This window comes from Rhamphochromis sp. 'chilingali' (assembly GCF_963969265.1).
Source record: "Rhamphochromis sp. 'chilingali' genome assembly, chromosome: 14".
In the NCBI taxonomy this organism is placed as follows: domain Eukaryota; kingdom Metazoa; phylum Chordata; class Actinopteri; order Cichliformes; family Cichlidae; genus Rhamphochromis; species Rhamphochromis sp. 'chilingali'.
The window spans coordinates 21,448,962-21,509,909 of record NC_137941.1 but is presented as its reverse complement, the minus strand read 5'-3'; the positions used below and the strand labels follow the sequence as shown (position 1 = coordinate 21,509,909).

General features: G+C 39.3%; 4 protein-coding genes across 5 annotated transcripts in view; 1 reads left to right on the top strand and 3 right to left on the bottom strand.

Moving 5' to 3' along the window:
• The first annotated feature begins 733 nt into the window (after positions 1-733).
• uxs1 (UDP-glucuronate decarboxylase 1) lies at positions 734-35,738 on the top strand. 2 transcript variants are annotated; one of them, XM_080902000.1, is made up of 15 exons: positions 734-1,487; positions 2,080-2,107; positions 7,977-8,025; positions 12,620-12,663; positions 14,633-14,693; positions 19,573-19,753; positions 22,942-23,046; positions 23,979-24,038; positions 24,628-24,749; positions 29,191-29,310; positions 29,766-29,809; positions 32,610-32,670; positions 32,775-32,832; positions 34,358-34,461; positions 35,487-35,738. In XM_080902000.1, exons 1-15 carry the CDS (start codon positions 1,397-1,399, stop codon positions 35,616-35,618), a joined length of 1,260 nt encoding a protein of 419 aa, XP_080758126.1. In that variant the 5' UTR covers positions 734-1,396; the 3' UTR covers positions 35,619-35,738. The 2 variants fall into 2 exon arrangements, with proteins under 2 accessions (XP_080758126.1, XP_080758127.1); XM_080902001.1 differs by lacking the exons at positions 734-1,487; positions 2,080-2,107; positions 7,977-8,025 and adding an exon at positions 10,224-10,313.
• A 549-nt stretch (positions 35,739-36,287) lies between these two features.
• ecrg4a (ECRG4 augurin precursor a) lies at positions 36,288-42,857 on the bottom strand. The gene is made up of 4 exons (XM_080902002.1): positions 42,649-42,857; positions 39,489-39,530; positions 39,194-39,363; positions 36,288-36,882 (listed from the first exon to the last, which is right to left on the bottom strand). The coding sequence occupies exons 1-4, from the start codon at positions 42,716-42,718 to the stop codon at positions 36,733-36,735; spliced, it is 432 nt and encodes a 143-aa protein (XP_080758128.1). The 5' UTR covers positions 42,719-42,857; the 3' UTR covers positions 36,288-36,732.
• A 6,433-nt stretch (positions 42,858-49,290) lies between these two features.
• Positions 49,291-50,294, bottom strand: otos2 (otospiralin 2). The gene is made up of 3 exons (XM_080903512.1): positions 50,216-50,294; positions 49,987-50,051; positions 49,291-49,867 (listed from the first exon to the last, which is right to left on the bottom strand). Exons 1-3 carry the CDS (start codon positions 50,290-50,292, stop codon positions 49,647-49,649), a joined length of 363 nt encoding a protein of 120 aa, XP_080759638.1. The 5' UTR covers positions 50,293-50,294; the 3' UTR covers positions 49,291-49,646.
• Positions 50,295-58,104: 7,810 nt separating this feature from the next.
• Positions 58,105-60,948, bottom strand: part of nck2a (NCK adaptor protein 2a) — a 44,789-nt gene continuing 41,945 nt past the window's right edge. Inside the window, exon 4 of the mRNA XM_080901999.1 lies at positions 58,105-59,765. Coding sequence (XP_080758125.1) covers positions 59,571-59,765 — 195 coding nt within the window. The 3' untranslated portion in view covers positions 58,105-59,570. The remainder of the gene's footprint in view (positions 59,766-60,948) is intronic.

The following is a 60,948-nucleotide window of genomic DNA, read 5'->3' as shown; positions in this document are numbered from 1 at the left end:
ACCTACCTATTTTCCAAGGCTTTCGGGTCTCTTTGATATCCTTTTTTATTCTGTCTATTTGGTCTCTTATCTTATTGGATGATGTTGTATGTGCATATATGTTATGTTCACATATGTGTAGTTGTGCGTGAATGTGTACAGTTTTGTATATGTATGTGCATATTTGCATGTACATTATATGCTATATACTCTTACATGTCTTACAATTCTTTTTTAAAATGTTTTCTTTCTACTTTCATTCTTTCATTATATTCTCCCTTTGTTCAGCACTTTGGCCGACACTTGATGTCTTTTAAATGTGCTATATAAATAAAGATGACTTGACTTGAAGATGACTACTCACAAAGAAAACGGCAGCCGTTAAAACCTATGTCTATAAATGTGTGGTTTCATGCATCGGTTAAAATACTCGATTCCAGGTACACTACGCCCAGTAGTATATAAACAAGAACAAGTAAGCGGAAAATGGGATACAGTGGTTTAAATGGGAAACTCAACAAGGTTCACTTCAGACTGGAAAGTAGCGCAATGAATGAGCCATTGTGTGTTATGAAAAGAAATGAGTTTGGAACTTGAAAGCTACGCCTTCTTAAAGAATGGAATTAAAAAAAATACTACAAATAACAACAATTTGGGGAAGATATGTCTAAAATTAAAAAATAAAATTGTATATATGTACACACACAACATTTCACGAACGTCACAGAGGCTGCAAGAAAATCAGGCTGCTTAATCGAGCACTGAGCAGTCGCTCATCTGTTATTCCTTGGCCCAGGCGAGAGGAGCAAACTTCGACATTTCAGTGGGGTTAAAATTAGCGACTTATTTATTCTCGCGGTGCTTATTCGAATATGAACGTTAGCCACGGCTTATTTCTGCTATTGTTTCAATGACAGTTATATTTAGTTTAGAATCTTGTTATACAGGCGTAGCTTAATGTGAAGCTAACGGCTAACTGTCCGTAGTGTTATCAATGCGTTACAGTAGTTTGAAGCTGTGTGATAGTCACATCCGCGTACGAAAGAAGTAGCCATGTACTGCAGCTAATATGACCGCCTTCTCCGTGTGGGTATAAATGGGGTCAGCGAATAAGTTTAGGCGTAGTTGTGAACGTTGACACTCCACGGTTTAGATTGCCACCTTTTTGTGTGCTACCTGTGCGTGCGCTGCTAGCCACGTAAACTGCTCCCGCTCGGTGTTGACGTAGCAGGACGTAGCATCTGTCCCTTGCCTGCCCCGCCAGGCTACACTTTCTGTGAATTTGTGGTGCCATCGCCAGCCTGTCCGCCCAGTAAAACCGAGACACACCGAGGACATGAACCGCTGTAAAACAAAATGCTATAGCTGGACCTGAACGTGCGGTTCGCTTGTTTCCTGGTCCTGCTGCATTGAGCGGATGATGAAGCGGATCATCTGGATGATCTCAAGCTTAAACAGAAGAATCATGAAGCTGCTTTTTGCCCTCGCTTTGATCGCCTATATTGCCTGTAAGCGTACGATTTTTAAAAAATCTTTTATTCTTGTCGCCAAGTTGCCATCTCTACAGTTTATTTTCACTCATGACAAACTGTACTCGTGTGACAACAACCAACTGTTGGGTGGCCAAGCCCCCCAGTCCTCTAGTCCTCCAGAGTGCACCTTTCAAAGGGTAGACTGCCTACAAGTCGCCCCCTCTGGATGTTTTTGATTTCATATAATTGTTTCTAATGCCTTTGGGAAATTTAAAGGATATTTTAGGAATTAATCTGAAAAATTGACAAAGTAATGAGCAGGCTAATTAATACTGAGAATAAACATTTGTTGCAAGTGTTCAGAGATTGGACACAGTCAAAATGTGACAGTTCTAATAACGACACTAACTGCTATAGTAAGTTCATTGCTCAGTGATTTCAGATCCACTTGTGAAACTGTACAGCAGTAGTTGAAAAAACAATTGGATCAGTTTTCATTACTTGTTTGTCTTCAGCGGTTTTTGTGTTTATCATTGAAAGTCTAGCTGCCTCAATGTGGCACTGCTCTGTTTATTCGTATTGCATTCATGATGATGCCATTATTATGTGTTCTCTTTCTCTCTTTTAGCTGTTTGGGGAACATACACCAACATGAGGTATAGTAATTCATTTATCTTCTGCTTGAAATCATGTATAATCATATAAAAGAGAGTTTTCACAGAACTCTGTGCATTCCTTTGGGAGAACTGAGTACACTACACACCCCATGATTCAGTAGCTTGTAAAACCAGCTTTAACAGCAACAATTGAAGTAATGGCTTTCTGTGTGACTTTATCAGTCTCTCATATCAATGTGAAGGAATTGTGGTCCCACTCTTCTTTACGACATTGCTTCACTTCATTCACGGCTGGGAGCATTTGTTTATGCAAAGCTCTCTTAAGGTTGCAATAAAGCATTTCACTCAGGTTTAGGTCTGGACTTTGTCTGGGTGGTTGGAACACAACACCCCTTGCTCCACCCTAATGTCCAAGTTATTCTGCTGTCAATTTGGTGCTGTTCTAGGGTTCATGGACCAACTGCTTCACCCAGTTTCAGCAAGGCTTTATCTGTCAGGCAGATGGTCTCATATTTGACTTTAAAATACTTTGGCATACAGAGGAGTTCATGGTCGACTCAATAACTGCAAGGTGCACAGGTCCTGTGCTGCAAAACAAACCCTAATCATCAGCCCTCGACCAACATGCCTGATTGTTGGTATTACATGTTTGTGCTGATAGGCTGTGTTTGGTTTTCTCCAAATGTGGTGCTGTGCATTATGGGCAAACATCTCCACTTTCTTCTTGTTTGTCCAAAGGATGTTGATTTTTTTTTTTTAATGTCTCTGAGTATTAAATGGTCTGACCTCGGGGGGAATTTGCTGGTATGTTCACTCCCAGGAAGATCATAGCATTATGTTAACACACGCCTGACTCCTCCAGATCAATGTACGGCTTCTACTTACTCTCTTAATTCCTAGAAGTAAGGGTGTACTTTGTTTTGCAGAGGACTGCGCAGCATCCTGTGGATTTTCTTATCAATATGACTGTATGATTGATGATAGTCTGTTTAAAAAATACACGTTTTATTTCCTTTGTTTTGCTTCTAATTCTGACACAAACTGCTCTGACTGCTTGTAGGCCCAAAACTTTGGAGGGAAATATTGATACATTTATTTCTATTATTTCTATGTTGTAGAATAATAGGTAAAGTATTAGAACTGTAAAATAACACAATTCTAAATGGGGGGGAAAAGGAAATGCACCTGCCGTTTGTCTTCATAACAGGTTTGGAAGCTTGGATTCTCAGCCATCTGGCAGCTTTTGTAGATACTCGCGTTACAAGTTTTTCCACCAGTCGCTGCTGCCCAACTTAACTAACAAGTAAACCTGGTTTGAGGCCGAGAGGAGACACAAACTCTGCGTCTGGGGATCAAAAGCTGGTTTACTCATAGTGCTGGTCCCAAGCCTCCATAATGGGAATGGCAGCTGATTAACCCATGACCAATTTGCCCGTGTGCTGTGTGTGAATATAGTATTGTACCTAATGCGTCACTAATTTACTGGCCAGGACAACTCTGTCTGTCTCATAATGGTAATGTAGTAGTTGGTAATCTGAGAGGGTAACAATCTGCTTTTTCCTTTATTCGTGCATTTATGTAATTTCAGAGAGAAACTATACTGAGATACTGAACTGTTGTTCAGTCCTCATTAGCTCCAACATGACTCACTCAGCTGTCAGCATTATTTAAAGTGCTCAAAGAACCTGAGACAGATACAGTAGCATTATTGCCATCTAAAATGGTTTTGGATGTGTCACTACAGTGTCACAAACATGTAAAACATAAGATGAATTATAACATACTGCTTTTCATTTTTAGTTTGATTATATTTGTACAAAAGTACAATAACTTTAAGCATTTACATTGAGACTTGAGGTAAAGTGAACAATAGTATCTGTAACCTGTTGCAGCAGGTGTAGAACCATTAAAAGGTCAGTGTTTTATTATACATATACAAAATGAAATTTCCATTAATGAAAAGATAAAAAAAAATACTTGTGTACTGTTAATTATAGTTATTAGAGCAAAAAACATCAGCCAAGTAAAATTGAAACTTGTTGTTCTCCCATATTCACACAGCCATAGGAGCCTTATGTTTTGTCTTAATAAAGCAGAACTGCTTTATTAATTGAAACCTTTGTTTTACACCATAGTTTATTACTGACTCTGAAAAAGTGCACAACAGTCACTGCAGTGATTGGCATTTTGCTTGTTAATGTCATCATTGCAATGTTTTAGATTAAATTAATAGCTGTTTAAGAGCAGTCAGTGGGGATTTTATACTGCATACACGGTTTAGCAAACAGCAAATGAATGAGAACGGAAAAGTATGATAAACATTCATAAAAGTTATGCTTGGTCTTAGTTAATTGCCATACTTGGGCGGTACAGTGGTTAGCACTGTCGCCTTACAGGAAAAATGGTCTGGATTGACTCTTCTTGTTGGCCAAGGCCTTTCTGTGGAGTTTGCATGTTCTCCTTGTGGGTGCCTTAACTTCCACCCGCAGTCCAGAGACATTAGTGATTCTGAAATGGTTGTAGTTGTGGATCCAATGAATATAAAGCATTCAAGTTCACAGCATGAAGTACTCTATGAATGTGTTTAAAAACACACACACACACACACACACACACACACACACACACACACACACACACACACACACACACACACACACACTCTTTCAGTTTGAGTAGCTACTGTGGGGAAAAGCTCAATACTAGGGCAGCCACGATTAGTCTAATAGTCACGATTACGTCGACTATTAAAATCGTCGACGACTAATTTAATAGTCGACGCGTTGTTTGAAGCTTTGTAAGATCCCGAAAGACGCAGGAATAAGTAGTAGGATCTAAGAGTGTAATAACGGGCTGAATCAGAAGATGGTAGCACTGCATGTCCAGGGATGCCAGCTGCCGTTAAACCCCCGAAGAATAAGAAGAAGCAGTGACCTCCATCCTTCGGAGGCCGCATTTGTAGGCCAATTACGTTACAGTGACGCGGCCTTGCCAATTCCAGTTTCCAACAATGGCGGCAGCTACTTAGTTTTAATATTACTCTTATTCTTTCTGGTTCACAAAATAAACTGTTAACATATTTTCAGGCGAGAATGTAGCTGTGTAAACTTCAAATATCTGCTCAGTTTATCAAGACACCACATATTTTCAAAAGCGCTCCAATGTTTTCGGAGACGTCTGTTACCCACCAGCTCGATAGCTAGCCGGGGTTCAAGGCTTACTAGAGCTGGTGAGAACACCGGACTCCCAGCCTATAATTTTCAAACCCCCGTGGTCTTTCGTTACTCAGGTTAAACATGATATATAAGTCAGCTAATTTAAAAATGTTATTGTTTGGCTTTTTTCAGTGTTTTATTTGTTCCTCAGTAAATTGGTTTGGCTGAGATTAAAGTTATCGTTTTTACACAGCTGAATAAATGTCAAACAGAACTGATTAAACAGAAGTGTGAAATGGTAGAGAATTTACTCCAGTGTCCTGTTATATTTTACATAGAACAGACGGCCAAGTTTATTAAACTCCACTGAGACATCTGCAAATTTCATTAAAAGTTTAATAAACAATCATCTTGTCTTTATTTTTAGTTAGCAAATACCTTAAACACTTCAAGCTGTAAGCTATCAAAATAATCGTTTGTTGCAGCCCTACTCAATACTAATACTTTTCTTCCATTTGGATCAAATTAAAGTGAGGAGAATTCACATTTAGACACAATTAGATTTTTTTCCTTGTCTCCGCTGATGTCAGCAGTGCTCCCTCAGTTATGGGAAGTTGTATAGCTAGCCTTCTTTTGTGTTGTTTTAGAAAATGAATGGGTGAATGTAAACTGAGTCAGAGTAAACTGGCATGTAACCACTCGATGGGACTGATGTGTAAACACATGCTGCACAGCTGTGTGAAAATTAACCTTCAGTGATAGAAGACTGCTGTCAGTAGCACTGTTAACATTAGCCTCACTCGGCACATTAACTTGATTATCTGTACAATGTTTTGCATGGTTTGCCACACCAGAATTTTATCAACACTTTAAATGTGATTAGGCTATTGACAGATGTGATTGATTTCAACAAGCCCTATGAAGGGCTTGAAGCATAAAATGCAGAAAATCTGCGAGACATCAAGACATTTATGTAGATGTGTTTAATAAACTCATAAACATAAATACCAGCTTTTTTCTGTTTCAAATTGTAAACATGCCGAGGAAGCTTTTGTATTAGTAGTTGTGGCCAAATTGTTGTACTTCAAATGGGTGGGAAAAAATATAGCCGATGTAAGTCTCCAACGATGCACTTAACACTAATCAGAATTGATAGCGTTCCCCGAATGCTGGCATAATGTTTACTCATCTCTATAATGTCTCATTTTTTGCCAGAAGTAGGGCGTCTCATGAAGACGACCATTCTGCTCTTCTGTTTTGTGCTGTTTTATCTGTTTAATTAACCAGTCCTGACAAGTGTCTGTGGAGATCAGTCTACAATGTGTCATTACTCCATAATGACAGATGCTTATTGCTGCACAACAACAGGAATTTACGGTTATGAATCTACCGCCTTGTATGATATGAAATAAAAGGAGTAATATAAAAAAGGCATTCTACTCCTGGCGTTCTGAGGAGACTTAGCTGTCAGGAGTAGATTGAATTGTAATGAAACAGCTGCAGTGTGGTAGCGATGGTGAAAAAGCAGCGCGTAGTAAGATGTGTTAATCCTGTTCAAAGATGGTGGGTATGCTGGCTGACTTTGAAGTCAGCTATGCTCGCTTCCAGCTCTGTATTTTATTCCTGGATTGTGCTTGCTGTTCAGAAAAAAATATTTGTATTCCTGTTAAAAGATACCTGAGAGAAATGGTCTGAAATGCAAACAGAAGTGGAAGCCTTCTGCACTCAGGAAATATAGAAGTGCATAAAATAGTGACTGTGTTGCATCTCTCTCATTGTTGCTTTTAACTGCTTTTCTACATACATTTTTTTTTAGCTGTTGTAAAACAGCTTAAACGACTTATAAAGCTGCTCTCTGTAATCTTACTAGCAGACTATAGTCATAAGCTGTTTGATCTGATTATCCATACAAGACAAACATTTCATTGATATAATGTTATTTACATCTAGCGGTTCTGGCTCTTCAGCAGTGTAATTTACAGATGGGACTCCCCCCTCTGAGAGCATTAGCCTAGCCCAAAATCCGGCTTCAAATTGGGCTGTGTTGTTTAGTCATCTGTGATGTTGTGAGAACAAACATTTTGCCTTTTGGCTGTTGTTGTGGTGTCAACCAAAACAGAAAATACTTGCATACTACTTCCCTTCAGTTGACATCAGCACAACGCAAAAGTAGAAAAAATGTTGGAAACTGAGCTTTTAGAGCAGTCTCAAGCCGGAGCTTTTGGCTCACTGGGATTATTTATGCATCGATATATTTGATCGCAATATTTGAAATCAATATTTGAATGTTTGTTGTGTCGATCTGTAAATATGAAGGGTTAAACAAGCCATGTCACTACTAGACATGCAAATAAATTCAAATTAAGTTTAGAAGGTAATTGATAAAAACATTAAGCTACTTAGGTGCATGTAATGAAATAAAGCTATACAAAATATTTACTGTGATTTGGGTAAAGCATGTAAGACATTTCTGTATTGTATTAATCAGTTGCATTTAGCTGGACTTTTCCCTTGCCTTTTAATCATTATTATAATTGATTACCTTCTTGAGCTAGCCGGAAACACTCATCCCTGTTCTGCTTCGCTATCAGTTAACAGTAAGCAGAAACAATGAATGTAGAGGGTTGAATGAACAGACAGGTGATGTGTTGTGTGTTGCTGCCTATAGGTCACAGCATGCTTAAACTTGTAGTTATATCCTTGTCCTTGATTAAGTCCTTTGGCCTTTTCTTTGTATCTCTCTCTCTTCATAGATCAATACAAGAAATCGGAGAAATGAAGATCAAGCAACAAATTGAAGACGTGAGTTTGAAACAAAAAAGCAGTTCTCACCACACTGATCTGTTTTATATTCACAGGTCCAAGGAGCTCTGCTCTGTGTTATCAGCTACTGTTTCACTTTTTCACAGACATATTTGACATTTGTATTAATAATTTACTAGAATACGCCCTCACAAAGGTGTACGTGTTGGGACAATCCATGCTTTTACTTCTTTCCTTATTAATCTGACCGAGATTTGTTTTGTTTTTTTGTTGAAAAACACACCCACCACCCCAAATTAGGTCACCTTTTTGTCAAAATTGTTCAATAATCTGCTTTTCATATGGTTGGAGTCACTTTTCTTATTATTTGTTTATATACTTTTCATTGACCATGTATTGTAGTTTTTTCTGTTACCAAACTGTAAGTTTAGAATTTTTTTATTTAGTTTGGAAGACCTATAACACAGTTAGTTTCTTTTCAACGTAGTCTTTAGAATTTTATTTGTTTTTTGACTCACTTTTTTTTTTCTTGACTCACAGATTACCATGAATTTAAGAGTAAAGTGGATGGTTGGTTTTTTCTTTGTTTGTTTGTTTGTTTTTTAACCTCTAGGATGACATTTCTTTGTTTGAAGCTTATCAATACTCTGCTAAAAACTGAACAACTGTTGACTGAATAATATATTGACACATACTTTCCAGCCTTTTTGTACTGCTTGCTGTCAAATTATTGTCAGGAAATTGCTATTGGAAACCAGCTGTTCCTAGTTCAACGATTGTATTGTTTATGTTTCTTGCTCTAGTTTTTCTGTGACCTGTTTTTTTTTTAAATTTTATTTATTTATTTTTTTTTATTATTAGAGCAAGTGATAAAGTTATATAAATGAGGGTGCCTTCTGTCAGCAAGGATCATCAAAGCTTTCAATATAACTCCATAAAAAGTGTTATAATGATCTCGTCCAGCAGCACTTTTGCAGATAGCCACAGTTAAAATATTCAGTGTTATCTTTCGAGGACAGTTTTTCTATAAGGCTGGAAGGGTCGCCCAAGCAATGTAAATGATGTGGAGAAGAGCATGTAACTGCAGTTTTTGTTGAATGTAATTTAGTACATGCATAAGACTGGAAACATTAATCATAAATTATTTTCTGAAGTATTGAATTTTGGTAAAGAGTAAATAGTAGTAAATCTGCATGCACATCTTTATCTGCCCTCTTGTGACTTGGGTGAAACTATTGTTAGACGTAATCCTGGGAGATATATTTCAAATCTGTTAAGGCATTAAACATCAAAACCCACAAAGAGCAAATTCTGTGACAAGACTGTTGCTGACAGTATCAAAAGCCTTGGACAGATCTACAAATAGTGCACAGCAGGGTTGCTTCTTGTTGAGTGAATTAACAGTGTCGTCATCAGTAACAGCTGCAGCAGTTACTGCGCAATAAGCTCTGTAGCCGAGGGAAATTATTATTCTCAGGCGAGCGACAAATTGTGAGCTGACTCCTAATTCTAGGATTTAGAACAGGCAGCACAGGTGGATAGTTAAGTGTGACCAACTGCAGGGGATTTTTCATGAAGTGAAAATGGATTTAAATATTTGTACAAGTGGTGACGAATAGGATCGTAGATGCGTGGAGTCAGGTCTGCAGACCAAAACAAAAAAACACTCACCAGCTAATTTTTGCTGTTTACATTTGTCTACGCCTCATCATTCTGTGACAGGTCTGAAAAAAATGTTAAATAAAGACTAGAAGCTTTTTTTAAGGTTTTTTTTTTAATGGTTGAGTTGTTGGTTTTGACTTAGTGCAGTATATTTAAGACCAAACTTATAACCCCCCGTCAAAATAATAATTAAACGCTTACCATTTCAACTTGGTGGTTATTGCGTGCAGTATGTGTATAGAGTTTTCTTTACTATTTCAGTATAAAAAAGCTAGATAGATGCTCTTTGTTTCTTGTTAAAGTAATGAAACATTTCCTGAGTTTTGACTCTTAGAAAAAAGTTGTTTTTGTTATTTTTTTTGTTACTTTTACATTAAGGTTTAATGTGAGTATTCACTTTGTGACACAGTCTGGTACACAATAGTTACTTAGATCAGGGCAAGATTATTAGAGGTAAAATAATTGTTGTTTGGTTGATAGTCTGCAAATCTGCTGTAACATATCCGTTAATGAAGATTTGTCGATTTACATTAATCCAGGGGGGAGCAACTCCAGGCCTCGAGTGCTGGTGTCCTGCAGGTTTTAGATGTGTCCTTGAACAAACACAGCTGATTCAAATGGCTAAATTACCTCCTCAACATGTCCTGAAGTTCTCCAGGGGGCTGGTAATGAACTAATCATAGAGTCACATGATAAAGCTGGTGTAGCATTGCATGCATTGAAATTTTCAGTTGCTGTGTATCACTCAGAGTTTTTGAATGTAAATCTGTGTTTTTATTCAGGAAAACAGTTATTTGGAGTTCATTTTTGTTGGCTCCATCCAGCAAATTGAATCGAAACTGAATTTGATGCACACGAGGACACACACTGTTTAAAGCCAGCTTCGTAAAAGCAATTATAATTCCCTTAACACTGACTAAAAGTGAGTGCTTTTCACAGATTGCAGATGGTCACTGAAATAATTGCAGTCTGTTATGATGTTGACCTTAGAGTTTTCGATCCCGTGAAAGCCATCATATTACTGGTAACCTTTTAATCAGTTTGAAGTTTGAAGTATAAATCCACACTGTGATTATAACATGAGGTGCAAGCAGACTTGTTATTTATACACTGAACCTGGGAAATGACTTGCTGCCATAAAGCACTTAAATGAATTCAATAAAAGATTGTGAGGAGATTTTACTCCTGTTAGCTAAAAATAGGATTGTTGCACTTTGTGCATCCTGAAACCTCTTCAGTCCTGTTTATGCCTCAGTGCCACGACAGCTGTGCCCAGAGGTGCTGCGTTTTTTTTTTTTTTGGCTTGTCCGTCTGTACCTTCGTCCAACCGTCACACTCTCATTAACATGACTGCTCTTGAAAGCAGGGGATTTTTTTTTCATAGTTGAAGTCAAAAGTGAATACTTTTTATTTGACGATCAGATGTCACTGTGAGCTCATGTTTGGCCCATTCGTGGGAATGATATTGCAGGAACATATGGAGGGAAATTGATTACATTTGGTGTGGCTGATTAGATTTCTTTTTTTGCCATTGGCCAAGGTCACTGTGATCACACAACACGTGGTTTTGTTGATGACTTGAGGATTTATTTGCTCTTATGGTAATATTACAAACCAGTGTTAATGGGATAAAACAATAAGGTGAGGGTATTTTATAATATGGGCTGTTGCATTTTAGACTACATGCCATTTCACCTGACCACATAAGCACACATACTCTGTTCTGTGCCTTTTAAGCAGATTCTAACTGTCACACACAAGCTTCTGTGATTCATCAGGGACAGTTTAGGGTTTAGTATTTTGCTCAGGGACACTTTAACGTGCTGCCTGGAAGGGCTGGGAATTGAACCACTGACCTTCCAATTGGTAAATGCCCCAAAAATATCTTTTGACCTTTTAAAAGGTCTGTGGTTCCCAACTATTAAATACTTTGAAAGTCTTTACTCCATGTATTTATTTAAACACACAAATGGATGCAAACCACAGGTTGAGTGGTTGGCATAGAAATGCAAGGGGTAGATTCTAGTTCAGTCATATAGTTATACCTGTAGAAAACACTGTCACTGCAGGTAGCTGCAGGGAGTTTTGAGTAATAGGCAAAGACTTCATTGAATAGTTATTTTTAATGCAACGGTACTATAAATTAGTTTTGTTCTGGTTTCTCTCGAGTTCAGTGCATACAGTGAAGTTGTAATTGCTGGTTCAGAGTGTTGGTCAGACAAAACAGGCAGTGTTAATATAGTCATGTTGATTTTCTGTCCTTTAAAATTGTTAGATATAAACTAAAATAAAAAAAATCTATTTCTGACATTTGACAGGTCAGGTTTTTTGAGAAGAATCCTGCAGTGAAATAGGCAATTATATTAAAACAATCCGCAGCGAGCGTGTTTATAGCATTTGGTTATTATAAATCATTGGATATACGATACATTTGACAAAGTTGCTGTCTGTGAAGTTCATCCTTTTTCCATCCTTTTAATCTTGAAATTCGACTCACATTTCTCTTCAACTACAGTGAAATGTTTCCATCAGCCCTGACTCAATTCTCTCTGGGAATATCTATCATTTCTTGCTGCTTTAATCTGTAATTCTCTAAAGTGTAAGTTTGTGCACTAATCATTTTTTGTATTTGTGTAATTTCTTTTTTGAATTGTCTGTACCAAAGGAAAAATATTTTCAAATGTCCATAGGGATCACTATGCTTTTTGAATTGTTTGTATTGTATAGGACTAGTTTGGGTCTAAAGGACAGGAATATTCAGTAAACATAAAAATTTGCACGTTTTGCAAGGAATACACATGATTTCATCTCTTGACTAAATCAATGTTATGAAAATAACATGAACTTAGTGATAAACTTACATTAGCATGCTGCGGTGGTAAAATTGAACCACTGGAGGATTAATTTATTATTTACTTAAGGGCATTGCTAATTCAGCTCATGCATTTCTCCCTTTTTTATCTCACTTTAGGTTGTGGCTCCTCTCAAAGAAAAGATTCGTGACCTGGAACAAAGGTTTGTATCTGGTTTTTTTGTTGTTTTTGTTTCCATTGAGATCTTAAAATATTTGCTCATAGCTCGGTGTGAAGGAAAGCTTAATGGACTAATAAGTAGGTTTAAGGGTCAGCGTTATATATGCCTTCATTTCCTACTTTAAACTGTTGAATTTTCATTTGAAAGGGCACTTATAGACTGAGAATGCTGCATCTGAATAACTTGCACATGGATTAACATTCTGTGCTTATTTAAAAGGTTTATCTCTCTTTAACAGACGTTGAAGACAGAATGAATGCAACAGCAGCTAATTAATTGCATCTGGTGGTATTTGTTACTTGTGATAAGAAGATTTCTACATCACAGGCTATCAATTAATTAACCTAATTTTGCATTGTTTTTATGGTAGCATCTCTGGGTACAGTAATCCAGCTTGAAGGTGTTAATTATACATATTTGTCTTTAGTACCTTTAATGCTAATAACACTGACATACAAAGGTACGTGTTTAAATGAGCCCGTTATCCCTAGTTTAACATGTGTGAGGGCAACAAGAACCTCTAAATGGAGCACATTTTATATCTACCTTGTGCTCCTGAAGAGCGACTGTGGATCATTGAAAGCTAAGCCCTGTGAAAAACAGTTCTCCCTTACTGCTTTAACAGGATTTAAGAGGGGAAATATCAATTAGGTGTCACCAATCAAATGGCCTTAGTTATTTGATCATCAGCAACTGTGAGCACCTCTATAAAGTAGAAGATCTCAGGGTTTGCTGGTATGGAGCATTCAGGTGTGTGTTACTAAAAGGCTGCAGTGTTCCTAAGAGTGGACGTTCTGGTAAATTCAAAGTGGAGATGTTTGCCTGTAAGGTTTGACAAAACCCAAACACAGCACATCAGCACAAACACTTTACACTAGCTGTCAAGCCAAAAAAAGGGGCTGCTTTTCACAGTGTTTCCTTGTGAGTGAACAGTATTAAAAGAAAGTAATTAAATAAATCAATGAATAAAAGCTTGAGCTAAAATAATGGAGGTACTGAATATTGTTTCCCCTTGAGTGAGCTAATTTTGTAATGAAATATATGATTGTTTAAGATGTCATAGATAAGGAATATTGAATACTTTTTGATTTTTATGGTAATTCTAAATATTCTTTGGTTCATGATGTTTTGGAAAACCATAAATAACCAAAAGGCAATAGTAAAAATTATTATGAGTAGTAGCAGCGCATTCATTTTAAAATTTCCTACGACAGCCAGGCCTTCATTTGTTCATATGTTTGGTCAGAGGTGCTACAAAATGTGTTTGTAAAACACGTGAAATTATTGATTAAACACTGAATTTTGCGTGAAACGTTCGTACACACAATTTATGCGCAGACTTGTATTTACAGAGATACTAAAGTGATCCCGAGCACAGCAGCAAATCTACAACAGAAAGGCTAAAATGAAAAAATAGAAGAATCAAGGTGCTGCAATGGCCCGGTCAAAGTCCTTTACTCAACCTGACTGAAATGTTATGCTGCGACCTTCAAAGAGTTGAGCATTAATGAATGCCAGCGAATCTCAATAAACTTTAGCATTGTTGAAGGAGAAGAGTGGGGCATAATTCCTCCACAAAAAATGTGAATGTTCTGTGAAAAATGTTCGTTTGTTTCATCATGCATACAGCACAGGCTTAGTGGTGCAGCGTTGTGGTTATTTAAAGGCCAGTTTTAATAATCAAGTTGAGGTTATTTTTGAAACAGTGTTGTATTCCCATAAGCAGTCTTGAAATAAATACACTTCTCTAAATGATTAACCAGCTCATATCTTTGTTTTTAATTGTAGCTACACCAAAGGTAACCATAAAATATAGTTTATTGATGTTTATTAATAAGATTACAGGACCTGGATTGAGAGTAAGATCCTAGATTGTTCTGTTTTGCTTTGGGCTTATGTGATTGTTTCTCCAGATGTTCTCTACAAAAGGTTTTTGTGTTCTCTCTTACAGTTTTTCTCAGAAATACCCACCGGTGAAATTCCTGTCAGAAAAGGATCGTAAAAGAATTTTGGTATGTAACACATCCAAGTGCAAATCGTATTTTCAGTAACCATGACATAACCCTGAGCTTTCATAAGCAACGGCCAACAGAAGCACAAGCTTTCCTCAAAGCCTGACTTATCTCCATGTTAACAGCAAACTGAGGGAAGTAGAACTTGCAGAAATGTGTATCTTAAGTAGGGATGGGTATCGTTCAAGTTTTATCCGATACCGGTGCCAAATCGGTACTTTTGAAATGGTGCCGGTGCTTAAACGGTGCTCTACTGGTGCTTAAAGAATGGAGAACACAAACTTTGTCCAAAAACCTCTTATGTTTTTATTTTTAGCAGTCTCTTTTTTTCTGCAAAATGATAAGCACCGTCCAGCCCCACGCACGGGGCGATCTGTGCTAACTTGCTAATGGAGATCTACCACACCCAGTAGATGTGCTTGGTGTGAGGTCTTGCAGCAAGCTATCAAATACGGTGCATTTCTCGGCTTTTAAAAAAACGCTATGTGTCGCCAGGTGTTTCATCAGATTCGAGGTGTTACCTCCTTTGACAGTATCACCTTAAAGTACTTGTTGCAGGCTGCTGAGTTTGCATCTTTTGCTGTGAAGTACAGCCAGACTTTTCACCGCTTTGCCTTGGGCACTTTTAATCTGTAGCTCTGCTCTAAAAGAACATGTGTACCTGGGCCCGCCTACTATCCTTGGAAAAGTAAAATGATTGGCTAGAATCCAAAGTGTATGACATCTCAGGAAAAAAAAAAAGAAAAAGCACCGAAATGTGCGCTGCTTTTCAGTCTGGTTACTACCGTTTATGTCAGAACCGGTACCCATCCCTAATCTTAAGGTGCTGTCTGAGAGAGCAGACCTGGATCGAAGGCCATCAGTGCTTCCTATAAAACACTTGCTTTATAGCAGTTTTACAGCAGCTATAGCCCACCCTAATTCTTGAAGTGGTGCTCACTATTGGGCCAAATGGGTGGAGCTGGACCTAGTGCTGAAGTAGAAGGTCAGTAGTGTTGTGTGACATGGTGCGAACTAAATACAGCTTATTTATAACTACACAACATCAGACAGAAAACCATTGAAACATACAGATACCACACAAGCAATTATGAAAAATTAACTTTAAGCTAATTCATAGTTTTCATTTTTACGTTATGCTTAATTTTATATTCTTTATATGATAAAAAAGGATAAGCTCTAGTATTAATGTTGGCAGTGTACCACAGAAACATCTCGAGATATTCTCAAAAGAAGTCTGTACTTAATTATCTAGCTCTTTAGCCCTCCTTTGAGTCAGACTGTGAGCAGTAATGTAGCAACCAAGGACCTTCTGAATTACTCACCATCCTGCAGTGGAACAAACAGGAAGTTGTGACGTGGGCACAGTTTTTTTTTTTTTGTTGGGGGGGGGGGGGGGGGGGGGGGTTAGTGAAGAGTTCTGTTATTTTCTTACGGTCAATGAAAACCATTTGGTAACTTTAGTAACTGTACATAAAAGATGTTAACAACAGTGGCCTCAAAATACTTGGATTGGACATACACACATAAAAATAAGTGAGTCAGACAAAAAACGATTTCACAAAACTAAAATAAAAAAAATGTGTTTATATTGTGATCAACAGTTCAACTGAATCCATATTGGTCGGAGCTGCACTGAGGTCAAGCAGCACCAGGACGTAGATGTGTCTGTCCTGGTCTGAAGTCTGAAGACATGAATAAGTTATTTGTAACCTTTAGAAAAGCAGTTTTGGTGCTGTGTAGCTTGCTGTTGTAACTAAATACCGCTAGCAGTTGTTCTAAAACCAGTTTCTCAAGATTGAGGCCAAATTTGAGATTAGTTTAATTTCATTAATTTTCTAAATGAATATGTACGAATACAAAGCATTGTCTACTGCCATGGCTACATGGCATAGTTACTTCAAATTTAAAAATGTACATATCATCAGTGCAAAATAAACATTTTAAGGGATTATGTGAGCCTACTGGTAATGAGAAAATGAAACACAACATGCATCTTATTCCAACAACGGGCAATAATTCAGGTCATGCATTCAGTTAACCTGCTGAGAATATCCCTGTGCAATCTGATAAAAATGTGAGGTAGATAACAACAATATAGTCTTCATTATAAATGAATGACCAGCTCTGAATGTAACCCTTAACTCTGAGCCCACTTATCCTGAGGTGGAAACTCTTGAGTGTTTATGGGCAGAGTGGAATCATAAAGCTATCAATGATGGAGCCGAGGCTTCCCATTCTGATCCACTCCTAAGTAAAAATTATATACTATTACTGTTTGTGTGATATAATAGACAGCAGCAGCAGTAAACGACCATACTTGGAGTGGAGTAAAAAATCAATAAGTTAACCCTTTAGTATTTTATTCAGTGTAGTAGAATCATTAATGATTTAGCAGATAAAGTGTTAGAAAGGTTAGAAAGACACTGCAAGCATAAAAAACTGAAAGTAAGCTTTCATAAAGATTGAAGAGGTCACAAGAGTATAAGTAGTGCAATGAACATGAGTTGAAACACAAATGCTGCATTGATTAAGAGGCGTACTGTTGGAAAATGGATGATCGTGTGTCTGACTTCGCACGAGTATTAACTGTGCGGCAGTTACTTTAGTGACTGCATACAAGGTGTGAAACACACTGAAAGATATCAGCCTCTATGTATTATGAGTAAGAAGGAAAAAGTGAAAGAGATTAAACAGCTTGGGGACACCAGCAACTGCAAAGTGTTGGCCGTGAAACATGGAGGTGGGTGCCTTTATATTAAAGCTGGATATGGGTGACGAGTGACATTTATGGATGGCACTATATATATATATTCAAGTTTGTATACGCAACTATTGATTGATTGCACAGGAATGCATGCAAACGACTTGGTTTTAAAGTTAACGTCTTCTAGTTTTTTCTTCTACAGGGAGTGCAGAATTATTAGGCAAGTTGTATTTTTGAGGAATAATTTTATTATTGAACAACAACCATGTTCTCAATGAACCCAAAAAACTCATTAATATCAAAGCTGAATGTTTTTGGAAGTAGTTTTTAGTTTGTTTTTAGTTTTAGCTATTTTAGGGGGATATCTGTGTGTGCAGGTGACTATTACTGTGCATAATTATTAGGCAACTTAACAAAAAACAAATATATACCCATTTCAATTATTGATTTTTACCAGTGAAACCAATATAACATCTCCACATTCACAAATATACATTTCTGACATTCAAAAACAAAACAAAAACAAATCAGCGACCAATATAACCACCTTTCTTTGCAAGGACACTCAAAAGCCTGCCATCCATGGATTCTGTCAGTGTTTTGATCTGTTCACCATCAACATTGCGTGCAGCAGCAACCACAGCCTCCCAGACACTGTTCAGAGAGGTGTACTGTTTTCCCTCCTTGTAAATCTCACATTTGATGATGGACCACAGGTTCTCAATGGGGTTCAGATCAGGTGAACAAGGAGGCCATGTCATTAGTTTTTCTTCTTTTATACCCTTTCTTGCCAGCCATGCTGTGGAGTACTTGGACGCGTGTGATGGAGCATTGTCCTGCATGAAAATCATGTTTTTCTTGAAGGATGCAGACTTCTTCCTGTACCACTGCTTGAAGAAGGTGTCTTCCAGAAACTGGCAGTAGGACTGGGAGTTGAGCTTGACTCCATCCTCAACCCGAAAAGGCCCCACAAGCTCATCTTTGATGATACCAGCCCAAACCAGTACTCCACCTCCACCTTGCTGGCGTCTGAGTCAGACTGGAGCTCTCTGCCCTTTACCAATCCAGCCACGGGCCCATCCATCTGGCCCATCAAGACTCACTCTCATTTCATCAGTCCATAAAACCTTAGAAAAATCAGTCTTGAGATGTTTCTTGGCCCAGTCTTGACGTTTCAGCTTGTGTGTCTTGTTCAGTGGTGGTCGTCTTTCAGCCTTTCTTACCTTGGCCATGTCTCTGAGTATTGCACACCTTGTGCTTTTGGGCACTCCAGTGATGTTGCAGCTCTGAAATATGGCCAAACTGGTGGCAAGTGGCATCTTGGCAGCTGCACGCTTGACTTTTCTCAGTTCATGGGCAGTTACTTTGCGCCTTGGTTTTTCCACACGCTTCTTGCGACCCTGTTGACTATTTTGAATGAAACGCTTGATTGTTCGATGATCACGCTTCAGAAGCTTTGCAATTTTGAGACTGCTGCATCCCTCTGCAAGATATCTCACTATTTTTGACTTTTCTGAGCCTGTCAAGTCCTTCTTTTGACCCATTTTGCCAAAGGAAAGGACGTTGCCTAATAATTATGCACACCTGATATAGGGTGTTGATGTCATTAGACCACACCCCTTTTCATTACAGAGATGCACATCACCTAATATGCTTAATTGGTAGTAGGCTTTCGAGCCTATACAGCTTGGAGTAAGACAACATGCATGAAGAGGATGATGTGGACAAAATACTCATTTGCCTAATAATTCTGCACTCCCTGTAGTGTCTTCTAGTAACCCTAACCCCTAAGTTGTTTGTTTGGTGGATGTTAAGAGGTAATAGTAGAAAGTAAAGCAACAAAATATTAGCCTATTATATTATGATACAATATCACAATAATCTGTGAAACAATGGCACAAAACCTCTCCACAGATTTGTGTAAGACTGGCAATATTCATTTAATGGGAGATAATGAATCCTGCTGGCTTGCGTAGCATATTTAATTGTATTTTAAAACGGTGGAGCACTTGTAGCTAGTGTAATACAGCTGTGGATTTGCATGCATGCTATGTTGAAGGTACTGTTTGCTCACAGGCTGCATTTCATTGCTTTGTAACGTAATATACACTTAAGAAGACTCCGCATACCCTGACATTGCAAACATATCCACCACTGTGTGTTTGCTATTAGATAACTGGAGGAGCTGGTTTTGTGGGTTCCCATCTGACTGACAAATTGATGATGGATGGCCATGAGGTGACTGTGGTGGACAACTTTTTCACAGGAAGAAAGAGGAACGTGGAGCACTGGATTGGTCATGAAAACTTTGAACTCATCAATCACGATGTGGTAGAGCCTCTCTACATTGAAGGTGAGTGAAAAAGTGAAAGTGGTAGGTAATGACCTTTTCTACTTATTTCTACTGTCTGCCTGTTGGTTGAAACAAGAGGTATAATCCACAATGCTGCTATCTCAAGTTATTTTCCATTTAGTCAAATGTGTTTGATTCCACTCAGTATATCTGAAATAAGAAAATACGCTCTTGTTTACTAAAGCCGTATTGAATAACACCCCTTAGAAAACGAATATTACATCACTGCCTTGTGAACAGCTCACTGAGATATAAGTGCTCTATGTCTTCAGCATAAAGTAGCACAGTGCTTGATGAAGCCAGGCATTCAAATGATGATGCAGGCTTATGTACACTCTAAGTTAAAAACTCAGACTTCATCCTGAGCTAAAAGCTAGGATTTTAACATGATTTTAACACAGTCATCCACCTGCTCATGCCCACTTTGACGTGGACATCATGAGCATGCTTATTAAAACTCTGCACGCTTTGCTGGTTGATCACAAAATGCTTTTTCTGTTAGACAGTAAAGTTGTTTATTTTTTAAGAAATGCTAAAAGTTCGGGTTCTACCTGCAGGTGGAAAGAGTATTGAAGTGGCTGTGTTTGCCTCAAAATGTGAAGCTTTAGAATGAGGAACATGTTGTTTTTAAATTCGTTTTTTAGTTAGGTGGTGGCTGAAGTCCAACCTGAGCGAGCCAGAAATAAGAAAGTCAGCTTGCATGGAGGAGGGCAAAAGAGACAGGGGGGCTAAAAGGGCTTGTTTCAGATGGAGCATAAACTGATGGTGTTGCACAGAGGGCCAGTATAACAGTTGACATGCAAAACTACTCTACCGGAGTCCCAGAATAAGAATGTAGAGCTGGAAGCTACAAAAATAGGTCATCTTTAATGCTGTTCTGAGTAGAGGTTACACCACTCCAACACCCAAAAGGATTAAAAAAAAAAAAAAGAGTAATTTTAAGAAACATACAGTACTTTGGTGTCCACGGTGATGACTTATCACAGGGTCGTCCAACAGTGTTGTAATTCTAACTGCATTTACATTTTAAAAGTTTAATGCTGGAGAAGCTCAATTAAACCTATGTAACTCAAAACATTCATGCTTTGTAGTGTCATACAAAAATATACAAACCATCAGGTTAGCATTTCCTGGATGTGGTTATTTTTAAGAATGGCATTTTAGGGGTTATGTGAATTGAAAATGGGATACAAAAACAAAAGCGTCCATCAATAGTTATCAATAGAAGCTATCTGCACGGATTGGCGTGATCAGTAGCGGTACGGCATGTTTGATGCACTTTCTATCACGATCTGACTCCTCAGAGTGGTCAAGATTTGTAGGTGCCTGTCAGGATGGAAAAGCTTTGGTTTTCTGTTTTGATGCCAGAGTATTTGAGTTTCTCTATTTATCACTTTTTCTTCCAGTCTATCTTTAAATTCCCAGTACATGCTTAGAATTGTTCCAGGGTGCTGAGTGCCTTGATATTCTCAGTCAATCCAAGTGTGTTGACATCGTTTGTTTGCTTTGGTATACCATCTGTCAAAAGCAGCCTAACACTCTGTTAGACTTGATGTCTACATAGGTGGACGAGAATGGGCAGAGGTGGGATTGTTAACGGCAGGGAGGATTGACGGCTGAGGTAATAGCAGCCAACGTGTCTGCTGCAGAAAGGACATACTTAGTATTTTGTTCCAGCATAGCAATTGGTTTTTCTGCCTGATAATGTCTTAAAGACATCACTGCAGTTTGGTGTGAAAAAATTTCCCCATTAAAGTACCATACGCATGGAGAGTGCTAATGATGAACACATTTCATATGGAAGAGATCAACCAAACGTGTCTGATTGACATTTAATGTTATTGCTAATATACAGTCTTGAAAATGTATTCTAAAAATAAATGTGCACAGCAAAAGAGATCTCCTGTTGCTTGCAATAGTCTGATCTGACGTCAGTGTCTTTGGAATTTTGAGAGGAACACAAGGTACTGCAATGGACTTAAAAATACTGAGTGATGGGATGGAATAAGCTTTGAAAGTAAGGCATGGAAGAGGAGGTCACGCTTTCAGTGGCTGATAGGCTTTGCCTTGAAAAGAAATGATTTGAGTGGCCTACAAAACAGGAAAATGCTGTGGAGTGCTAGAGACTGGGAACGAGACAGATAAGTACCTGTTCAAGACTTATAGGGCAGTAAGGACTACTTACAAGGATAACCACAAAGATCAGACTAAGTACACATAATGCATTTCAAGTTTTTTTTTTTTATTGCTTATTAAATAACTTTGAGGATCATTGTCATTTTATGAAAAGTTTTAATTTGACACATTTGAATTAGTGTAGTTAAAGAAAGGATATGGAGAACAAGGTGTTCTCTCCACACAAATGATGGATCCAAAGGAGGAAAAGGTTGCTACAGTTTGGTGCCAGGAGTTTCCATTTAAAACCAATGTGCAGCTTTTAGGACTCTGACTCTGGGGTTTATTCTCAAAGCCTTTGTATAATCAAAGATTCCCGGGAAAGCCATGGGGGACTCAGTGAATATGGAAGTATCCCACATATTGGTTTACCCATTGGCCGTTTGCAGTTTGGGGTAAAAATAATAGAAATAACTCAAATAACATGACCTACTAATTTCTGATTACGTATGTTATTTATATTGTTCTAAACGCTTTTAAAAATCAGTTTTCTTCCATTTAAAATGTTTGACACATATAGATTTGCAACTCAACCTTGAAAGCCTCAAAGAACAACTGTTCTGGTTTGCAGTAGTACTGTTTTAAACCAAGCATTTCTTCAGAGCTAAAACTTGTTGTATTTGGAGTTCAGACTTACCTGCAGCTCCCAAAGTATAGATAGTTGTTTGTAGTCCATTGTTCTAATATGATATAGCACATATATCTGTTACTCTTAAGCCCTTCAGCTTGAATCTGCTGCATTATTACAGCTTTTTACCTCTCAGCCGTAAAAGGTTAAAGGGCTATTGTAGTCACCCACAGACACCCAAGTTTGTGAATGCGATAACTCAAGGACAAAGTGATGTAGGAGTTTTTTGCTTTTTGAGTTTAGTCTCCTCTCCTGCTCTTTTAAAGCCTAAGCTTCCTAAATTGATTATCAATAAAGGCTTTAAAAGTAAGGAAAAAATCCTCATATACAGATTTTATGAAAACAGGATTGATTTATTGATTATTGTTTCCCCTGCTCTTCACAGTGGACCAGATCTATCACCTGGCATCTCCAGCCTCTCCTCCTAACTACATGTACAATCCCATCAAAACACTGAAGACCAACACCATTGGCACACTTAACATGCTTGGTAAGTAAACTCAGTACTCAAGGATAACTCAAGGATAGGGTTAAAAAGATTCACTAATTGCATCGCCTGTAAATCAGAATTGATGCAGCCTTTTTTTTTTTATTTCTCCATCTGTTTAACAATAAAATATTGTAAAATATTCTTCAGTCTTCAGTTAAACCTGTATAAAAAATGTCTTTGTTGTCAAGTCAGACTGAAGAAGTAAAGGGAAAGAAATAGGATCCATTAGTCTCACTCATTAAATTGTCAGCTTTTTATCCAGCTGCTCCAGAAAAAAATGCCTGTCATATTATTTTGTCTGGGTGCTGTCAGAATATTCAAACTTAGGTTCATTACTTAAGGATATATGATTCTGCGACCTATTCGATCCTTCATGAGAAGTCTGGTGAGGCTTTTTTTGTGTGCTAACAATAGTGATTAAGCTTTCAGATGTAAAATGCATTTTGAAACTCCATCAGTGGTACAGCTCTGAGAGAACCAAATAACTTTTCCTTTTCATTTTCCTGCTGGTCAGATAATAAGTACTGAGTCAGAATAGCAGGTATATCCTTAATAGTCCTGTCATTTTTGAAGGAGCCACCATGAAACATTTATATAATAGAAACCATTGTTGAACAAGTCAAGAGTCATCTTTGTTATTGTTATGGAAATCTATTCTATTATTATTATTTTTAAAAAGGCTAAGAAACTTTGTCATCCCCAAACTCAGAAAATTAAATGATACGTGGATACCAATATAACAAAAAGGACCAATGTACTGCTCTATGAGAATGATTCCAGACACTCTCCAGTTGTATTGTCATTGTTTGAAGACAGGTTGCCTCCCACCAGATCACTTGTGCAGCCACCTCACGATCTAAAGTGGTTGCCCAGAGGTTCAGAGTGTTACCTGCTCAACCTACCATAACACTGTTGTTTTGTTTGTGTCCTAGGCCTGGCCAAGCGTGTGGGCGCAAGACTCCTGCTGGCTTCTACCTCTGAGGTTTATGGAGGTAAGAAAGATTTCTGAAGCCGGTTTTGTTTTCCACTGCCATTGTGAGCCTTTCGCACACCTGATGTTATTTACTGCTCATTCCTATGATCCATCCTGCATCTTTCACTAAAACGCAGTTTGGGTTTCAATCACAGCAAGAGCTCAAGATTGAACAAACCTGGGTGTTAGCTTATGTGTATGTGTGCGCTGTTATATTCATTCACACACGGCAACTACAGTTAATCAGATTTTGAGAGTCATAATTGATGAAGAGGTTTAAAAAATCCAAATGATTTCTTAAAATTTGTGCTTATTGTGAGGCTGAAGTATTGTACCATGTTTACTGTGAGATTCAGAAATGGCAAATGAGAGCTTTACCCTGAATGCTAATGAAGGTATGTCATTCAGCCTGTTCTTACAGGCCTTAATTATTTATTGCAAATGTTTCATCTTATCATCTAAGTGGTAAAATGCAGCTGTATCTTCTAGGCAGACATGGACGTGTCTGTGTGTGCACCAGTGAACAAGCAATTTTTTCTGTGTGGAGAAAGCTGAGCTGAAATTATGTGAAAACTGCTTGATCTGTTCCTGAAATAATTTTGTTTCAGATCCAGAGGTACACCCCCAAAATGAGGATTACTGGGGTCACGTGAACCCGATCGGTCCTCGAGCGTGCTACGATGAAGGGAAGCGTGTAGCGGAAACTATGTGTTATGCCTACATGAAGCAGGTATCCTCATCATTTAACATTTACTGTGCAATAACATTATCTATTCTTGATAATTATTATAAAATAAACCCTACAATTGTCTAAAAAACATTTAAATACAAATGAAAATCTGTACAATAATTGAATGTTTCTACTTAAACAGACACTTAATACTTTCTGGATGAGAGGACTAGAAATAACTATCCATGCAAGTGGTGAAAGGGTTTCTAAGATAAACAGGTTTCTAGCAATATATTTTTTTCATGTCTTGCTATGAGGCTGTTTTTAAGGCGATAGCTTCCCATCAGGCATGTCGACCTTTTGTTGAGACTTGTGTTTTATGATGAAAAATTCAACAAAGCTCTTCATGATTTCAGTTATGTTAAGACGGATTGGTATTGACTTGATTGACAACAGCCTTTGATGATCAGATATGATTGACTTCTCTTGCCTTTCCTTCAGGCAGGTGTTATTTATTTATCTGCCTCGTCACCCGCGCCCCCCTCAGAGCCTCATTATTTTTTTTTCGCACTTACTGAGAGAATTCTTGGAAACGGCTGGCTTTCAGAATCAAATGTCAGCTGTTTATGCTGCGGGACGAGAATATCGCACATAACATCTATTGCCCGGTCATGTAATCAAAACTCATGAACATTTAAAAAGTGATGAATGTGGGTTATGCAGCAGATGAAAAGGCATGTCTTACCTGCCTGTCGCCATAAAGAAATATTAAAGGGTGCGTGTGTACAAAAATTACAGAACAGTTTTTTCCAATCAAGTTATTTGATTGGACAATATGAAATTATGCTTAAAATGTCTCTTTACTTGGTTGTTATATTAATGATCATATGCATAACTGTGTTACATTGTAATACCTGTGAGGAGAAAAAGAAGCTAAAGTGTCATCACAGATTTTCAACAGCAGGGAGTACACGTTTCTTAAATTAAGCACAGACAGCCACTTCCTTATGGGAAGTGCCTGATGTGTTTTACATAAAGACAGTACTGTGCAAGTCTTGAACTACTTCTCATTTCTTTGTTTTTTGTCAGGAAAATTGGGAAATAGTTTATTGAAACGTGCAGCCATACATGGAAATATATGGGGCAAAAACAGAGTTTTTACAGTTGTACAAACTTGGAAGTCAATATTTGGTGTGACCACATTTATTCTTTAACACACTCTCTTAGGCAGATTTTCTGATAATTTCTTTAAGTAGTCTTCAGGAATAGTTCGAATGTTCTAGAAGAATAGTTTTTTTTAAGGACATTCAACACTCTTTTTTGGATGTTGGCTGGCTTTGGTTCAGTTCTCTGCCAAAATGATCCCACACTACTTCAGTAATGTTGGAGTCTGGGTTCTGGGGAGGTCAGACTATGATTGTGCTCCACTGGCTGATTTTTCTATCCAACTATGTTTTTACTCCAGCAGCAGGGTGTTTGGGATCGTTGTGATGCTTAAAAAAACAACCCCAGCCAATCAGAAGCTTTCCAGATGATATTGGATTAAAATCCAAACTTTCCTGCGTTCATACTTCCATCAGGTGTGATAAAAACTTAAACTCCACTGGATGAATTGCAGAATGACAGAGTCTCCACCATGTTAGATACTCACTGTTGGAAGTCTAAGGAAGTGTCACTGTTGTACCTCGCTCCTCACGACCTCTGGTACATATTGACAGTGATTTGAATAAAAACCTAAAAATCTGGATTTGTCACAGAAACACAGATTTTTAGTCCAGTTCTTGTGTAATCTCAGCATTTTCTCTCAGTTATCCTTGGTGTCTTTACAGATTAACTGAAGGGACAGATGCAAATTTTTCCCCAGTTTATTAGGACATGAATTTCTTTTAATCCGTTGCAGCTATATTTGGGGCGTGTCACTTCTTCTTTTGTCCTCAATTTGTCCAGTTTCATCAAATTTTTAAGGGCACACTGCACACCATGTTGAGATAAGTTTTCAGCTAATAGTTCTTTAGGAAACACCTTGTGTGGTTTAGGCAACATGCTGTTAGTAACAAAGTGGCTAAACATACAATTTGATTTTTTTCTTTGCTGAGTACTCTGTTGTGTATAGACAACACTGCTTCATGCCTTGGTTAAGGGTTAACAGACGAAATTCCTCTGAAAATGGTCAGGTGCAAGAACTGGACTGAAATTGAGTGAAAAAGCAGCCAGTGTCCAAAGAAAAACTTTGCAAAACCTCAAGACCAATTAAAAAAAAAAAATGAAACAAAACTCTGACTTCCTGGAAGCAAAATATAAAGAAATGAGGTGTGACTCAAGACTTTTGCACAGTACTGTATACTACTGTACAGCCTGTAGTGGAGCACAACTTCCTGTTTCTTCATTAGTATCTGAAATCATGCTGAAAAGTTGGAGACTGTTAGAAATGATGGAGTGCAATATGTCCTCCTCCCCAATATTATCAGATTTATGCTTCAACATATGAAAGTGAATAAAATTATTCAGCTGGAGCTTCACTTGAAATATTTTTGAAGGTAGAAACCTGCCAGTTTTGAGTGACTGGCTAAGCAGTGTGTACAACCTGTAGAAAATGTTCAGCATGAAATATGAATGAAACATGAGGAGTGGGGGATTAAAAGGTTCTGGAAATGGACCTTTTAAACATGGAAAACTGTGCTGAATTTAGATTTGGCGGGTTTCCTGTTTAGCATCATGTTGTCATGCACCTCAGGCTCTTTTCAGTGCGTCTGATTTTTTTTTTTTTTTTAAATATTTTTTATGTTCACTCTAAAAATGTAGCTATGTCCCCTGAAGCTGGGTCTCCTGTGGTGTGTAAAAATGGCAATCCCTTAATCAAATTTTCTTTTTTCATGAAGTGGGCAAATTTGCATGGAGTCTCATCTGGATCAGTCCAGGTTGAGAGAGAAAATTATGTTGGTGTGCCGAAAATAGTCTCCAGGCTCACTGGCACTCAGCACAGTTCTGTGAATTTTCTTACTCTGACACCTCAGGGGGCCAAACAAAACTCTGCATTAACAGCTTGACACTGGGCTTGAACCGCCTTTAGGTTTGAACACTCTGACCTTTTCAAGTGTCTTTGATTTAGCTTGGAGATCCAGCTCTTAACACCAGTCATGATCCATTACTAAATGTAGGTCAGTTTGAAACCCAAGTTGATGTTTTCTTTCATCTGCAGAGATTAGGCAAATTAAAATCAGGTGTTTTTCATTTTTATAGGCCCCATTCCCAGAACTTTTTGATCACACTCTTTTATTTATATAGAAGAGGGTGATTATATAGATGTATATGTATATAGTTGTAGCTTACATGCATACCAATGCTTACATTAAGACTTTTGTGTTCACTGGTTAAGTGATCTTTCAATATTTGCAGTTATGCAGTCACAGTGTGTCTAAGACCGCATTAGCTTAATGCTAATTTGCAGGTTTTTCAACGTCAGAGTTTAGAGGTTCCAGGTATTTTGTCTGAACTTGTCAGTCTTCTTCGTCTGTACACTGGAGTCATTTTTCACTCTGTTTAATGGTGGAACAGCCTCATCCTGGCACTAATGATTTATCCTACGGGGCAAGTATTCAGTGTTTCATCTGCAATTCGGCACGTATTGGTACATATTTATAAATCTCTAATTATTATGTTTTTAGAATTGCATCCTGTGCTTTGATTCATATTTATTTATTCATATTTATTTATTCATATTTATTTTTTTCTTCTTTTTATCCAAGAAGTTATATTATGGGTGGTGTTCCTAAAGGTATCCCACAGGTAATGTAGCTGCAAGTAATTTAAATTTAGTCAGTCTGGCTCATGATCAGAACATAGAATCACAGATATCCAGGGCTACCGTTTCTTAAAAATGGCATATTCCTGAGAGTCCTGTCAACTCTGTTCATGGTTCTTATTTATTGTCTATTGTCGTAAGTGTACTAATTTCCTCTTAGACTGTTTTCACCAACATCTTCGGTGAGGTGCATGGACTGAGAGTAGTGGAGGAAAAGTAACCCTGCTGAGTGTGTAGAAGTTTACCATTATTTACGGGACGGGGTTACATGAGCACACACGCACAGCCCTTTCGAGACCTCTTCATCATGTTGTCCTCATTGTGTCCTTGATCCTCACCACACTGAATATATTTGCAGGATGTGCCTGTTGAATTTCATGTTCCACATTTTCAAGAGAGCAATTTCCATAATTTTCATGTTTTTATTCATATTAAACGACCAAAGACGATTCCACGTAGCATCTGAAGTAGTTTGTGGTGGTGCATGAGAGTGACTTAAGAAGGTCCATGGATTTAAAATAAGGAAGAACTTTCTCACTCTGGGATCAAGCAGAGTATCTATCCTCTACTTGGCCTCGATTATTTACTGATTTTTGACAAGTGGAGGTGATTATGTATGTGAGGATTGAGTATTGAGATCCTTAAAAAGTATTCAGACACCTCAGAGTTAACAAGTTCTCGGTTCTCCTTTGCTTACAGGAGGGTGTAGAGGTGAGAGTGGCAAGAATCTTCAACACGTTCGGCTCCCGTATGCACATGAACGACGGACGGGTTGTCAGTAACTTCATCCTTCAGGCTCTTCAAGGAGAACCTCTCACTGTATGCATTTTAAGTTTTTTACTTGCTCGGCTTTCACCTCATTTGTATGTGCTGCAAGTATCGAGGCACATCGGGATCATTTTAAAGCACATTGGATTAGTCCCACATGGAAGATGGTTTAATAGTCATATTACATATAATTTTCTTTAACTGAAAATTAAAGGATGGGGTTTTATTATTTCAAATCTAGATCCTGACCTATTTAACATAATTTCTTTGACATCGTAAAAGTGGTTTAAAAGCATTACATTGAAACCAAATATGGATGCAGTAGAGAGAAATGTAAGGAATGGGAGCAGGGGAATAACATGCATCCAGAGGTCCAAAGGGGACTCTGCTTCTGAGGGTATTTACACAGGGTAACACATGCTAACCTTGGCCTTGACTTTGACATTTTACAATGTCAGCTTGCTCATCACTCAAGGATAGCCTGTTTATTTTATTTCTTCTTCTAGGTTTACGGTACCGGCTCCCAGACAAGAGCCTTTCAGTATGTAAGGTAAGTTTACTAAATTAAACCCATTATATTCATCCCTGAAATGCACAATTTTTCTCATCGATCTCCATTGTCTCATTATCTTAAACAACTCTTAAGCCACACCCCCTTTTATTTTTATTTTCGCTCCAAAGAGCCAAACTTTCCTTCCATTTTTTGAAGTAATCTTGAGCAATAACTCTCAAGGCTTTCTGAAGATCATACAAAGTTTTTTTTTTTAGACATTTGTTGCTTTTTCACTCGTTTTCAGTCCAGTTCTTGTATTTTCAGCTTTATTTAGTAAGACACTCAGCACTGACCTATGAATCAATCATGTATAACAAGGCACCTGATTCAAAGGATGATCCTGTGTCTTAGCAGAAAAATAATTTTAAATTGCATATTGAAGCACTTTGTTATGGTCACATAATTTGCATTTCTTTAGTTGAGTCTACGAAAAATAATAATAAAGATAACATAGTTTGACATTCATAAAATAGTATTTTTACAAGAGCTTTTAGCTGAAAACTTATTCAGTTTCCTCAAATATATTACGAATACACTGCTTGTCGAAATATGTCAAGTGGCAGGCCTAAAGTAAACTATCTACAACAAACGAACAGTATCTGAAAGTCAAGTTTTTAAGAGACCAGAAAAAGTCTAGCAGAGGCCTGACACACGATCGTTGCCACTGTAAATCTTGTGTATGTTTGGAAGAGGTCAACTGTGAGTGTGTACAGCCATCTGTAAAACACAGTGGAGACTCATTTCAGCCAGTGGTGTTTGAAGTCTGAGAAGTACAGTCAGATTTTGAGACACCATTCATACCACCTAAAAAGCTGCTGATTGGCAACACCTTCATTTTTCAGCATGACTCGAAACACACTGATAATGCAGTAAAAGCATTTTCAGACGAAAACCCCGTTTTCAAATCTCGCCAGGGTAGCCCAAGGCTGTCAGTCGTGGATTAGCCTCCCCAAAGATCCAACCTCGACATTATTGAAGCGGAGAACAGAGCAAAAGGCAGCCAACATTCAAAGAAGAGCTTTGAATGTCCTTGAAGCTGCCTGGAGAACTATTCCTGAAGACTACATAAAGAAATTAAAGAAAGCCATCAAAGAGAGTTTAGACTATGTTAAATTAATTAGTTAATACCAAATATTATGACTTGTTAGTAATGTAAAAACCCTGTTTTGTTTTTTTTGTTTTTTTACCTTATCTACTCTATTTCCATTTATATTTGGTTATTCTTTACTGAACATTTCTTTATAAATGAAATGAGGTGTGGCTCAAGACTTTTGCACAGTATTGTGTGTCACCTGTTTCAAATACTATAACAAAAAAATACTAATAATGACAAATAACTTTTAATATGAAATATTAAGCAGTCTCTGTACACACACATATGCCAATGTAAACCAGAGTGAGGCTTTTGTTCATGGTGGCATTAAACTGTATGAAAGATATGTTTGTGGGTAGAGTTTTACACTTTTGTAGATTTTAATATAAAGTAAAGAAGCGTGGTGTAAGTTCAAAGAGTATTTACTGGTTTCATTTCGTCAGACTGAGCAACAGGGATCAGAGGCACAGAGCATTTGAAGCTCTCGTATCTGATCGTAGCATTTACCTGATGCCCTGTATGACTTTCATGTTGTGTAAACAGTCTTTGGGTAGCTTTTCTTGAAGTTGACCCTCCAGAAAAAAATGTATTTCATAACTAACACCTAAAGCTAATCAGATCTAAACTTTCACACCAAGCAATTAAAGATGCACACTGGAGAATTTCATGATTTCAGTTCTAAAATGTTTTATTAAAAGTTTTTACAGAATTTACAAACAGCATTCATTCATGCATTCAATTTTGCATTGAAGTTTCTTTGTGAGTGATCAAAAGGAAAACAAATAGTTGGATTTCTAAGTGAAAGTAAATCCTTGGAAATTAACAGCAAATGTACCATAAAGTGTTTATGTAAACGGTAACTGTGTCAATAAATAAAGTAATATGATGAGAAAAGGAATGAACTCAAGTTTTAGATTTTTCAAAGGAAGAAACATTGGGTGAAAAGCCGTAATAAATATGGTTGAAGTTATAAAGAAAATTTGCAGAATTATTTATAAATAATGTAATAAATAATGAACAATTTGGGGAGCAGCACTAAAAGATTCATTGGTGTGAAGAAGTTCACATCAAGTTTCTGCCGGCGCAGGTCTAGGACTCCTCTTTGGCTGTTGGTATGAATTGTGCCTCAGTTCGGGAAGTGGACAAATAAACTTTGTGTATCTCGTTAGAATAAGTTGAGATCTGGGGTGAGGTTCAAACATGCTGCTTTGTCTATTTCATCGTAGATTTTCTTAACTGCTTATCCAGCTCAGCTGTTTAAGAGGCAGGGTACATCCTGAATACGGCCATCACACAGCTGCTCCATCAGAGTTAATTAAATATAACATAATATTAAATGTAATAGAAACAAAAATCACAATTAAGTTCCCTTAACTGTCCCTGTGTTTATTTTTGATATCAGATTGTTAACCTGCTAAATTCTAAATTAACTTTTCCAGAGTTGGACAGTCTTATCTCAGTGTGCACTTGCCTGCCAGTGTTGAGGTCTAATTATGTTAAGTGTGTGTGTGTGTGTGTGTGTGTGTGTGTGTGTGTGTGTGTTAGGGAGAGTGAGAATGAAACAAGTGTCAGTCAGGGTATGCTGATACACTTGCATAGATGCCACGTGGAGTATACACGGTGTTCTGATTAAAGAAATCTGTGCATGTTCATAAAGTGTCCTTCATATTAAAAATAGAGCGTGCTCCTGTCTGTGTTTTCCAGTGATCTGGTGAATGGCCTTGTCTTGCTGATGAACAGCAACATCAGCAGTCCAGTCAATCTGGTGAGTTCATAATATGTGGCTGCGTTTCATAAATTGAAAGGCAAATTGATTCTGTGTGTCTGACACTTGCTGACTCTGATGTAATGGATTAATTTGTTTTTCAGGGAAACCCAGAAGAGCACACTATATTGGAGTTTGCTCGCCTCATTAAAAGTCTTGTTGGTAAGTCTTGTGCGGCCTGTACCAGCTCATGCCTCGTCATCGTTTTATCCTGGTGGTATAAGGTCGCCCTCACAGGGAGGAAGTCGGCAGGACATTTAAAAGCAGGATCACTTTCTTGTTTGGAGCAAATCACAGCTAACCATAAATGCAACCAAAATAGCGTCAGCTGCAATGGGGATGTCAGCGGGCCTCAGCATGAAGTATGCTAATGAGAACATGCCTGAGGCAGAGAACCATGAAAGATTGCTCGGTCATAACCAGAATCCAAGAATGTGATAAGTTGATGGATGTAAGGTGTATTCCAGTGGATTGGTGACAGGTGAAGGTTCACAAGCTTTAAATGGGCTGCAAAAAGTGACCTCATGTGACAAAATAACCAAAAGAAGTGACAATATGTCAGATGATACAGTGTTGTGTATATCATGTGTTGATCAGTGTTACTCAGTGTTCATCTGGACGTAGCGTTTTTCAGTGGGAGAAACATTCAGTGTTACTTATTTGTGGTAGTAGAGGCTCCAGTCTGCAGAGCAGTTCTAAGACAACGATAAGTCATGAGAGTTATACCTGCTGATTTCTTTTCTTTTTTTAAACGTGTGTATACGTGCAAGGAAGGTTTGTTTAAACGTGTGTCTTGGGAAGTCTGGCAGCATCTTATGCCCACAGAGTGTATGATAAAAGATGAACCTTTGGGGTCTGAATAGTGAGGTGGAAGTGCCCTAAACCTGCACTCTTTCCTGTGACCAACAGGGGGCATTTCCTTTGTTGGCACCAAAAAAATCTATCTATATGTTGAAAATAGATATATTAAAAAAATGTGAAAAGGAGTGTTGATGTCTGCTTTATTACCTCAGTAAACTGTTTATGGATTTTAAATTAAATTTTGTAAATTGTGGTGCCCAGCAGAGTGAAAAAGACGCTTGTGTTATCGAGTTCTCACATAGGAGGAGGGATGACTCCTTAAGTACACACTTTAAATTTAAATCTAAGTCCTGCACTGCAGAAACACCAAGAAGGAGGTGTTTCATTGTTTTGCAGTGGTAAACAAATAAGTCTAGAAGTTTCATTTTAGTTTTTTGATGATATTGGAAAAGTGTAAACTCAGTTGCAGCCACCAAATCTCTGAGTGATGGAAAAACAGACCACAGTGTGAAATGTTTGTCATCATGTGAAACACACTCTGTATTGAATGAATAGTTGTGATTGGTCCAGCACTATCAAAACCAGGCGTAACCTCGGGGGTGTCAAGGGTTATTTAAGGTGGAATTTCTTTTTTTTGTCTTTGTGGTCTCTGCAAAGAGATGCATGTTTGTTTGTTTGGTTGGTATAGTGTCTTACATTACCAGTCACTATAGTGTGACATCATATTGCAGTCTCTGACTTACTTTCATAGTAAACAGCCAGGGCCAAACCTGGCACTGAATGTAGTTCCCTAAAAGTAAAACAGTCCCTTCAGTTGGCTCTGTGAAGAATAATAACATCCTCCTCCCTGCTGTCCTTTAAAACACTACCATGTACACACACGCAGTGAGCCAAAGCCAGATCCAGTTTCTTCCTGAGGCCCAGGATGACCCACAGAGGAGAAGACCCGACATCCGCAAAGCCAAGATGATGCTTGGCTGGGAACCGGTGGTACGTGTGACGCACGCCGAGATTATTCTGAGATATTTGTAGTGCACACATGCTGTCTTCCACCATCAGTATACTTGATGTCCTGAAGTTTTTAATAGTGACTGAGCTGAGTGTTAAAAATGTTACATAATTTAAAGTTTATTTACACATGAGACTGTTATACATAGACTTGCGATTAAGTGTAAAAGAAACTCTTTGCAGTCCTGTGAAAACAAAGTACTGTGTCGATAGGAATTAGCAGGGTAAATACCAGCTGGATGCTGCTAATCTTTATAAAAGCAGAAGTTTGGGGAGTTATGCCACGGGGAAAAAATCAGTGATGAGCTTAGCCAAGCAGCTATTCCTCCCATCAGTTTGGCACATTTCAGACTCTAGAGTTAACAGGTCTCAGTTAGCATGTTCAGTTCAATTCAGTTTTATTTATATATCGCCAAAACACAACAACAGCTACCTCCAGGTGTTTGATATTGTAAGGTAAAGACCCACAATAATACATAAAAATCAGAGAAAACCCCCTATGAGCACATACCTAGGTAACAATGGGAAGGAAAAACTCTTTAACGGGAAGAAACCTCCAGCAGAATTGGGCTCAGGGAGAGGCGGCCATCTGTCGCAACCGGTTGGGGGTGAAGGGAGGGAATATTAAAGTTAAAGGCAGCACAGTTTGAAACAGGAAAAAAAGAGCTTATAGATGATAGCTACATTCAGTATCATCCAGTATCAATCTCACTGTTACCTCTTTAACCTCCTGAGGGAAAAATAAATGAATTCATCCAAAACATCAAAGGCCAGTCACACCGTGACTTCATAATATTTACAATTATTCCTATGAATTCAACACCTTAACTCGGAAAGAGAAGTGCAGGCTGTGAATATATATGACAGGGGGCTGTATTAGCCGGACTGTCAGTGATGTGAGATGCTAAATGATCGGTTAAGGGAAGGTATTCGACTCCGAGGTGTCGAATACCTCCTGTTCCTCCTGGTAGTATGTCAGCGTTTGATGTGTTGTCTTGTGTTGACAGGTGCCCCTGGAGGAAGGCTTAAACAAAACAATTCAGTACTTCAGCAGAGAGCTGGAGCACCAGGCTAACAACCAGTACATCCCCAAACCTAAAGCTGCCCGCATGAAGAAAGGAAGACCCAGACACAACTGAGCCTTACTGTTCCACCTCAACACAAAGATCTTAAGACTCCTTAAAGTGCAGCTTTGTGAAATACACTGCTGATTGCTGCACTCTGGGAAATGGAGTCTTTTTTTTTTTGACAAGCAGAGACATCCTACTCTTAAAACGTATTTTACAGACTGTTGGCCTGCACTGGACCTACGATTTTAGTGTCAGTAAGGCCGCCTTACTGCAGCTTGTGTGACAGACGAGCCAGAATCAGAGGCAACAAACTGAAGGCAAGAAACTTGCCTCAATCTACTTTCTTTTGTGAATTTATGCTTTTGCTATTTAAATCGCCGACATGAGAATTCTGCAAATAGCTTGCACTGTGCATCTGTGCTTTGTGTTTACTTTGTGTTTTGTCTGTAGAAACAAGCTATCTGAATTTGGTTTTTTTCACTAGATGTTTTGTCCTTCGATCAGTGGCGTGCCGGCACCCTGTTGGCTGTCCATGCAGCGCACCGCAGGGCTGGGATAAACCTAGAAAGACTGTTACAGATTTGCTTTTCACAACATCTTCCGTGTTTGTTGATTAATTATTTCGGGTGAAGATGCTATTTTAATAAAATATTTCCAATACTTTGCGTTTGATGTTGATGGTTAAAGACACTCACCTACTGTTGAGTCAGATTTAAGAAAAAAAACATGGCAGAGCCAAAGAAGTACAGAGCTACGTCTTTATTTACAGGTAAAGGCAGAGAGGAAACCAGCTGTAGTTGTCGGGCAGGTGGATGTCTATGAATAAAAATTATTTTAGAATTAGTATGTAGAAAGAGAGAAAATTATCATGAGAAATATATAAAGAAGGGGGTCAAAGGATGATTTTCAAGGGGCTACACTACACAAAAGACAGAATACCTGTGAAGTACTTGAACAGGTGTGAGACTAAAGAGATAGAAGGCGACTAACTGAAAGATCCAAAACCTTTGGTGCTTGTATTCTCAATGCAGTGAGTGCATAAATCTGCTCATAATGCAAATGATTCCTTTTAGTACACCTAATTTAAAGTTGGAGTGAGGGTATGTCTCCTGGGAATGAATGCTGCTTAATGTACCACACTCTGATGGGACTGATATGCACCCAGATGTGTGCGTGTCTGTGGTTAATAGTAGTCGTAGTTAACATTAGCGCCGTGTCTGTAAGAAGAAGGATCTCGCGGGGCAATGGGAGCGTTTTCATCATAGTGGTGCTGACGGCCGGGGTCGTTGGCACGCGCGTGGTCCCTCCAGTACGCCATGTCGGCCTCCAGCCTCTGGTGAGACAAAAACACCACGGATGTCACTTGTTAATAAACTCAATAGAAGTCTGAAGCCAGCAGACGCACAGGGTGCTGATAAGATGACCACCAAGACTGTCAGCAGGCATAGCTGTGGCAAACAGACCTGCATGAAAGGCAAACGCTGAAAAGGCCGATGCTATGACAGCTTTGGCCTTTTAAAGGAAGCAACAGCAAATGGCATTAGCACAAGGTGTCAACATGGCGCTGTTGGAGAAATACTGCTGTAGCGGGGTGAAACACATGCTGTCAGCTGTCAGAAATGGCAGCGGGGAGCTACTTTGTGCACTCGGCTCTCCTTTTTCTGCGTTCCCTTCGCTCCTTAGGGTCCCCGGTGAGTTCTTTTTTTTTTTTTTTTTTTTTTCTTTTTTTTGCCTGTCCCGTTTGGCTCTTTTGCCATCAGAATTGTTGTCTAAAGGCAAAGAAAGATGCCCAACGGATTTACTTTACCAAACTGACCATCCCAGCCTTGCCGTAATGGTCCATTTGATTCACCTTTTATTGTTTATTTTATTTTCACTTACTGAATACGGGACAGACTTGACTGGGGGAAAGAAGGGGAGAAAGAAAGAGGGAAAGAGAAACAGCTGAGAAGAGGGACGGGGGAGAAGGGCAAAAGACAAAAACCAACAGAACGGGCAGAGAAAAAAAATGCATATATCAATCACCTGGATCACCTGCTGAGAAAGAAAAAAGAAAGCAAGCAGAAGAGAACAAGAGTAATAGAATAAACAACATCACAATGATATATGGGAATATGACAGTAAATACTAAATGTTAAACATTATTGTGCAGCACATAAGATCAACAGAACACAGTGTGCTTTGAGGTAGGAGCCAAAAAGGGTGTAGTTTGTGGGTGTGATCACCCGTGTGTACATCTGTGAGCATGGACGCGTTTGTTTTTTGTTTTTTAAAAGGTTCCTTCATGTAATAATCTGCTAGAGGGTGTGGGGGGGCCACAGCCCCGTCCTCCAGGGCGTGAAGCAGGTGTGGAGGAGATCAAAACTCCAGACATCCAGAGGCCCCCAGAACACAAGAGACCAAGGAAGACCAACAGAGGGGCAGCTGCGCCACTGTCCCGGAAAGAGCTGAGGAGAGTCCCAGATGAGGGCTCACTCAGCAGCCGCGGAGCAGAAGCCAGGGGGAGTTGCAGTGACGCGCCCGTGAGCTCCGCCGGCAGCCAGCTGCGCCTGAGTGACCGAGCCCCAGGCCGAGAGGCCGGGGGCACCCCACCTCCGAAGTGGCCCGAGCGAGCCCCAGGCTCCAGGCCCCGATAAGCGGCCGCCAAGGAGTGAGCCGGTGTGTACCTGGACGCCCATCCCCGGACACAAAGAACCACCAACGCACCGATGTCTGAGGGGGTCCGCCACTGGCAGGGGGAGTGGTGGTAGGGGGAGATAGGCCTCCAAACCTTGGAGGGCCTGAGATGTCCCCAGAGAGGTGGCGCCCGACACCCAACCTGACATATAGACACAGACATACAGGCACACACAGATACAAACATCCATTCCCACCTTCATGCTCTCATATGCACTTACTCCACACTCAACCAACGTGGAGACAGACATAAAGAGACGTTGTACACACGATCACACTCCCCAAGCGTACTCTACAAACCGGGTCTAGGTGCCCCCGCCCCTGGAGGGGGGAACTGCACCCAGACCCAGGTGGTGTTTCCCTTTTCCCTGCGGTGGGGGGAGGCAGACCGCCCCGACTCCGCAGCAGCAGGAAGGCTCCACACTCCAGACCGCAGTCGGACGGCCAACTCCTCCTCCTAGCCCCCCTGCTCCAGCAGGTCGCAGAGAATGGGGGTGAGAGAAGACTCCAAACCTCCCTCCACCCGCTCATTGTAATGTTGATGCATGTGTGTCCCCGGTGAGTTCTACACGAGAGCCGCTGACCTGGAAGAAAGCTGAATCTGGCGCTGTAAGTGGGTTTCTGCTTGTGCGTGAGAGAGAGGAAATTCATGTTGTCGCGTGTTCAGCCCTGCACCTGTACTTATCTGTTCATGATTTGGCCTTTTGAGGAATGTTTCAAGCATCGTTCAGCCATCAGACCAGTGTTTAACCGAAAATGTTTGTCTTAAAAACAAATGAGATGAATGAAAGGTCTCAACTTTTTGTACTCTCTGTGTATGTGTTTGTGTTACTCTCATACAGTTATTTTTAAGTGTTCCTCTTGGTTTTACTCGCCTAATCCGACATTACTGAATAGTTGTAATGGTATTTTACTATAACATAAAGTTAGTCTTAAAGTTGACCTCTCTCAGAAGAAACATAACTCACCTGCTCATCATATCCCATGTACATAAACTGCATGATCCACTGCTGTACGTCCGGTCTGCTGCGATCCCAAAGGTTCCTCTTGGTTCTGCTCAGTTTTGCCAGGAACTCTTTGGCTTTGGAAGAAGGAACTGCAACTGAGGACCGTGATGCTGCAGTACCAGTTCCTGCCACTGGATGGAGGCACAACAGGGGGTGGGGGGTAAGAAAGGCATGGTATTTTGAAAAATACTTAATGTTGTTGAGTTTTCTATCAGCCGCACAAAGACAATGTTAGGTACGTGTTTAAGGATGTTACCATCTCGCTTCAAGATCTTGTGTAAGTGGCCGTCGCTGGATACTGTAAAGGAGAGTCAACAGAGACATAATGAGCTGCAGTACAAATGCTTTTCTTCGTGGCAGGTATGTTAGACTGGTGATAAATAATAAAAACAACTAACTCAGATATAATTAATCTTTAAAACAGCCACACATTTTAACCAGTCAGCTTAAGGTGTCTGTTTCTTTCTGATGCCATCTTCACAAAATTATAAATACTATTCATTTATACACACTCACTGGATGATTTGTTAGCTACACCAAACTTTGCCTTCATAACAGCCTTCATTCTTAATGACACAGATTCAAAAACATTCCTAATTTTTTGACATGACCGAATGACACAGTTGCTGCAAATTTGCCAGCTACATAGCCATGATCCCGCTCCACCACATCCCAAAGATTCTCTATTAAATTGAGATCTGGTGAGTGTAGAGACCATTTGAGTGCAGTGAACTCAAACATACAGAAGAGCATGGTTATTTTAAGTGGTTACTTGTTGCTGTTGCTTTCCTATCAGCTTGAAGCAGTCTGGCCATTCTCTGGCTGCTGACCTCAACGAGACATTTTCATGCAGAGAACTGCTGGTAACTAGATAATGTATCTTTTCTTTGTTCATTCTCTGTAAATCGTACAGATGCCGATCAGCAGTAACACTTAGACCAGACTATCAGTCACTAACAACTGCTCTGCATTCAAAGTCACTCACATCACTTTCTTCCTCATTGTGATGCACAGTTTGAACTTCAGCAGATCGTCTTGACCGCATCTACTTGTCTAAATATACTGAGTTGCTGCAATGTGATTGGCTGATTAGATATTTGAGTTAGCAAGCAGTTGAACATGCGTGCCTGACAAAGTGGCTGGTGAGCATCTGTCCGCATTTCTTTATGTTGTTTGCAGTGCAGCAGTTTTTCTGGTTGGCATCAGTAGTTTTACACCCTTCACTTGTGCTTACTCAGCCGGCAAGTTGCCAACTCGCATCCAAAGAAAGCAGCTTCTGGCAAATTTGCATGTAAATAAATGTGCTGCGGTCACTTCCTAGATCTCTTCTGGCACACTGTTGACCCAATGTTTGGAGCACTCGTGTCCAAGAGTTCACCAAACCAATCTAGTCAGATGACGTTTTACTGCACTGTATTGAGCCCCGTGCATTTGGGTGATGTTTCTGTAACTTAGTCTTTTGTTTGTTTCGGAACATTTAAACAGAAAACTGAGCTCAACACCGGAAGATGCACAGAAATACAGCCGTACAGGCATTTCAGTGGCATAATTCGAGATAAAGTTGGAGAGAAGTAGATTTATTCAGAATGTTCTCAGTACTGCAGCAGCTTGGCCTTCATAATGTACTATTAGTCATTATTAGTCATTATTTCCACAGCTCTGCAGTGGTGTAATTATTCTTTTCTCTAACCATCATCATTAGAAATGTGTCCACTTCCTGACATCTTTAATAGTGCATCAATCTGCTGACGTTCAAGGTCCCTAGATGATTTATCCTACTGGCTCATTTACTGACCTACTCTGTAGTTCCAGCAACTAATCAAATGATCAAAATCCAGCTTTGGTTGTTTGAGTACCTACAAGAGTCCTGACAGCAACTTCATCCTTGGTTTAACCTTTTTGCCTTGCAGATGTTATCATGCTAACATGATAAACTGTGATTCATTCTCAGAGAGGAATGGGCAAACTGCTTCAACTTGGTAGGAATATAATGGTAACTAAAATAACCAATTACAACAAAGGCATGACTGAGAGCGTCTCTGAATGCTGTTGAACCTTGAAGCAGATGGTGTACAGCAGTAAAAGCTTACTTCAAATACCACTCCTGTCAGCTAAGAACAGGAAACTGAGGCTACAGTTTGTACAGGCTCATCAAGACTAGACAGTGGAAGACTGAAAAAATGTTTCCTGGTCTCACGAGTCTATTTCTGCTGTGACACTGGGGTGGTCTGATTAAAATATGCCTTGCTGACAATGTCCATGTGTGTGACCACAGTTTACCATCTTATGATGGCTATGGAATAACACACAAATCATCTCGAACTGGTTTCTTGAACATGGCAATGAGTTCACTGTACTCAAATGACCTCCACAGTCACCAGACCTTAATCCAACAGAGCACCTTTGGGGTGTGCCGGAACAGGCGATTCCTGTCATGGATGCACACCTGACAAATCTGCAGCAACCGTGTGATCTGTGAATGAAGTGTATTTTAGCATGAAAAAATTAGCATTGCACTGTACCTAGCAACCTCACAGAGCTGCTTGCATGAGCCTCTGTAAGCAAAGCTATCTGTTGAATACGTTGATCAGTTTTTAAAGTCTGATTGTGCGATACCAGGGCATGGTGGCTGTACAGCAGGATGCTAAAACCCATCAGTCCTAAAACTATGCGTGATGCATGTCCGGAAACATCGTTTGCTGTAGAAACCACATGGTTTGCAGGCTGGTGCTTCAGACCATGAAGTTTGAGGAAAACCATAAATAAGCAGAAGCACATTCCCTTTTTTTCAGAATGACTTTAATAGTGTTTTCCTCAGCTATTTACCTTCACATTACTGTTTCATATCATAGTTAGGGCCATTTAAGTGTTGGATATCTTGTTAGATCACTGCGTATTAGTTAACTTTGTCTTATTCTTCAGACTTAAACAAACTTTAATTTTAGAAGAGATCCTTTTCAGATTCAAAGATGCAGGGATTGTTTCACTCTTGTTTTATTTAAAGAAAAGCTCTTTATGAGGCATGTGTTTGTAGGCTTTTCAACAGAAGATTATTGAAGCAGATGTGAAGCACATGTGAGTTTGCTCAGATGGATTTTTCATTTAAAGTGACTTTAAATCCTGTCTATGTGGAACCTTCTTACAAAATAGAATGAACTGAAAACAAAGACGACTTTGCAGGTTTCTAAAATGCATTTCAGAAGGGATCAATTGCACTTTAAGTTTGTGGAATATAGTAAAATGATCCTTTTTTTCTTAACAAATGTAAAGAAATGCATCTTTTTAACTAGTGCCAGTGCAGTTAAAAAGAAAAAAAAGCAGCTGCAGAAATAAGACCTAATGGTATTGGAAACATTCGAGTCAGTAAAAGATGTAAACTTAGAAGAAGCCAAAGAAAAACAAAAGATTTTGCTTACCTCTAAGAGCTAATAATGTCAGCAGTACAGCCAACCCCATTACCCTCAAATAGAAATGCTGGGATGCCATGTTGTACCCACTCACTCTTTCCAGATCTCCTTAAAGGCAGCAACTGTGCAAAAGCATTTGCACAACCATAAGAATGGGCGGAAACCCCGACTTTCCAAGTGGAAACTGGCCTGTGGAATGGTTTCACCTCCTTGCCTTCAGAAACACGACTGCACCTGGGAGGGTTTTTTTCTCCCCCTTAAGTGAATTTTCATGTGTGTACCAGATACTTTTCCATCTCCAGCTCAGTGTGTGAGCAGCGGGGTTTGTGGGAATGCAGTTTGTCATGTGGGTTTATTCTGTGGAAAAAAACATTCCAGATTTTGAGCCTTTGCAAAGTGAAGTTGGTTAACTTCAGCTGCACCAATATGTTTTTATTTAACAAGAAATGTTGCTACACTTTCTAAAGGGATTCAAACTGTGCAGCTTTAAATCTTTCTGCATTTTTAATGCATATTTCTAGCAGCAATTTCCCTTCAAAAATGCACTAAAATACCTGAGCAGGAACCCAGAAAGTGGAGAGAGCTGCTTGAGTTTTATTTCGGCAACAAGTCTGTGACCAGCAGTGAGAATCTCTTTGCTCTTGTGTAAACCTTCTAATCTTTTGCAACTACCTGAAGGACAGAGTGACGCTGTGAGGCTCAAGAATGTATAAAAAGCAACATTCAGGTGAAGAGAAGGTGAAATGACTGAGTGGCTGCAGCTTGAATTATCTTCCCTCTTCCATATTTTAAATTCACCAGCTGAAAGTGGAGACTTTCAATACAGCCACATTACATCTAATCAGTTTACACATATACTGGCACCTTTCAGCCAAGCGGTATCTTACTCTATAAAACCTTTTTGATGTGAAACATATTTGCATGTTAATGAATTCTATTTAATTCTACAGGGAGTGCAGAATTATTAGGCAAATGAGTATTTTGTCCACATCATCCTCTTCATGCATGTTGTCTTACTCCAAGCTGTATAGGCTCGAAAGCCTACTACCAATGAAGCATATTAGGTGATGTGCATCTCTGTAATGAGAAGGGGTGTGGTCTAATGACATCAACACCCTATATCAGGTGTGCATAATTATTAGGCAACGTCCTTTCCTTTGGCAAAATGGGTCAAAAGAAGGACTTGACAGGCTCAGAAAAGTCAAAAATAATGAGATATCTTGCAGAGGGATGCAGCAGTCTCAAAATTGCAAAGCTTCTGAAGCGTGATCATCGAACAATCAAGCGTTTCATTCAAGATAGTCAACAGGGTCGCAAGAAGCGTGTGGAAAAACCAAGACACAAAATAACTGCCCATGAACTGAGAAAAGTCAAGCGTGCAGCTGCCAAGATGCCACTTGCCACCAGTTTGGCCATATTTCAGAGCTGCAACATCACTGGAGTGCCCAAAAGCACAAGGTGTGCAATACTCAGAGACATGGCCAAGGTAAGAAAGGCTGAAAGACGACCACCACTGAACAAGACACACAAGCTGAAACGTCAAGACTGGGCCAAGAAATATCTCAAGACTGGTTTTTCTAAGGTTTTATGGACTGATGAAATGAGAGTGAGTCTTGATGGGCCAGATGGATGGGCCCGTGGCTGGATTGGTAAAGGGTAGAGAGCTCCAGTCCGACTCAGACGCCAGCAAGGTGGAGGTGGAGTACTGGTTTGGGCTGGTATCATCAAAGATGAGCTTGTGGGGCCTTTTCGGGTTGAGGATGGAGTCAAGCTCAACTCCCAGTCCTACTGCCAGTTTCTGGAAGACACCTTCTTCAAGCAGTGGTACAGGAAGAAGTCTGCATCCTTCAAGAAAAACATGATTTTCATGCAGGACAATGCTCCATCACACGCGTCCAAGTACTCCACAGCGTGGCTGGCAAGAAAGGGTATAAAAGAAGAAAAACTAATGACATGGCCTCCTTGTTCACCTGATCTGAACCCCATTGAGAACCTGTGGTCCATCATCAAATGTGAGATTTACAAGGAGGGAAAACAGTACACCTCTCTGAACAGTGTCTGGGAGGCTGTGGTTGCTGCTGCACGCAATGTTGATGGTGAACAGATCAAAACACTGACAGAATCCATGGATGGCAGGCTTTTGAGTGTCCTTGCAAAGAAAGGTGGCTATATTGGTCGCTGATTTGTTTTTGTTTTGTTTTGAATGTCAGAAATGTATATTTGTGAATGTGGAGATGTTATATTGGTTTCACTGGTAAAAATCAATAATTGAAATGGGTATATATTTGTTTTTTGTTAAGTTGCCTAATAATTATGCACATTAATAGTCACCTGCACACACAGATATCCCCCTAAAATAGCTAAAACTAAAAACAAACTAAAAACTACTTCCAAAAACATTCAGCTTTGATATTAATGAGTTTTTTGGGTTCATTGAGAACATGGTTGTTGTTCAATAATAAAATTATTCCTCAAAAATACAACTTGCCTAATAATTCTGCACTCCCTGTATATACAATAAATTCTGGATTTCTCCTCTTAAAGACGTTGTAGTTCTGCCTTTCAGACAGTTTTTCCTCAATTTGATGTGGGAGTAATCTCTGATACAGAAGTCTGAGTACAGAAGCCCCGCTCACCTGTTATTCAAAACTTCAGATTGAAAAAAGTAGCCAATCAGGAGACGGTTACCTAAAGCTAAAGTTGGCTGTGCCAAGCCTCAGTATAAGGCAAATATGATGGATTTGTAGTCTGGATCCCGCAAAGCTTCTCTGTAAAGTCCAAGAATAAAAATATGGAGTCTTTAAAAACCTTCAGCTGCTGGAGTCACTGTTGTTATTCGCCTACCTCAGGGGCTTTAGTTCATCTGTTGTTGTGTGAATTACCTGGAGTGGTTGTAATACAGGTTTTCTAGCTTTTGTGTTTGTTTGTCACGCGGCTGACTGAACATGCACATTACTGTTTCTGCTGCTGCCTCCGTGCTCCACACAGCAGATTTACAGTTGTGGTCAGATGCTTGTGTCAACTCATCACTGGCATGAAAGTCATGGTAGTTTGGGGGCTTTTAATTACTTCTTTGAACGGTTCATTTTCCAGGGTGGAATGATTGTACAGCAGACATCTTTAATGACTTTAAGAAATAAGAACTGAGTGAGCATGTTATGTGGTATAATTTTCTAACTGAACACAGGGTCAAGGCTTGTGTATATGTGAGCTCAAATCTTTTAATAAATGGTGCTGAGGGTTCTCCAGGTCCAAGGCCTATTAACTTTTTGTTTGTGGTCATGACTGACTACAACTGGTAGTTTGTCTTTGCCAGCATAAAAAGGACTCATTGATCAAAACTCGAAAAACAGGAAAGTCCGAAGAACTCAGTGCAAATGTAAGAAGGAGAATTTTAGATTTACACAAGGGAGCGTGTGAATTATAGAAAATCCAAAACTTATGCACCAAATTCTTTTTTCTTTCTAGTCCTTGGAAAAAGCTTGAAAACAGCTCACAGTCTCAGATAAGTAACTCGTGGCAGTTGTCACTGTGTTTGTCACCAGAATGAAAACAAACAAACACTTTTAGAAGACTCATTTAGAAATTCAAATTTGACTTGGCTTCGGTTTGTCATATAATGAACGTGTGTGGGACTGTGTTTGGTTTGGAACAACAAACAGCCTTCGCGTCTCTCAAGGGTAGAGCTGGAATGCAGGAAACCAGAAGCTGGCTGATGACTGTGCAGCTTTCGCCGTGAGGTTTGAAAAGAACGGATAAGACTCGAGTAAACAAAAGACAGAAAGAGGCGAGATACGGAAGGTCAAAAAATTATTAAAACGGAGGAAAAGCGTGAGTATGAATATGTTCAGAAAGGGTTTTTTGTATTTTCTTCACTCAAGCTCTTACAGAAATGGCTTTATAAAACAAGCACTGCTGCAGCTGTGTGCTCTTCAGACACAGACACAATTCAGCTCCTTGCTGATCAGACCAACAAAAAAAAAAAAAAAAAAAAAAAAAAGAGCAAGAAGTTGTTCCTTCTGATCTCGACCGGCCGGGTGAATAGCTGGACGCTGTGAACCTCAGTGAAAGAGAAATGCCTCCACTCTCAATTGAGGCTTGTCTATAGAAATGATTGCACAGGAGTCTGTCTTAATCACTTCATGCACCGAGTCCTTGGGCAGGAAGGAAAACAAAACCAAATAAAGATGCTTGTGAAGTTCTTTCTGTACCTGAGCTTCAAAATAGTTTTGTCTGAAAGCACCTCGTCTCTGAGAACAATGTGAAACAGTTACAGTTTTAAACTCTGCACATAAAATGTTCACAGTAAAGGCAGTAAGACTGTGAGATATGAAGGTCTGAGAAGGAGAGAATCCTGCAGAAAATGTTTACATAGTTGTTGCACAGACTGTCCTGTAATTATGAAAGTGTTTTGTGTGAACTGCAGATTTATTAATCGTGCAATCTGTCATTTAATTGTTAATTTGTTAGTTAATTACAATAGGAAAAGCTCTAAAACCTATGAAAATGCACAAAATGCACAAAAAATGTAAATCTATGCACTCCCTCACAAGTCCAGTGGGCCGGATTCGACTTGATTCAGGCCCTTGGGCCTTATGTTTGAAACCTATTTTAGAGCCTTTGTGTTATATTTTGCTCTGTGGACCACTGTAACTCTGACACACTGGAACAAGGGAGGAAAAACAGAAAAGTGGAAAAAGATGAAGGGCTGAAATTATGTTTCTGACAGAATGAAGAACTTCACAGCCACGAAACCTTCATCTGGCATCTGTTTGATCCTGCCCAGTTAAAGAACAGCAAAGGTTTGGGATATGACTGGCACAGGGACTCCAATTCAGACACAAAGCTTTCAAAAAAAACTTGACACAAAACTTGCATTTGCTCACAGAACCTTGAAATGAGCATCTCTGCATCAGAGCATAACTGGGAAAAGATAAAGTCAAAGAGGTAATCCTCTCATACTGTATATGCCAAAGTGCCTGCTGGTAGTTCAGGAAATTAGGAGCAGGAGCATCATAAGATCTGAAAAATACACTGAACTTTGGACTGAAACACAATTTCCTCTTGTCGGTCCTTCACTCTTGCCCTCCGCACTTGTCTTTGCTCCCTCCTCACCCCTTCTCACACTTGATTTGACAGTCTGTGTGTTATGACCCGAGGCTGACACAGACATCCAAAATGTCTCTGAAAGGTAACACAAACCGGTCACTGGAAAAAAAAAAAAAAGAGGTGCCAAAGTAAATATCAGACTAAACTGAAAGGCCCTTTTATACAAAACACACCTTATTTCAGAGAACACTTTCCCTTTCTTTGACCCTCTGAAAGTGCTATAATGCTTTTCCTTATTTTTTAATTTTATATATACATTCGTAAGATTCTCTCTCTCTCTCTAGATACAACCTCAGATCAACCACAAAGCGTGCCATATTACATCACATCACTATTTATCTAAAAAAAAACAACAAAGCTAAAATGAAGATCTGCTGTTGAAAAAAATAAGTAAACCCTTCCTATTTCCATGGGAATTATGAGTGGTAAATATCAGCCAGGTGCTGCCTGTCAAATGCGCTTGATTCATGTACCATCAGTGAGCGTGAGTGCCTCTGTAAAAGCAGAGGTTCTGGCAGTTTGTTGGTTGTGAGCCTTCAGGTGTGCATGAACACAACACCAAAGAGGAAAAACGTGAGCAATGATCTTAAAGAAGAGAAGAGAGAGCGACGTGTCAGACTCTACAGGTCTCAGCTAGAGTGAAGTTCAGACGGTGCGATTAGAAACAGATTGAACAAGTATGGCAAATGCAGCCACCTGCTGAATTTGGTACCACAGCGGTGGTTACTGTGGTGATTGTTACATGTTTTGCAGGCACAGGACCTGGGCACCTTGCAGTCATTGACTCAACCATGAAACAGGAGCAAATCTACAAAAGAATGGCAGAAAAAGAAAAGGATCAACATGTTTCAATGGCCAAGCCAAAGCACAGACCTCTACATGACTGATGTGCTGCGGTAGGACTTAGCAGAGCTGTGGATAAATGAATGCCTGCAAACCTCAATGAACCTTTTAAAGAAAACTGGGCCAAAATTCCTCAGCAATGTGAGAGACTGATAAACTCACAGAGGAAATAGTTACTTCAAATTACTGTTGCTAAAGCTGGTTCTGCAAGCTACTGAATTATGGAGCATATTTAGGTTTTCGCAGGACTTGCATCCATTTTGCCTTCATGATTCTTCATGGCACAGATTCAAAACACAGAGCAAGGTGCTGGAAACTTTCCTCGGAGACTTTGATCTCATGACAGCGTCACATCCTTACACTTCCACAGTGTGAGTCTCCTGTTCCACGACACCCCAGAGGTGCTCTGTTGGAGTGAAGCAACTGCACAGTCAGCAGTCTCCACCTCTCACTGTGTTTTTGCATCTACTGAGCTAAACTGTCAGCACGTACAAAATATACTCAAACCAGCAAAAAGTAAAAGTGCTCATTTAGCACTAAAATAGTTCCTGTGACTGATAATGTGATGTTATTGGAGTGATTTGGTTTTCAGGTACTTTACATACAGTTTGAGTGATTTACTCCACGGCACAAATGGGAAGAGAAGGAAGCACAAACAAAGCTGTGCTGCTGCAATTTGCTCTAAATTTATTTCACTCTTTGTGCTTTATTTTTAATGACTGCAGCGTATCCCAGGTGTCAGTGAGCAAGAGGTGGGATAACCTCGACCATGTGCCAGTGTAATACAGACAGAGTAAAGAAGCTAAAGTACGATGCTCCAAGTTTATATCTACTTATATAATTCCACATTATATCTCCCTGCTGTAAACATGTTTAGATAAAATGCATATTGACATTGTTTTGGTTTTTTTGCAATGTTTAAAGCATGTAAGAAACTCTAATAACAATGATTATCATCATATGTGATGATTTTTTCCAGTAAACATCTAAACAGGTAATACAGGTAACTTCTTCCTGTACTAACATCTTTCAGTTTTCCATCTGTACCCTTCATCTCACTCCTCAGCCTCAGTCTCAGGCTCGGGACGGTCATAGCCCAGCTCGCTGCTGATGGGGAAGTGAGCCCAGAAGGTGCGAGCCAAGTCCAGCATCCCATTATCGGCCGCCTGGGCTCGCAGCTCCTCCAACCATCCGAAAAAGTCAGATGACCACAGGCCCCAGTACGGCACGCTTCGCTTCTCCCTCTCCTCCCTCCTGCCAGCCGCCTCGCTCCCCTCTGAAAGCAGACGGCAGTGTGAGCGCACATTTCACACCTCGTCTCTCATCTCAGAATATCTACGAGTCACAATAGCAGGTCCACTGATGTGTAATGCATTATACGAGCTGCAGACACACCTGCAGGAGGCAGGAAGCTCAGCAGCAGAAGAAAGAGCAGCACTGACACGTACGGAGCATGCATGCTGAGAGACAAAACACAAAAGACGTCTCATGAATGCCATCTCAAAAGCAGGTACAATTTCCACGGGATTATTGCATATTGTTTAAGAAATATTCACATCACAGCCGACTGCGCGTGTCTATAAAGAAGAGAAATGTTGTCGTGTGTGGATCCATGTTGTCTTACCTGACCAGCAGAGAATTCAGCTTTAGTCCTGTCCTCTGTCCTTCTTCCTCAGACTGATCTGAGCACGATGACTGCATCTCGGTTTAAAGGTGAGAAAAAGGCGGACATGTTTGCTTTTCACATTTTGCCTCCCTTCTTACCTCTCATGGTCCTTTGCCAAAATCCTCTAATGTCAGATGGGTAAAAGATTCCTGTGTAAACGGGACTGTCAAGAAAACATTAGCAATTATAGATTTGGATGAGGATGTTCTAATATCTGATGGAGCCGATTAAAGAATGAATGACTGTAATATAACCAGACTGTCACAACCATCAGCAGTTAAGTGTGACATCTGTGGCCTTGATTTTCTTTCAAGTCAAAAAGAAGTGAGAAAAGCAGCGAGAGGAGAGGAATGAAAGCACATTAAAAAAAGACATACACACACACACCAGGTGGTTTTCACACCTGCTATTCAGACAGTCTACACCAGCATTGAGCCAAAGGGCATAAAGTCAGTTGGCAGGTTTTGCACCCTCAAGTCTTCTTCTCCCCTGTGAAATCTGCTTCATTCATTCATGACTGAATCCACGCCGTGGATCAGAGGAGCAGCGCTCTGATAGAGAAGACGCTGCACAAAACTTCAAGTGATCTTTAGAGGATGAGTGAATGTTATTGACTTACTGAGAGCAAATCCGTTGAAAAGACCAAAACAAACAATAGCTCTCGAAACTTTGACTTCCCTGCACCTCTCCTTTCTGCTTAAATCTTAAAAGGTACCTCAGGCATGTAGTTTTACTTTTTAAACAGGCTCAGTTAATCCCCAAAGGATGAAAGCCTGAATGAATAATGGTTTTATCTAACCTTTGTTTAACCACGGAAACACCACTAAATTTAAAAAAATGACAGCGAGCGGAGCAGTAAATTGTAATTACCACAAGCTTAATTAAATTTCTGTTAGAAACTGAAGGTTTATTATGAGCAACCTTTAATAAAGCTTTTTTCTGCAGTCACACTTGGTTGGATTATAAAATTATTGTGAAAACGTGCAACGAGTTTGCAGTCTCATTGTCTTCCAAGCAATTATTTTAAAAGCAAAGATGAGTTTGAAGACTTGAAGTCAGTCGGCATCTTTAAAACGACTTTGGTGAATCAAGATGACACAAAATCAACGACAGGAGCTGAATGCAGCTGAGCTGGCAATTGCATGTAATCTGATTGGGATGCTGTCTCGATTAACTGTGATAAAAGACAGAAACTGTGAACCTGCTGCCATCCATCCATCACTCCAGCTTCCCTAATCTCGCTAACTGCACGTCTTTGGACTGTGAGAGGAAGCATGCAGACACGAGGCAAACATGCGAACTCTACACAGAAATAAGCCAGCTAGATGGCGGCTTGTAACCTAATTATATTCTAATTATATTCAAAGTAACGACAAAATCTGAGAGATTTTTTAAACAGAAATTTCCCCACAAATAGTGACATAGTTGCTGCTGCAGGATGATATAATTGCTCAGCAACTTTTATATGACAATATAATGAGAATCCAACCAGATTCAGTTCGATTACATTTTATTTATATAGCACCAAATCACAACAACAGTCGCCTCAAGGTGCTTTATATGGTAAAGACCCTACAAAAATACAGAGGGGAGAAACAGATGAGTCATGTTGCATGTTTTTATCCACTGTAACAGGTGTTTTGTGGGTTGCCCTTGGGTTCTTTCTCACCTCTGACAGTCTCAGCTCTTGGTGTGATCTTTGCCCACTACTTTGTTTGTTGTGTTGTGAACACCCTGGTCTATAGAAATGATTCTGAAGCCTTTTCTTTGGGGACACAGGAAAAAGTGTTGAACAGATTCTATGTATCATTTTTCATTTCTGAATTGTAAAAATTGACTCCAAGCAGGTTTTTCTTAATTTTGAAACTCTGACAGCATCACGCATCCTCTTTTTAAATATTTCTTATATTTATTATTTTTAACACTGGATTAATCTGTTTTCCTACCTGCAACATCTGTGCTTCCACAAGTGTAAAAGACCTATTTTTTTTCTCCTACAGCCGTCTCATTTGTCTTTTTGTGTTACCCAGCATTCATTACTCCACACTATCACTCCATGGGAACTGCAAACTTTTACCGCACCAACATACCCTTGTGTCACTTCGCATTTTTGTTTCCAGTTTTTAACCAGGTGGTAACAACTGTGGGGCTTATCCAGGATCCGAACAAAGCAAACATTTTGAGCTCTAGTTTTTGATAAGAGAAATCTTTCTCCTTGTTGGAATCTGGACAGATTGAGTTGGTTCACACTGCTTGCTCTCCTGGCAAAACACCATAGCTTATCTCTTTAAAAGACTTTTTGTTTGTATTTTAAGGTTTCTGTTTACGTGAAAACTTTTTGACATTTTGGGGGGTTTAAATAGGCTGAATTTGACTGAAAGGAATGTTTATAATCACAGTTATGTGCAGGGCTGATGAGCCAATGGATCATCGTTAAACTGCAAATTCTCAACACATTTTAATGCTAAATCATGTGACTTTTACTTTCCTCAATAATGAGTCATTAGAAAATACACATTTTAGTTTTTCATGTATTTTGAAACTGGGTTTTTATTGTTTTTGGAGAGCTGGGATATAAATGTGCCCAGCTTTAAAGCACTTTGGGTCAGCTTCTGTTGTTTAAACGTGCTACAGGTTGTAAAACAAAATCTGAATGTAACAGTCAACACAAAAAAGTTCAATTTTAATAATACATGCCTGAGGTATATTTTAATTTAACACAATTGTTTGGGCTAAATACTGAACTGAACGATATTGATACTTAGTTGTTCAACTATATTTACATATGAGGCCAGATAATACAGCCAGTTAAGTTAACCTACTTGTATGTCTTTATGATGATAAATGCATTGATTATCTCTCATTTTAAACTAATATATTCAGACAAAACTGAGGTTATTGAACTCTGCATGACATTATCTTGACCTTCAGTAACACTGTGAGAAATCTTGGTTGGTTTTGACCAGGATGTTTCCTTCACTGTGAATAATAAACACATACATGAGATTACCTTCATTAATATGCACGATATCTTTAAAACTGTAAATATCCCGTCTCAGATTGATGTTGAAAAACCAGTTAAAGCATTTTCACTGAGAAGCCTTCAGCTGATCCAAACCCCTGCAGCGAGCGTACCGACAGGGACTAGAAAGAGAGAACATTTCTCCCACACTGGCTTCTCTTCATTGGCTCCCTTTAAATCCAGAATTGAATTTAAAATCCTTCTCCTCACATAAAAAGTCTTGAATAATCAGACCCTGTCATATTTTAAAGATCTCACAGTAGCATATAATCCCAACAGAGTACTTCTTTCTCTGTTAAACAGACATCCTCTCCACTTTTACGATTTGATAAATCTTATTTTACACTGATATACTCTGACTGCTTTGAGGCTTTCCATAATGAATTGAGGGTTTCTTCTTCACTCATCTCTTTTCACTCTCTCTGTGTTTATGCATCACCACTCTCCACATCTGCTCATGGCGGGCAGCCATTCCACCCTGAGCCTGGTTCTGCTGGAGGTTTCTTCCTGTTAAAGGGAAATTTTTACTTCCTACTGTCGCCAAGTGCTTGCTCATGGGTGTCATATGATTATGGAGGTTTCTTTCTATATTCTAGTGTACTTACTTTACAGTATAAAACGCCATGTGTTGTTTTGGTTTCCTCCCCCAGCATGTTGACAGCACTATGTGGGAAAGCAGATCACTGGATCATTTGTCTACCAATGTTAAATTAAACTTCGGCTTCATCTTGAAGAGGTCGACCAGGTGGCCTATTTTGAAACAACAGATTTAGTTGTGCAGGCCACATGGGGGTGATATAAATAACATTATTGAGTGCGTGACAGTTTTTAAGAGGATACCACTGTCACAACCAGGATGGCTGTTTTTCTAAAAGAAAATGACCTACAGACAAGTATCTGCTGATGGATAAATAAATAAATAAATAAATAAATAAATAAATAAATAAATAAATAAATAAATAAATAAATAAGAGGAGAGGTTTGGTGACAAGAACAAGCTGAAAAGGGTACAGTTTGACCTTAAGGTGAGACACGGGGAGTGCAAGGACTCCCACAGACGAGCTGGCAAATAAATTAAAGCAAAACAACATCAAGAGAGGTGTGGATAAGCATGAGGCAGATTATAGACTTTGACATCAAAGATCATGAGGAAGGGGAGGGCAGGGTAGATAGGATTGGTGTGAACGCAGTGCTATGAAAAAGCATTTGTGTCCTTCTGGATCGCTTAAATTTTTGCGCCTGTGTCAAAGACAACCTGAGTAAACACAAAACGCAATTTTTAAATGATTTCAGTTCTTAAAGGAGAACAGCTTTCATACCCATCTTGCCTGTGTGAAAAAGTAATTACCCCTTGTTAAATTATGAATTGATTGATGTCATTGAGGTGATTAACAACATTTTTTCACAAAGCTGAGTTCAGTTTCATTGGCACAACATATCACTTAAATGAAACCTGACAAAGTGAAGGAGGCTAAACGATCTTAAAAATCAACACATACCACAAACTAAAGAAAAAGCTGACAAAGTCACTGACACCGATTAATCTGGAAAGCATTACACAGTCATCACTAAGGCTTTGAGAGCCACAGTGAGAGCCATTATCTATAAATGGAGGAAAGTGGGAACAGTGGTGAACCTTCCCACGGGGGACTGGTCTATCAAAATGACTCCAAAAGCACATCAATGACTCATCCAGGAGGTTACAAAAGACCCTAAAACAACATCTAAGGAGCTGCAGGTCTCTCATGTCGCAGTTAAGGACAGATTTCATGATTCAACAATAAGAAAGAGACTGGGTAAAAATGGCATCCATGAGAGAGTTCAAGGAGAAAACCACTGCTGGCCAAAAGGAACACAAAGGCTTGTCTCACATTTGCCAAAAAAACCCATCTTGATGACTTTTAGGAAAATACTTTGTGGACTGCCGATACAAAAGCAGAACTTTTCGGAAGGTTTGAGTCTCATTACATTTGCTGTAAAACTAACATAGCAAATAATAAAAGATCACGCCAACAATCAAGCATGATGGTGGTTGTGTGATGGTCTGAGGCTGCGTTGCTGGACTTGGGTTCTACATTGGGACGATGATCCAGGACACACCACCAAGTCCACTTCTGAATGGCTCAAAACACAAAATAAAGTTTGTGCAGAGGCCTGGTCAAAGTCTGGATTTACATTGAGATGCTTTGGGATGACGTCATACAGGCCACGCTTCAAAACCCTCCAGCATAGCTGAATTCAAACAATTCTGTGGGCCAAAATTCCTCAACAGTGACAGGAAAGACTCCAGTTATCCAAAATGCTTTCAGCCAAGGGTGGCACAATCAGTTAAAAGGTTTAGGAGGCAATTACTTTTTCACAGCGCCAGGTAAGTTTGGATAAGCATTTCCCCTTAATAATAAATCATGATCTAAAAACTGCATTTTGTATCTTCTCAGCTTAGCTTTGTCAAATATTAGAGTTGGTTTGATGAACTGAAACATGTGAGACGAATAAGAAAACAATAAATCAGGAAATGGAGAAATGCATTTGTGCTCTCTGCTGGATAAGCCGTACCTCAATATTGAAATATTGTTTAATCACATATTTAGTGATCCCCCGTTTGTGTTGTGGCCCCTTCTCTCAGTTGTCGGTGCCGCACACTGATGGCCACAACTCTGCTTTCAAACAACAACTCTGATTGTCTTTGTGTCAGTGGGGTATAAACATGCTGTGGAGCTAAGAAACACAAACGTCTTCATTAATTTAATGTTTCTGTTTTTCCACTAGAGACGGGGAGTCGACTCAGCTGCTACGAACACTACAAAATAAGAACAATACCAAAATAAGTGACTGTGACAATTCGATTTGAATTACTCTAAACTACAGCAGTCAGTCAGTAATGATGCCTCTCTCTGCTGAGCCTTTGGTTGCTTTGAGCTCACTTTCCTTTTAAATCAAGTACACTAATTTTAGATAACCATTCACGTGTGCTCCCCTGTTCACCAGTTTATTCTTTGGCCAGTTAACCCTGCATTATTATTGAAGACGAATTTTGAAAGAGGCTGAATGAAAATCAATGAAATTGCTGACATTCAGCTTTAGTTTAATTCATTCAGATTAAAGACTCCAGGCAGTGTGAGTTGCCAGAACAACCAAACACATAATCCTGCTGCTCAGGTGAACAGTTCAGGTGACAATCGAATAAGCCCAATACTGCCACCATGTGGGGAATTCTGCATACTGCGGCCCACATTTTTTCCGACGTTTTCAGTCATTATTATTAATAATAATAATAATAAAATAACTTTTACAGCTCTGTCTCATCTTTCCACTTGGACACTGCTTTGTAAATAACAGCTGGCCCAAAAGACGGTGTACTCGATCTCCATTAAAAATGTGAGACTAGAGAGCCAATCCATTTAAACCCCAGTGCAGTTTAAGGTACGTTGACATGCTGTAGTCATCACTCTCACATAAAGATATGAAATCCCAACTGGCAGCTTGGTCCTGTCAAAGCTGAGGCAGATGGCGGTTTAATTGTGACTGACTCAGACACAAACACCCTGCGAGGGTGACCTCAATCATCAGAACGATTCTGGTTACACCAGCTGACGTTTGTAGGGGTTAGCTATTTGCCAGACAGGATTCAAGAGGCCTGGGGGGGGACTTTAAATGGCTGAATGGGCTTGTATACAGTGGTAAACCCCGTTAGATTCCCTTAAAGAAATGTGTGAAATAAAAAAGGAAACGCTCTTTTTTTTTTTTTTTTTAAAGAATTAGAATAATCCTGAAGTGATTTTCATTTTTCAGACCGGTGCAGTCAGGTTTATTAAAAGCAGACGTGTTAAAAAGAACACAGAGGAGCATAAAGTACAATCCTGAAGTGGTTTTAAGACCCAAGGATGATAGAAAAAACATCTTTAAAATCTTCATCTTCTCCACATCTTGCTTAAAGCTGCTTTCATATAATTTAAACACCAAAACAATTCCAGGACAATACTGAGACAAAAGTTGAACTCAGCCAAGCTATGAAGCACGGTGGGGAAATTATTTGCAAATGCTCTGAAACCTCAGGGCCTTGATTTCATTGCTGTCTGATAATTAATCAGACAGCAATGAAATCAGCAGAGAAGGAATTTAACAGGAGTCTCATATCACCGTTAATTTGATCGCATTAGAAAATGAGAAAGCCTCTCTCTCTCAGAGCAGAACGGCTACACCATGCTGGCATTAACCTTTCAAAGTAATCACACATAATTTAGTATTCTTCAAAAAATTTTATTGAACAAAAGTATCTCAATTCTCATCACGTTGTCGGTGATACAGTACCATAGTTGGATCTTAATGATTCATATATGCACCTCTTCTTATTTTGAATATATACATACAGTGGAGACAAGAATTAAATAACAATGCTCAATAACATTCAGATATATCATATAAAAGCTGAGGACCCCATGATCAACACTTCCATTGGTAAACAAATGCACATAGCAAACAAAAATAAGAGGAAAATGCGTGGCGGGACTAAGGTTATAACTTTCAGCTAAGATGAGAATGTATTTGGTTTCTTGACAGTGAAAGATGAATTTTTTTTATATATGTGTATATAAAGAGACAGAAACCTAAGCCCTGCTCCACTCTGTTACGGTTCCTACACCTGTTAGACATGCACAACACACATCAAGGGTACAATGGCATCTCTATATTTACCCAGAAACAATTATCTTTGATTTCACTTCTACCTGAAGTGTCACAAACTGTTTAGCTGGCCATGCTAAAGGCAGACAATCCGGATTTCAGGGTGGATTATTACTATTCATTTTACTTTTATAAAGACAACTTCGTTCAATTTTTCTTTTTTGCTAGATTCAAAGAGACCAGGCTTCAGACCTGTCATATGTTCAGTAAAACTGGACTACTCTCCAAGTCATTTTGTGATTCATTTGTTAATAAAAGAAAGATTTTGTGATTTGTAAAGGCAGTATATCATTTCCTAAATACTCTGAAACAGGGTCTCAGGTAATAACTTTACCATTTTTCCTTTTTAAAGACTTTTTTGGTATAATATCCCTTCCAAAGTTCTCATCGGTCAGATGTGAGAAGGTATTTTATTTCCATGGGCAGGCGCTGGAGCAGATCAAGTGGAATTACTCAGGTTAGCAGAAAAAAGCTTTTTATTATTCTTCAGTCAGTATCGTGAAATACTGGAGAACAGTAACATGTCCAGCGTGACACTATAAAGCATGAGCACAGAGTTATGAACGACTGACGTACTATGGCGAGTGCAGTGCAGCCCTGGAGCCAGTAGTAATGGGTACAAGGTGGCACATTTGGTTACACAAATAAAACATTTAAACTCTACAGGAAATCAGAAGTCTCCACTATTGCATTAGTGCTCCCACCTAGACTGCTTTTAGGAAGTGCTGTATCCAGATTTTAAGTACTACAAACTAACGATGGGGTCTGTGAAGATGGAAACAAGGAGGGATTTAAGTTAAACAAAAAAAAAGGAGAAATTTAAATGAGGAGAAAATGAGGAATGGTGAAAACTCTGAGACAAAGGGCAAAAGGCAAGAGAGTGATTCTGGTCACTTTGTGAAGTCACTGAATGAAGAAGCAACAGTTTAAACCTCCAGAGAGGAAATTAATTTAACTATTTTTTAAAAAGAGACAAAAAAAAGCATCAACTCTGTAACAAGCATTTCTTAAAAAGAAAAAAAAAAGTGAAGAAAAAACAATGGCCAGCGATTCGACAGGACAACACCAGAGTTAGGTCCCACAGAGGTCTGAGTTCTCTCTGAACTCTTAAATGTCTGTTCTCCTGTGTGGATTAAGAGCAATGGTGTAACTTACAATGTGCGTGCTAGTAAATGGACATTATGTATGACATCAGAAGGAGAGCTCAACACCCAACCAGGCTTCAGGCGTTCTGTTAGCAGCAGATTTGGTCACTGCAGTTTGCACATCTTAGATTGAGAGGCTGTTTTGTTTTTTCCTTTTTTCTCGTATTTAATTCTTTTGGCATGGTGTTGTAAATGAAGGATGCAGATATTTGCTGACACAGTGCTGGCTGTCTTCAGGTTAACGGCTCGGTTGGAGAGCTAGAGAAAGTTTCGCCTGCTCACTGCTAGGACAGATAAGACGCGGAGGTGCGAGAGAGGATCTAGACGTGGTACAGACGCCACAGCAAGAGGGTCCAGAGCTAAGGCTTGAGTTAAGACAGTCGGGGAGTGGCATTAGTGTTTGGTGTATGAGAGTGCATGTGTGTGTGTATGAGCATCCAGTGTAGGTGTGAGGGTGTGTAAATCACAGCAGTGCTTTGACCAGGTACAGCTTCTCCCCATGTTCGCTGGTGAAGATGGGAGCTTTCTTGTAATGCTCCACAAGTTCATCCATGGAGTTAAACCTGCGCTGGCCAATACAGTACACTCCGTCTGACAGCTGCACTTTAAAGTGCTTATTCTTACCCACCGCCTTCAGAGACACGGAGAAGTCACTGGGCTGAAAAACAAAAAGGCAGACAGTTGTTACGGTTAGAAATGTGAGAGAATGACTGGGGGAAAATGTGGAAATAAATTCAAAAGCAGACTGTGTTACAACCAGCAGGTGGCAGCATACGCCTAAACTTAAAGAGCTTGAACTACATTCATCCCAACTGCAACATGTGAAATTCTGGTGTTCCGTGAGGAAAATAAATAAATAAAATGAATAATCCCATATACCATCCAACCCCACGTAGAAAGGTGTTTTAATGCATGTCATTGCTCTTCTTAGATGTTCAGTCCGTGCAGAGTTTTACTCTTAACGCTTCAATTTCCACTGCTGTAAGTGGGACGTTTTTTCTGAGGTTACCTAAAATCCGAATTTAAAGTGTGACCGCATGCAAGCTGTATTTATGACATCAAAAACGTACTGAAGAAATCTGAAACCCTGCGCCAAGACACAACCTAATCTTTTTTAGATGCACTTAAAATAAAAAAAATAAGAAATTCACTTCATAACAGCTGACATCAGATGGCTGCAGTGCAATGACAGAGGTGATCTACAGCAACAAATAATATACAATTCAATTTAACGGTCACCGTGAATTGTCCTTTTCATTAAAAAGAAAAACTTTTTTTAATCTAATAAACTCTGTCCTGCATGGAATCTCCTTTATTCCTCATAACACAAAGATGCATTTCAAAGCGGTTGGTTTGTAACCATTTTCAGCCAGTAATGAAGCCACAAAGGCTTTTGCTCCAAACCAGATTTATGCCTTCCTTAATCAGCAGCTTTTCAGCCGTGCTTGCATAACTGAAGATATTTCAAGACAAGCTTGTTAACAATATTATGTGGTGTAGGTACTTTATTAGGTTATACAATGTCACTGGACCACAAAAAATGGTGGTTACGGAGAGAGCACTGTGCAGGCTATGCCAGCATACACTCACTGGCAAATTCATGTTCAGGTGCTCGTCAATAAAAATATCTAATCAGCCAATCATATGGCAGCAATTTAATGCATTCAGGCATGTAGACGTGGTCAAGATGACTTCCTGAAGTTCAAATTGAAAACCAGAATGGGAAAGGAAGGTGACTAAACATTAGGGGTGGGGGAAAAAATCGATACTGTGTAGTATCGTGATATTTTGTTTGCTAATAACGTATCGATACAGGGACAGCAGAAATCGATATTTTGTTA

Coding starts and splice junctions, on each gene's coding strand:
- ecrg4a (XM_080902002.1), bottom strand. CDS start 42,718: ATGGCATCCCAGCATTTCTATTTGAGGGTAATGGGGTTGGCTGTACTG. Junction 39,364..39,488: donor CAAGATCTTGAAGCGAGATG/GTAACATCCTTA, acceptor GCCTCCATCCAG/TGGCAGGAACTGGTACTGCA. Junction 36,883..39,193: donor ACATGGGATATGATGAGCAG/GTGAGTTATGTT, acceptor TTGTCTCACCAG/AGGCTGGAGGCCGACATGGC.
- uxs1 (XM_080902000.1), top strand. CDS start 1,397: ATGATGAAGCGGATCATCTGGATGATCTCAAGCTTAAACAGAAGAATC. Junction 29,311..29,765: donor TTCAAGGAGAACCTCTCACT/GTATGCATTTTA, acceptor TTCTTCTTCTAG/GTTTACGGTACCGGCTCCCA. Junction 34,462..35,486: donor TGCTTGGCTGGGAACCGGTG/GTACGTGTGACG, acceptor TTGTGTTGACAG/GTGCCCCTGGAGGAAGGCTT.
- otos2 (XM_080903512.1), bottom strand. CDS start 50,292: ATGCAGTCATCGTGCTCAGATCAGTCTGAGGAAGAAGGACAGAGGACA. Junction 50,052..50,215: donor CTGAATTCTCTGCTGGTCAG/GTAAGACAACAT, acceptor TTTGTCTCTCAG/CATGCATGCTCCGTACGTGT. Junction 49,868..49,986: donor GAGCTTCCTGCCTCCTGCAG/GTGTGTCTGCAG, acceptor GTCTGCTTTCAG/AGGGGAGCGAGGCGGCTGGC.